Genomic DNA, 72,089 nt, shown 5'->3' on the forward strand with positions numbered 1-72,089 from the left:
GTATGTGTTTTTCTGACCTTTTGACCAATTGCCCTGGATTTACTGCAGGAGGTTGGAATATGTATCACAACTGTTCTCACCAAGAGCCAAGAAGTTGGCAATGCACTGCTACAACAATGTTGCCATTTCTGGTCCATTTGGTGCATACATGAATGTAGCCCTCAGGATAAAAGGTAATTACTTTGGTGATCCACAGGTTTTTAATCTAGCACCACCATCAAGTCAAAATTAATATACGTAGTTACTTGCCAAACTAATGGCATTCCATTCAGGCTTAGTCGTTCTAACAAGTTAAAGGTGATGCAAGGAACTTTTAAATAAGTCTGAAACAGTCTTATTTTCCCTTCTCTTATTATGTAACAGCAAACAAGACCATCAGTGCAAATATGGCTTTTTATATAGTTTTTCTTGTTGCCTTTGTCATGGGTAGGCTCATCCAGGAAAAAAAAACAATCCCGCTTTTGTCCAAAGGAGGTGAAAGAATGAACACAAACTCAGTTTCTCGGAGAACCTTGAACATTACCACTGTGAGCATTTAGCTCACGATGTTAGCATTGTTGTGCCTTGATATAATTCAGTTAGTCTCAGTTTCAGTGACGCACATCATGCAGCACTTCTCTCCCGTGTCACAACTTCAGCCGGTATTTAGTTTGTTTTCATTTGTCTGTTTTCCTGGTTTACTTTCTGTGCCACTCCCTCCTGCTCTGCACTCCCAGTTAATTACATTCACCTGGTCTGCCCCACACTCACCTGCTCCTCATTACGTGACGTGACGCACATTGGCACATTTTTATTTACAAAGCCTTGACTGGGAAGCTTCCTCGTTATTTAACAGAAATGCTGCACATTTCAGATGGGCTTTATCAAACCCGCTCCACTGACATGCTTATGCTTTATGTCCCACAAGCCCGGTCTGAGCTGGGAAAGACAGCTTTTAGCTTCAGTGCCCCCGACTCCTGGAACAACTTACAGCTAAAAATTAAACTAAATACATTCATATCCTTTGGCCAATTTAAACAGACTATCCTGGATCTGCTAAACTCTACTTGTAACTGTTTTAATTAGACTATATTGTACTGTATTCCTTTTAATTGCTGCCACTCTTCACCACTTTGTAAATGTTTCAATTGTTTTTTTTTCTCTTCTCTTCACTTGTTGTGTATTTGATGTATTTGCATTGAATATTTTGTATGTATTGTTGTTTTGAATTTATTTTGAACTCGACGTCATTGAAAATGAGGGTCACCCCTCAATCGGTCTCTCGAGGATAAATACAAGTTAAATGAAATGAAATGAAAATTAGTCAATCAGCCTCAGTATATATCCCAGTAATTTCCCTCAGTTCTCTGCCAGATCGTCTAGTTTGTCTTATGTGTTTCATAGCTATCCAGCGTCCTTATACCTGCCTGTCTGTATACCTGCCTGTCTGTATACCTGCCTGCCTGTATACCTACCTGTCTGTATACCTGCCTGCCTGTTCATGTTTTCGACTCACTCCTTTGGATTTTGGTTTCCCCTTTTGCCTGCCTCTATTGGACTGTTTGCCACACTACTACCTGGTTTGTCTTCACATTAACACTTGTGTTGCTGCACCTAAACTGTTTTGTGTCATGCTATTGGGTTCTCGTCTGTCCATCCCAGAAACCTGACATCCTGACCGTTTTTATATATTTGAATTAGCATTCCACTTGTTGAGGTCATCACATCACAACGTGAGTAAGAATTATTCATGTTTAGAAGCCCAGCAGAGACATAACACCTCCTTAATAACCCAGCTCATCAGGAGAATTACAGAGACATATGTTGAGGGCTGGTGTAAATGCTCATGCTCCCTCTTTTATTTGGACATCATACCATGCATCTCACCCCCCTCCCCTCCCCCCTTTTAGAAAGCATGGCTCAATCAACCTCCCGAACAAGTGCTGCCATCCCTCATTTGGACCCTCTGAGTTATCCAAAATGCCAGAGCTCACATTACTGGCCTTCCCCGTGCTCTGCCTGCCTGATGCAAACCCACTGACGCTGCACAAGGGGAACTTTTCTATGGGCTGCTAGACCCGTCTACAGGGGAATTTCTTTTAGCTGAGTCCCCCTCTTAATCGGGCTGATTCTGAATCGGCCGAGACCATTCTAAAAGGGTGTGTTCCTGGTGCCATATTAATATTTTGGATGAACTGGTGCTGAACTCTTTATCAGCAGGGGGGGGGGGGGGGGGGTAAATGTCTGCGAGGGAGGTAATGGAGGAAAGTAGTGGCACCTCCCTCTTTCACTATATCTCACTCACATTCATCAAATATATCCTGCCACCATTCTTGTGAAAGTGTAAAAGGTTTTTTTGGAAAGCCACTTGTTCCGTCATTACTGTCGTCATGCTGGCTTTATTTGATAAGCTTCATGAAAGCCTTACCACAGTATTTGGTTCTGTATAGTATAAATGCCAGTGTATTATTGGCGCACAAGACACTCCTTAAAGATGTGTACGCATGTTAAGGGTGTTGAAATGCATCTGCATGATGGCCAAACACGGGGCTCAGCAAAATACTTTTTGTCGTCAGTTTGCCCTGTTTGGATTGGTAGTGTCTGTGTCTCCTCAAAGCCTGGCTGTGGTGTGTGTGTGTGTGTGGGGGGGGGGAGGGCAGAGGGGGGGTTCGGGAGAGTTCTGTGGTAACCTAAATAATTACATGCCCTGTTCTCCCAGAGTGATTAATTATATCTGTGGAAAGGGATTTCTTATTTTAGAGCCCTGCGCAGACAAGGGGCTGGTGGGGAGAAAGACGAGAAGAAGAAGGGAGAAAAAAGAAGACAAAATACAAGGAGGAGGCCCTTATCAAACCTTTCTTGACAGATTTAGGCTGTATCCAAAGACTTGCAGAGTAATATTTTTTTTTGCTTTCTGGTCAGCTTGCGAGAGCTGTGCTGTGGACATGAAGGATTTAAAGTGAATCAATGTTTCGCAGTGGGCATAATTAACTGCTTTTGAGGATCTAGCGCTGCTGCGTATATACAGTATATATATATATAAAGAAAATATATATGCATGTGGGATGGATTAATACTTCACATGTCCATTACTTCGTATGATTTCTTAATTTTTTTCTTTTATCTGTGTTCACCACAGTGGGCTTTTTTCCAGAAGGTTTATTGAACAGTGAACACGCATGTCTCATTTGGCTGGAAGGGGTTATTCCAACCTCGGGCCCTCTGTACGCAGGCTGATTTGCCACATTGGGAACATGAATTTGAATGTGTTATGATGCTGCTTAGCATGGAGTCGGGCAAGCTTAGGGGGTGGGAGGTTGTTGAAGCAGGAGGGGAGAAGACTGGCGGAAATCTCTTCACAGAATGAATCATCACTAGGCCGAGTGTGTTAACCATAAGGGAGCCCCCGGATTTAGATGCAGCTGTTATGAACTCTTTTGTAAAAAAGATCCGATTTCACAGAGGAAGACGGAAGTGGACGTCATTAAAAACCTTCCATGATTCAAAAGAGACGGACAAATACAGTAGGTTTTTTAAGTTTTAAAATATAAACAGAATGACCTTGAGTTGAACAGTTTAAATTGTTCGAGGGCGAAACAGAAAGACTAGTTTGGTACAAATGGGATTTACATTAATGTGTTATTAAATCCCCTTACAATAACACACAAAACCAAGAAGCAACTGCTCACAAACTCCTACCTACTTAGAGGCAACCCCTCAAGAAGAATACTACAGTGATTCATTACACTCGCATGGAGAGGTAGAGTCCCAAGTCTTTTTATTTTGTATGCTGCACACTTTCTTTTTTTAATCTAAGGAATGGTGCAGGAGAAATATAGTATATTTCAATACATAATGCATAACTGTTACACATACATTCATCAAGGGGAGGGTTAAGGGAGGTTTGTGGCCTAGTGAGTACAGATCACTGCTCTATTGCACTGAGGGATATGTCTCCATCCTCAATTCTCTGCAATGCGTTTCACCCTATTCATGACTGTGAGAGTGCTGGTTGACAGTGCAACCCTGCCCATTATGTTGTCAGTGGGGTTCTGTAACTTTCACCACTCACCCACTCTGTTCCCATTCGGTATTTGCGTGGCCTCCCTAGTATGCCAAACAGGCTCAGGGGTAGAGAAACAATAGAAAGATTCTCCGTCCGCCCAATGGGTCATTCTGGCTCAAAGAAGGTTTAGTTGACTCTTTTCATGTGAAGGGGGCTGCTCGTGCTGAGTATGCAGCAAAAAAACATGTCCCCAATAGCTGAAGTTGTCAACAGTTTCAACCCTATTAATTGAACTGTGATATTGAGTCATAGCATGACTTGTCCTTTATCGCTCACTCATCAGGTTGTCTCTGTATTTTATGATGTACTAAAAAAAACTATGGAACTTGCCACTTTCAATAAAAAAAAGCCCAAACAATGCAAATGTATAGCACATCTGAGCCGTTGCTCAATTCTGCCATAATTCAGAGGGGAAGACACTTTCTCCTAGGGTTGCTTTAGAGCCAGCCAACGCGGCACTACTGTAGAACCCTGACATCTCCGAGGTGGAAATGAAATGTACATAAACTCTTAGCAATTACTGTGGAGCTGGGAGGTTATTCATGTTTATGTCAGAGACTTTGAAAACAAGAATAAACTGTCTTTTTAGTACATTTATCCTTGATGTACATTAACTTATCCGAGAGGGTGACTGCAACTTAAAGCAACTATACCAATAGGTGTCCTCTGTCAATTTAGGATGTTTGTTAAGATACTACTAGTGCACCCAAGGATTAGGCACACATGGTTTATGCTAATATTTTCCCATAATGCACCATCATTTTGCTTCTTTATTTTGTCCTGTTTATACTATCTCGCAATTCACGACACACTTTTAAATACAATCAAAAGTGCTTTTGATTATCTGGCATTGAAGAATGAACTGAATTAGACGATGAGAAAGATATTGGATTAGACCTCCTTAACTCTCAAGCATCTGAGGGGTTTTTACTAATAGACAGCTGTCACGCTGAACGTTTCTGAAAACACAAGCCAAATTTGAGATTTAAAAGTTCCGAACACTTCCGATAACATCACGACACAAAACCTTTCAATAGTCAACTAACTTGGTATTTAATGACTACACAATGCAATCAAGAATACAGGTGAACAAATCATTGGCATCTAGAGACAGCAATCAAAAGTCTATATGGCAACAAGCAATACCAGTGCAAATTCTGATCCAAACTCATGATTAAATGGCATTTGCTTTGACCACAGTCTGCCAAATAGTCTAAATACATCAAGGAAGACAAAACTACTATCGTGACGCATCTCCAACTTGCAGCTTTTTGAATGATGAAGAATAGTAAATAAGAAATCACTTCAGTCCATTTTCTGAGCCAGAAAAACTAAACAAATGATATTATCTATATACGTGTGTGTAAGCCAAGTTCTCCTGGAAACAACTCCAATCAGTCAGTCAAAGATGTCATGAAGTCTTATAAAAAGCATGTTCCCGCAATGTATATGTCAGCAGATTGACTGTTGCAGCCTTTCAATTCCGATTCCACCAAAAAGTCAGATTTCAGGGACATTATGCAGTTTCATATCCTTTTAATATAAGTGAATATTGCTCATTGTTGCCCTGGATTCCTGGAAATGATAGACTTAGCTATTGAGGAGGAAAGTGAAAGTATAATTATATGAGACTGTTCCATAAAGATATTCAATCCCCAACCCCCCTTTTTTTAAATGGAGGATGATGGAGTTCAAATGGATGATTGCGATTGAGTGCGAAAAAAAAAGGATGGACGGAAAGAAGGCTTTAAGGCAAGGAAGGGGCAATGGGAAGATCAGGAAATATGATACTGTATATACGTTTCTGTGAAATGAACCAGTTGAGAATTCATTCTGAAGCACAGTATCATTGGGCCAATTCTAAAGAGTCTTAAGTTCTAGGACTACATGTAATTGTCTCTGTAAGCAACTCAATCAAGCCTCAAGCTATGTTGTTTAGTTACATTTAGTTAATTTCCTACACATATTCATAGCAAAGTGCGTCAGAAGTTGAGATTAACCAACAGCGACAAGACAAACATATCCAGTAATCAACACACTGGTGTTCAAATAATGGCTTTTATAGGGAGGGGAAGGAGGGGATACTAATATAAGCTTCTGGCAGGCTCTTAATCTGAAACATACAGTATGCAGATTAATTGTTGAGTGTCATTGACGGTTGTGTAACAGCGATTTGGAAGCAATCACGATTTATTAGTGGAAATGTTTTTTTTTAAATATAATAGAATATACGTATCAAATTATTGGGATTATACACAAAGGCCTGTCTATTTTAAGACTGGAGTGCAGTTGTAGTATAGGAGTGTATGGTGTAGATATAAAAACAACTACCATAGGCCGACTGCTATTGTGCAATAATGATGTGGTTACTCAGTAATAGAATAAAGCAGGATAGACCTGAGAATATTGATCCATACCTCAGTTGGGGAGCAACATGTTGGGGGAGTCAGAAAACGTCTGGCTAAATACGTTCTACTTGCTCACACTCCATGCCTTTGTGATGCAACACCTCTGCTGGCTCAATGGAATAAAAAAATAATAATCTGAGAGCGAGTCAGACTAGTGCATACCAGACCCCTGGAGAGTCTTGTGAAATAAGCGTGCGAGATAAAACGCACAATTTAAACTTTTACAATAACCGAGAAGGGGTCGAGCAGGTCGGCGGAAACCATAAAAAGCTAGGAGGAGTTTTTAAGTATTTAATACAATGTTATTTTCATTTTGTGTCTCCCTGCTCTTCCGCTGATATGACTGAATGAAAACTGTCGGCATGCTCCTGGAACAAGAAAGAAAAAAAGTCTAGCTCCGGTTCATGACTTGAATGCTTAATAATCGTAATGTTATTTTCATTTTATCTCGTTTGCCCTCCCCCCCCCCCCCCCATCCCATTTGATCTTTAAGCTTTGAGTGCATTTTTTCCCATAAATGCCGGTGGCCTTGAGATGCCATTGCCGTTAACATTTTTTAATGCCGTCAATCGCTGCTGGCATCCGACAAAAAAAGCAGACCGAATCTCAGTTTTTGGCTTGACAATCGCACCCGATGGAGCGACTCTTCGTCTTTCACTTTGTCAAAGAATAAAAAAAAAATATATATATATATATATATATCATTTTTTTGCCTTGCCTTGAATTTTCCTCCAAGGCCTTCGAATGCCAAAGGAACACTTTTAATTCATCAGCGGGGGGACTCTGAAGGCTGTTCTGGATCACTGGACGGACAATGTCTGAAGTCTGAAAGAAAGAGAGAGAGAGAGAGAGAGACAACAGAGAGAAAGAAAGACAGACAGAGAGAGAGGCGGAGAAAAGGGAGTGACTGGCTAATTTAAAAAGTCTCCCTCGTAGAAGGGAATAAAGGACTTTGCAAACAGTGGAGTGGGAAGGGGACCTCCACCATTTTAATTATCAAGTCATTGTACAGCCCCATGACAGCAGGGACCTGAAAGCAAAATCAGGCAAGCAGGAGAGAGGGATGGCTCCATGAAAATGTAATTAGCTGAATATCATTTTCTCCACTCCACTCAGCAGCCCACTGTTTAGGAGTTAAAGGAGACTCGGAGAAAAAGAGAAACACAAGACAAGTTCCTCTTTCGAAGATAAAAGCAAACACAGTGTCACAGTTTAGATCCTCGCTGACTTGGATCAATATGTAATTACCTCTGGGAAAGGAAGAAACACCTTCTCTCTCCATCGTTCTACTCTGTCTTTAACCCCTGTCTTTATTCCAACAAAATGGCAGTGATAAGAGACGGTCGGTGTGTCCAAAGCAGGCAGTATGTATTACCATTTTTTTTCTCGTTCAGTTTTAATTAAGAGTGTGAACCAGCTGAGGGACAATTCATTCAGGGTTTTCTTTTCTCTCTGTTTTTTTTTATTGGTGGCAAGATCTCCCACCTGTGATAACTCCGGTTGACAACCTGCAGGCAAGGTTGAAGAATAATGTGTGTGTGTGTGTGTGTGTGTGTGTGTGTGTGTGTGTGTGTGTGTGTGTGTGTGTGTGGGTGTGTGTGTGTGTGTGTGTGTGTGTGTGTGTGTGTATGGGGGGTCAATAGATGTAGTTCAAACTGTGTGGAACAGATAGAGGTTGAGGTGGATGGGACATGCACTCTGCTCAACTTCAGTCAAAGTGGCTTGCCCTGCAGCACATCACTTATCCCACTGCCAACAACATCCCATTAAAAAGAGAAGAATCGTTACTACTGCAGGACTTACTGCCATAGTCAATGGATGCTACACACTAACTAAACTACCTATTTAAAGTGTAAGAGGCTGGGCTATTTTTTACTACACTCATGTTAAGAAGATTATTTTCATATGCAGGGGGAAAAAAAATTATTGGATAGAACGGATGGATGCATTTTTTTATTTAAACCCCTTTCTTCCATTTACAGCCACCAACACTGTATCGCTTATCTCGGTGGGCTCCACATTCAGATTAAAAGGCTGGATTATGTGTGCATCAACCAGTCTCGTAGGAATACGCTAGAACATAAACTATGTTTTTTTTAGAGATATGAAAAAGAAAAATGAAAGGTTTCTAGTTAACATACTGTATCTGCACATTTGAAAAAACTGTACATACTGAACTCAACTGCCAAACATTCCTGCAAATGTATTTGATGTGTTTCCCTATCTGCCCGTACAGACGTTAGGGATTTGTTAACGCAACTTAAAGCAGGTGCTTTAGGTCAGGAAAAGGCCAGTCAAATTCAGTTAATGCCTGTAGACTTTCCTAGACAGTGTTGACAGTGTTGGCATAACCATTTAGTAGCATATATCTTGTGTGTGTGTGTATTAAATGGTACAGTAACCATTCATTACAATTGGCACCCATCGATCCATCTTATTCCATCTATGTGGAAGAAACAGTGTTTTTTTAAATGCACACCTTGCATATATTTTAGAAAGCCCATGTGTTCGTCAAATTGTCTTTCAAATTCACCCACCATACTTTGGTCACTGTATGGAGGTTTCATATCTATTATAAAACATTGGCCACACATACTGTATGTTGTTGTATTGAATACATTTTTACTGTCACCTTTAAACTGTTCTTATGTACAGATCAATTTAAGAAGAACTACAATAACAGGGATAAAACCCAGACACTGTATCCACTTCCTTTTTGGCTTTTGGTCTTTTGCACGCTGGCCTACCAAGCGCTCCCAGAGTCCCTCGCAGAAACCCCCCATGCGACTCCCACCACACTTTCTACTTAGAAGTGCAATTTGCATGATCCTTTTTGTTGCCAATCAAGCAATCCAGGGGTCATTCTATTTTCCTCCTTTGTGTCTGAACACAACATTGTGTGTGACAGCAAAAAAAATTGTAAAAAAAAAAACAGCTACTGGTCTTGGAACGTCATGACAGCAACCCCGGCCTATACTTTAGCTTCCAGAACAAACAGCTGCTCTGGTCTGATTGTGTCAACGTGGGACCCAAAAAAAAAACATACTTTGTTTATAGTGTGTCCAAGACAAGACATTTGTCCCCCAACGGACTGTGCATTCACCAATTCATTTGAATGTTGCTTTCTCGGATGGTAAGGGGGGATGGGTGGGGGGGGGGGGGGATAAGCAGGCATAGTGAGCGTGCACAATAAAACATCTCAATAATCTAAGAGAGATTTTGGGAGATCCTAAAATTAATAACGGGAAAATGTGCATCTAGATTTATTCAGTTTGGGCCCCGGAGGGAAGATGTTCTTTGATGAGATGTGCAGTTTCTAAACCATTAGATAAGAGATAGCATCAACACTGAAATGACTCCCTTGAAAAAATCAAATGTTTATAAAGAAAAAAGGATCGTAGACGGTTTGTTTTTACTCATTGTAGATACTTCTGTACTTGCAGAAATTACACAATGTAAAAATATCCAGCAAAAATAAGTTATCCTTTGATTATCTGAGCACTTCAGTTTTCCCACACAGCAACCTGTACTGAACTGTATGTGGACAGCAAACTTATGGCGTATCGTATGTGTACCATGGGTTGGAATTACACGTCATTCTCCACTCACCAAATGTTAATGTATTTACAATGAAAACGACAATGGCTGGACATAAGTATCATTATTGGACCATGGAACAATATCACAAACTCAGGTTGTCCCAACGATATGCAATCAGTTTCGGTTTGACTTTTAATAATTTACATAAGAAATAAAAAACAAAAGAAAAAAGCCTCCTCCGTGACTTTCTTTTTCTTAGTGTTCACATGAGATTCGTGCAATCTCTGTGATATAAATAGTGCAGTATAATTTTCTTTTGCGATGTTTGCAAGTATAGCAAGAGAGGGGTGTCCCCATCTTTTTCCCTTCTTTCTCTCTCTCTCTCTCTCTCTCTCTCTCTCTCTCTCTCTCTCTCTCGCACACACACACACACACACACAACCACACTCACAGTCAACTCCTCCGCCACACGTCAAACAAAATGCCACTGGAATGCTACAACATGAAGCGCTGATTCCCTTTAGGATCTTTCTTGGTGATTGATTGAAGCCGACGTTGACTTACGAGGCACATTATACTCTATTGTTTTTTAGCGACGAGTCAGACTTGAGGAGTGAGACTGTGGTGGTATGAAAGGGAAGGAAAGAGCAATGTTATGCTAATGCTTCTATCGCTCTCTCTCTCTCCCTCTCTCTCTCTCTCTCTCTCTCTCTCTCTCTCTCTCTCTCTCTCGGGGAGGGGAATCAAATAAAAAGGAAAGGGGGCTTGTGGCGACCCCGCAGTCACTAGGGAGCTAACGAGACGAGCGTGTCTCAACCCAAGAACCCCACAGCTGTCTTTCTTACCACTGATGTTACCATTAAAAGCACTAGTCTAAATATATACGCCATTGTTTGCTGAAGTGTAATGTATGTGAGTGGGATGTGTGTGTGTGTGTGTGTGTGTGGGGAGGGGGGAGGGCTGTTATATATTCTGACAAAGCTGTATTAATAATTCATGGAATATGTCGAACAAACCTGTCGCCTGTTGCTGCATAGTGAAACATTCTAAAATAAAGGGAAATCAGGGTTTAAGTGTCGTTGCTTATTTTTTTCGTTTCCCAGGTTAGTTTCAGTGACAGGCAGACAAATGTACCGAGTCTGTTGTGATTCATTGTGCTTGCATTCATTCAACAACAATGGAAAAGATTCAGGGAGAGATATGAATTGATATATTTTATTTTATTTATTGTCAATCAGGAATTCGGGAACCCAGTGCAGCTGTATTTAATGCAGCTGAAGTAGTATTATTTTTTTTTTTTAATCTTTATTGTCATTTTTTCATCATTCATGCTCACTTGCACTATTATACTTGACAAGCTTAGGGATATGTTTCATATGTTGAAAAATCCATTCACAATTCCATTGCATTTTTTTTAATGTTTTCTTTAAAATCTGTTCAGTTAGTTTTACAAGGGGTTTAGTCCTGGTTCTACTTCTTGTCTTGGTCTGGGATGTCCTGCAGTTACCTGGCAACCCTACATTGAAGACAAGAAGCTGCAATTCAAAATGGTTCCCAAAAACAAGATAAATGGTGAAAAAACAGCTGTGGCTCAGAACACATCTGTTCCTCCACTAATCACTTGGTTGAGATTTTGATTCCCAGCTACTCTACTGTCTACATGTCCTTGGGTTGGACAAAGTTCCTTCCGCAGAAGCTCGCTGCCATCTGCGTGCAAAAAGGTGCCTAGGATAGAAGTGCTATAAAAATGCAGCCTTTTACCATTAAAGAGAACCAATTGATGAACTCATTTGTGTTGCATTTCTGAGTTAGTTGCAGGAGAGTTCAAATGGTGCAATAGGGAGGAAACAATGTAAGCACCTGTACAAATGAACAAATCTGATTTACCAAACAAGGATTGTTTTGATGCTAGCAAGCGCTATCAACATTCAGGTGAACTAGATGTATTCCGACAGCCAAAACCACATATAAAAGCGTAGACGATGGACAGAGTTTTGACAAGGGAGGCAAGGGAAAACAGGTAAAAGTTCATCTGGCAAACACGGCAGTCAGAAACAATACATGAAGAAGCCTGTCTTCGTCTCAAGCAATGTAGCAGGAGTCTCTTGTGTGTTTAAAGGAAGAAAAAAAACTTTGGCAGTTTGTGAAAATAAGCGTGATGGAAAAAAAAGGCGGTTAAAGTTTTATAGAAAGTTTTTTCAAATAGAGCTTAGGCCTCATTTGCTGCTAGTTTCTTCATTATCGTTAATTACTGGTTAATGTGCAATGGGGCATTATTATCATAGGCTTCTACAGTGGGGCAGAAAATGTTCTCCCTGGAGGAAAAAAACACACAGAACTGCCCTTTGCAACAACATTGTGGACCGGGACCAGAATCAATTGATAGTATTGTAATTGACTGTAATTCACTAACACTAAAGAAAGTTTGATTTTTGTGTCTGAAGTCTTCTGTGCTTGTTTTGAACTGATTCCAAGGCAGAAAGTGAAGCAGCCAAAGCAAGTGATATAAAACTGCAGTCAAGTAATAATGCATTTATATTGCGGCTGTTGTTCCTGTCATCTTGTCACCATAGCGGTGACTGAGTAAAATCCAATTTTCTAGGTCACCAGAGTCCTTCCGCTTGTTGGGGCTCTCTCCATCTAGGCCATCAGAGGGGGTCCACCAGGGGATAGACACATCCTCATTCCAGATATACACATGCACACATGCACACACACACACACACACACACACACACACACACACACACACACACACACACACACACACACACACACACACACACACACACACACACACACACACACACAGAGACACAGACACAAACGCACATGCACACACACTCACGCCTTGGTTCCAGTGTGAGGCAAGTTGCTCTGTCAGTGCACCTCAGGGGGATAGCTCTAGCCATCAGCCGCCAGTCCCCCAAATCCACTGACTGATCCAGTGCCCAGACTGTCAGGCCCCTGCCCGGCCGCCTTGCACTCTTTCAACCCCTCACTAGCTGCTGCTGCTGCTGCTGCTGCTAAGAAGCCTCCAGTGCCTTTACTGTGTCTGCAAAACCACACAGGGGTGAATCACAAACAGGGGGAGGGGGGAGAGGGAGAGGGGGGATGGAGGGGGGAGGAGGGAGCCTCGCGTGCACAAAAACCTTTCATGTGGCTGGACAGTTTTTACCCAAAGGTGACAAAGACACCTTATGGAACATCAAGCTCTTTTAATCATCAAAGCAAGAAGAGGGCAGCTGGAATTTCAGCACCTTAAGCTGAAGCTCCTTCACATCACCACAAAGACAATGTGCATTGAATGCTGGAGCATGCATGTAAACAACGCTAATTGCGAAATAAATAATGTTTTTTGAGTTCTTGTCTATATGTTTCTGGGGGGGGGGGGGGGGGGTGTAAGTAAGCTTCAAAAGGCCTGTGACTGGCTTGATTTCTCTATACATTTCTGTTATTTATTCATTTACAATTCATTTTTTTCTTGTTTTTGGCAAACATTTAATATAAAAAGAACCTCCGTATTTATATTGTGTTGAAAGACGTATCAAAATGCAGGGGGTCCATGGGAATTTATTTCTCATTGTTTTCATATCCACTTCAGTTAATATTATTATTTCCTCATATAATGAGTATCGTCTGAAACAAACATTGTCTGTATCGGATGCTGGACAGTCAAATTCATGTTCAAATAGTGCAATTATTATAGGGTGAATCACAGCCTTGCATCTAACACTGCATTTCACTGTATATATAAATGTTGCATGCATGTCTGCACAGCGTTTATATTTCCATGGCTTGCTGTCAGTAAATATCATACGGTAAATACTGCACGGCACAAGAGTCACGAGTCGGCAAAGGTGGAGTTATTTAAAGCTTTGGCTAGCACAATTGATTTGTACACGGTGATATTCTCATTTGTGCTTTTTGAGTATATACTGTAATTATCTCGACTTTAAATAGAGGGCAAATGGTTCCTCTAGTGACTTGCAAATCCATTATTGCCTTCCTAATTGGCTTGGCAAGCCTCAATCCCCCCCCCCCTCTCTTCCCTTGCTTGTTCCCTCAAAGATTAAAATCTAGCAGGGATTTTTTTAAATTTGAAATGGAATAAAGTGCAGTGGAAATGATTAGTAAAACCGGGAACACATTAAAATAAAGTAAAGTCTTATGTAAGCGCTACACAGCAAATGAACTTTGCCCCTGACAAAGCCCCGTGAAAAAGTGTACCTATTACTTTGGTCTGAAATAATTCAGTTAATGTTATTTTTCATATGCAAATATTTCTCAATGTAAATCCACTTTGATGTTTCCAAAACAAACCTAAGATAGCTGCACATGAACATGCAGCAAAAGTCCCCAGATACATGGGAATAGCAGCGTGTATAGATCCACCTGTTGTTATTTTTTACCCTCAAGGGCTTCCGTGAAGTGGATGTTAGTGCTCATTGGTATATATTTCGTGGAAGAGTATTGTGCACCATCCATAAGTAGAGCATTGCACTGAGTGACTTGATTGGGCAGCAATAGCTTTATTTAAAAGATGCTGGCATTTTTTTTTAATCGCTTTTCTGACACGTTTATTGACAAGGTTTTTAAAAGCTTAGCAAAAGAGATATGGTGCCTTTCTCAAGTCCTTTTGACTTCATCTCTTTGGGTTGCAGCAATTTTACGATTCCTTTTGTGAATAGTACTTCAGCCTATTAACGCGGGAATAGCTAATGGAATGATTGATGAAAGATTCACCGGGTTAAAGGAATAGTTTAACTAATGAGAGATATGCTTATTCCTGTCTGTATGCCGAATACAAAGCTGGAACCAGCATCTTGATTAGCTTAGCTTAACTCCCCTTAATCAACATTGTATATATCTGTTGTTTAATTGATGCAAAAGGGACACATTGTGGTTTTACAGAGAAAGTTTTGTGCTCAAACTTTTTTATTTCCATGATTATTTGACTTATTGTATCAATAAACAGTTCCATCAAGACACATTTCTTTGTTCTTGATCAGTCACAAATGCAAAGAAGCCTGCTGTGCATAACCTTTGTACGAGGACCAAAGCAGTGTCTTCTCTCACCTTGTTTACAACCTTACGTAATGTCCTGTTCAAAAAAAGAAGGAAAATGTATATGGATGAGTATAAGAAGGGCAGGTAGGTACACTTAGACAACAAACTAGATGCCCTTGTGTGTTGAAAAGCGGTTTTCCATCGACTTTACAGCAACAGTTTATGTGCATTAATGATTGTGGGATGTCTGTCTAGCCACAATCTTAAAATATATATTCTACACACATTAGAATTCCATTGCCGATTTGCATTCCGATCTTTATGGAATACATATTCACCGGCCGCACAGCATGATATCCATGCTTGGCTATGACACACATTTAATCCCTATCCTAACCATTTACTTAGTGGCAGTTGGTGGTGTATTCTCTGTTGCCTTGTTTGTCATTGCAAGGACTTACAAATGACCTGGCACCAAGTGCTTTTCTTCCAGACAGAACACCACTGTGTTTTCAACCAGCGCCTTAGTGTTTATAGACTTATTTGGGTAGATTGGAAATCTAAGCTCCATTTATACGGATCATGTTTCTTCGTATCCAACCCTAAAATAATAAGCCAAACAACCCTAAAAGCACTGCCATGGATTTAGCGTTGCCTGATGATTGATTTTGTGACAGAGAGATTAACAGCTAAGTTAAACTTAAAAGCATACACTTTGTTAGCCTGTGCACCAGCAATCTAAAGTCATAACCTTAAAAGCCCGGCTTGCTCGCTGACTACAGACAAATGAATGGACTTGACTTGGTTATGGTTCAGTGCCCTTTGTTCTTCCGCGCAAAGGGGGAGCTAATAAGTCAATCCCATCCACTTCCCTGATACGACGAGGAGGATGCACTTATCGCATTGTCAGCAGCTCGTTGCATTAAGGGCCCCTGGTTACGTTTGCGTGTTACCGATTCAACCTTTTTAAATTACCTCGCTCGAGCCAAGTCATGGCGGAAAAAAAACAAAAGGAAAGGGGCTCCCTGTGCTAAAGCCCTCGCCAGCGCTTCCAACCATCAATCACGGCTGTCAGAACAGCTGTGCTCTGCCTCTGTGCTGGGAACTCACACACCAGAGCTCTACATCATCCAGAACTGTGAGGAATGCATAAGGCTTTAGCTCGAGTGCTTTTGATTACAGGCCGTACCATCCACAGGTATAGCAGCAGCAGGACAAAAGGCAAAGGCAATGGAAATCAAGGGTCTTGATGGTGCAAAAAGACTACAATTAGCATAGCAAGCATATTCTCGTAGCTGGAAATGCATTTTACAGCAATTGAAAGGGCTCCATGAAATAGCATTACTAGGCTACTTTTTAAATTAAAACAATACACGTATGTCCTATATGTGTTCTAGGGAGATGTTTTGACCAGTGATTAGTGTTTTTGAATTCCTTTTTGCTTTCGGATGTGAATAGATTTGAAGTAGATATTTAAGGTTTGTTAACATTCAATTTCTATGTGACAGAGAGTCTAGCATGCTAACCCTTGATAATAAGCAATACACACAAAGTCAGGATTACCCTTATTAAAAACTGTCTACAGGATCAACCACTTTTACTGTAGTTATCAGCAGCAGTCACATATTATTTGTGTTATTATATACGTGTGTATGTTACATATAGTTGTCAAACTGAAATACAGCTAATAAATGTTTATTGCATTTGCTTTTATGATAGTTGCAGTAAATGTGGCTCCGCGAGCACCGAATCAATTTAGCGGCATGATTGGTGGAATGACACCACGCGCAGGGCTATAGAACGCTTCCTCTTTAACATCCTATCCATCCTTGGTTGTCTCATTAGCCTTCATTGCATTACCAGGGCCAAATAGGGCTTCCAGGGTTTATTCATTGTTTATGTAAAGCAATTTCTCCCCGAGAAAATGTTCAGTAATTCCTCACTGCATCTCGTTATCAACAGAAGAAATAAAAGCCATGTGCCAGTTGGATTGTACTTTCAAACTGAAATTATTTTCTAATTCCATATTATCAGCGTTTTGAATGGATCCGAGGCCCCCTGCCCGAAAGACCTGTTCCAGACCTCCCGGGTCATGGCGGAAATTGCCAGTAGCACCAATTGGCCTCTGGACACACACAAGCCAGATGAGACCCTCACAAGTTAATCATAGCACAATGCATGTGAGGCTCACGACTGGCAAAATCATTTTCCATCTATAACAGCAGACCCCCCCACACACACACACACACACACACATTTATTTCAATACACCGCCAGCATCATTATAGGTCCAAACTAGAAAACTTAAGAGATGTTATCAAGTAAAATAGTTGAGGTAGCTAAGGCCTATAGATTATATACTTTTTTAATCATAGATGTACAGTATAGCATTATGTTATGGCACCATCTATTGCTAAACGTAATTAGAAATCATGGTTCCAAGTCTGATGAGATTATTAGGATTTTTGTCAAGCTGAGTTCATATAGCGCATGGTCCAGGAAGAGAGCTAAAGCCCCACACTGAGCACTATTCATCAAACAGAACTGTGATATTAAATGGTATTTCTGGAACATTTGTTTCAAATATACTGCTGTCAAATAAATTACAAAAACAAAGCAATGGTTGCAGTGTTTTATTGTGTTTCCCCCACAGAGATATTTTCCCTGAAGACATATTGTATTATTCCCCCTGTCCGCTGCGTTTGGTTCATAGCCTATCTACCAGAAGGCTTCCTATGTGATATCACGGTCCACAGCTCCCAACGCTATAACAATTGATTATATGTCAACATGTTCAGATGGAAGTGGGCATGAGTTGATGAAAGTTATCAATTCTGGTGTGCTACCCTGCTTTAGGTAACTTTTCAATTGGTATCAAAACGCATTACACTTTTTCGGTGTCAAACAAGCACGAGAAAAGTTCATATTTGTGGTAGACACCATTCGTCTGATTCATTGCCTTGCCAACAGTACCAACTCATGCCAATACCCTTGCAACTCTGTACATACAAGTATTCTAAAATAACTTTTAAAAACTAATGGATTTCAACAGTCTGCCCCTAAGTTAAGTGCAATATGATTATCATTACTTAATAGCTTTTATGCTAATGGCGATGAGCATATATTTAAAATAAATGGTTAAACTATGGAAAGATCTGGTTCATGCAATACATACATGTTAAGCTCACCATAACGTGACCTCTCATTTGCATTTAATTACTTAATCATTAATTATGTTATACTATTATGTGTTTTATGCAGCTGATCTGGGATAATGGCTTCCGTGTTAATAAGAACCCATTAGCCTCAATGAAGAGGAGATTCATGTTCATCCACACGCACACACACACAAATAGAGCAGCACCCACCACTTTTGTGTTCATACAAGTGTGTGGATGCACGTGACAGCACTTCCAGGCAGACACGCATACCCACACACACACACACACACACACACACACACACACACACACACACACACACACACACCAGTGGTGCAGGCAAACTTTGACACAACAAAGTCATATCTATAAAACTTGCACAAACACACACACACATACACACACACACACACACACACACACACACACACACACACACACACACCGCCATCATCTTCCATACAGACAGGCGCTACTTTATCAAGGGTATCTTCCTCTCACATCAGCAGTACATAAAGTTGTTTAAGACAAAAAAGAAGAAACAGATTTAGGACAACAACTCTCCTTTCTTTGATTCTACGCTACCTCTCAGGGGAGCGGGCCACATTCCCTTTCCGTAAGGGAGGGAGCAAACACCCGGTAGCATAAGTTTTTTCGCCGCTGCTGTATTCCAGCCGGATTTCCATTGATACTGATTTGTCCATCCCCCACAAGGATAGACCGCTGTTAATGCGATTACAGGGCGCAAGACTTTATAAGATAATTCAATGCATCTCCACGGCTAATTTCGGTAAGGCGGGCATGGAACGCCACATCCGCTTATTGTCGCTGCTTGCATGCTAAAGAGAGCACAAGAGTTGACTTATTACCACACAATACAGACTAAGTGGGGGAAATCTCCTTGGACATGGCGGGGCCCCCACCATATGCGAAGATTTAATTCGATTTTCTCTCTCTCTTCAAGGCTTTAGTTAAGAGCATTCTAAAGTTTACACTGTCCCACAGCAACACAAAAAAGAGAGGGGAAAAGGGCTTGATTTGCTCTTTCAACAAGAGGGGCAAATAAGCCATGATGTTGGTAAACTACAGAGCACTTACAGCAACATGGCAGCATTAGTAGGGGCTGGATTATTTGGTTGCAAAACTGGATTACGCCCTAATCCTACAGTTCATTCATCCCATTCAATGCAGATCTCTTGTAAAATGTGTGTTTTCTGGGACTTTAGGCTTAATCCATGTACTTGGAAGGGTCCATGAAGAGATACAGACTGTATGCATTATTGTTTGCTTGACCTTATTTTGTCAGATTCAACTTTAAAAACCTCAATCTTACTAAATAGAAGGTTCCATGGCATTATGAGCAGATACAGCCAAGGCTTATCAAACTGGTTATTCTCTTTAGTCAACTCATTATTAAAGCAGGGTTTTCAGAGTGGTAAACAATCATCATAGAGGGGGTGAACAATGCGCTGCTAATAACTAAATGTATTCCAGCACTCACTGTCTGGCATTCGTTTGAAGGCTGTCTCCAGGAATATCTCTCCCAGACTGAATAATGAAGAGACAGAGGACGAGTGTGTCACAACAACATACAGTATACATCTGCTTTCCACTTCCTCTGCAAGCAATCAGCATAATCATCATAAAAGAAAAAGGGTCTCGACGTGTCCAGTTGTGACTGTTACTTTCAAACGCATGGAAATGAGACGCTCAGTTTTCGCCCTTAAATAAACAGCTCAAGCCTTGAGTGACGAATCAAACGGATGTTGCAGTTGAATTAAAACACAGTGACTTACAAAGTGCAGCCTGTGGGGAAAAAAAGCAAGACTGCCAAGACGCCTTTTTTCATCAGTGTGCTGCCCTCTACGGGTCTCCTACCAGCCTCCCTCTTCCCTATGTCTCTCTCCCTCCCGCTCCCTACCTCTTCCACATTACCATACCCCCTTAAAGAGTATTGCGCGCCTGAAATTGCTTTTCATTTCGGTGCTGTGACAGTCCTGAGATTTGGGGGGGGATTTGTGCGTTTTTGACGAGTTATGTCTGCTTGTCACACCACCGATAATTGTTTCATACTATGTCCATCGCCGCGGGGGCTTTCGCCGTGATGTGTTTGCGCCAACCAAGATCAAGTTCCACTAGTTGAAACGGGCTGGTGGGAAGATAAAGCTGTATACGTGCACATATACAGAGGATATCACACGAGCGATGCAGGAGGACTGGAGAAAGGCGGATCCGATCCTCGCATCCGAGGCAGAAGCTGGGGGGACATATGTGCACTGATCTCCGGTGGATTCAGACCGTCTGGCAATTGAAATACATTTAAAAAAAATACTTTGGGCAGATATGTACATACTGGTACAAGCCGCACCACTAGCAGCAGCAGACAAGGGGGGCGATTCGTGCCCGCTCTCTCCTCCTGCTTCGTCAGTGCGCATGGATGAAAGTCACAGTTAAAATGCATGCGGCAAGTCTCGTCTGATGTGGGATTACCGACTTTTTATTCACCCCCTTTTCCTCGCCATGTTCGAATTTAGGTTCTGGCTCTTTTTCCGAGATGATACTGTTAATTTCGCTCGCCTCTGCTGCTGCTGGAAGAATACCGGATCCCGTTTTGCCGCGCTGGCCGTCACGATATTGGCCTGAATGAGACTGTGTGTATATGTGCTCTCTGTCCGACGCCTGGTTTCATGGAGCTAAAAATCAAGGAGACTTGACTTTAAGGATTTTTATTTCACCCCCTTCCCCCCCCCCACACACCTCTTTTTGTTTTTGACATCCGACGGAAGGGCGGACGGTGAAATCACGAAATCCATGTTTTCACTGGGGTTGGAGAAAAGACAAGGGGCACAGTCGTGATTTTTTTTCGGGATGCTTTGGCGTTCACCGGGATCGGAATGGTAAGAGGACAGATATGTGGGGTGTCTTTACAGAGGCGGTAGGCTACATTACATTTGGTGGAGGGGAGCTGTCCGCGGTGCTGAAATCTCCGTCCCTATAGCCCTCAGTTGCATTGCCGAAGTTGATCCGGATTTAAGACGCTGTTAAGCAAGGTGTCTGGGGCTGCTATGGTAATAACAAGCATAAAGCCTGCATTTGTATGCTCACATATCTCATCACAGTTGTATTCGTTCCAAATAGAAGCCCACTGCCTCTGCACAGGGATGCCTTCTACAGCCACAAAGACAGACGCGTGTTGTAAGTTATCTATATTATACCCGGAGGCGATGGGCATTTCTTGAGGTTATAAACTCCAATGTTAGAAGGAAAAAATATAAAAAACTAATGTGATGAAAGTGGGTGTACCAGTCAGGTCCACCGATCTCACAGGGGAGGCATGTCCTGTTCAAAACGCGCACATGTGTTGAGATTTATGTGTAGGCTTTTTGTGTTCTTTTAAATGAGCGCATACAGACTCAATGTGTCTGTGTATGTGCGTGTGTCTGTGCTTGTGTGTGTGTGTGTGTGTGTGTGTGTGTGTGTGTGTGTGTGTGTGTATGTATGCACGCGCGCTCACGCGGAGAGAGAGAGAGAGATAGAGAAGGAGAAAGAGCGAGGGAGGGAGGGAAAGAGAGACTATTTGTAACCTTACATATAGCAGATGCCATGCGGAATGCTTGATTATAGAATTATTTGCTCCCCGTCAAAATGCAATTTCGATCAGAGATCCGCGATGAGATCAACAACACTTGCTTATTCGCCTTTGATCAACTCCTCTCATTTCTTTTCTTCGCCCGTGGGCAGGAGAAGGGCTGCGACTGTCACCTCGTAGGCTGATATTCACATTTTCTATCGCAGGCCGGGTTTTTGAGATGGACATTGATCGCTTCTTTCGGTCATTTCGTATATGAGAGCTGTCATTTTTATTATTTATTTATTCGTTAAAAAAAAAAGAATCGTTTTAATCAGAGCAGTCGTATACATCCCCCCCGTCCTCATGCTGTTTGGACGGCGGTGGAGAGAAGGGATCCGACAGTTTCCTCCACTGTTTCGAAGTCGTCGGGTATGCGGGGTGAGTGAGAAATCTGTACGGTTAGCAGACAGGAGTTGCATCTTGGAGATTTGAATGTTATTTTATGTCTTTATTTTATCGAGAGGGAACGATTGAATCCCCCCCCCCCCAAAAAAAAACACCCCAGGTAAAAACATGCCATATCATCCACCACCAAAGCGATTTGGGTTGAGATATTTTGACAGTGAGCCTTTTGTGTGCGTGTGTGTGTGTGTGTGTGTGTGTGTGTGTGTGTGTGTGTGTGTGTGTTTAAATTCTCGAGGGATTGAATTAGTAAATGGCCAGATCTGTCGGTCTACACGGTGAATGGCGAGGGCTTTTTCCCCCTCCCAAGATGGATTGGAATTCAGACGAGCTATCAAAAATGCGCAGTGGCCATCCACCGCGATAGTTGTGTTATCAACTTGATTATACAGGATCTTTTAAGAATTCATGTATTACAGATACATCCAGGTCGTTTGCTTTCTGACGCCCTCACACAACCCTGAATGACACTGATTTACCACATATGCATAATGAACACACATTTAATGGGCCTACTTTTCTTTGTGTGTGTTTGTTATTAATGTCTATACACGTTCCTCGCGGCTATAAGTGCATGTTGTCAATACTACACGATTCATATGTGTTTTTGTCTACCTTGCTTTATAAAACAGAACCTGTCCTTTCTCTTTTTTCCTCCTTTTTTTTTTAGATGACACCTCATACTGGTACCGCACTTGAGTGAGCTGGGGCATCCACTCCCAGGGACCAAAATGCATATCTGGATCCTCAAAATAATCCTTCTGATTGCATCATCTCTGAGGCTGATCGAGATGTATGACAATTATGGGGAGATCTGTCGGAGCCTGTGCACGTGCGAGGAGAAAGAGGGGATCCTGACCGTGAGCTGCGAGAACCGGGGCATCATCCGACTGACGGAGGTGAGCCCCGTGCACTTCTCCATGTACCACCTCCTGTTGACGGGAAACCTGCTGAAGAAACTGTCACTCAACGATTTCATCAACTACACCGGAGTGACCATTCTGCACCTGGGCAACAATGACATCTCAGAGGTGGAGTCCGGTGCCTTCAACGGACTCCAGGGATTAAAAAGGTTGCACCTGAACAACAACAAGATCGAGGTGATGAGGGATGACACCTTCGCCGGACTGGAGAGTTTGGAATATCTCCAGATTGATTATAACTACATCAACAACATAGAGCCCAACGCCTTGAGCAAACTGCACCAACTGACGGTGATGATTTTGAACGACAACCTGCTCTCCACTCTGCCCTCCAACATCTTCCGCAATGTTCCCCTCACACACTTGGACCTGAGGGGGAACCGGTTAAAGATGTTCCCCTACATCGGCCTCCTGGAGCACATGGACAAAGTTGTGGAATTACAGCTGGAGGAGAATCCGTGGAATTGCTCCTGCGAGCTCATTGCTCTGAAGGCTTGGCTGGAGAGTATAGCCTACACGGCTCTGGTGGGGGAAGTGGTGTGTGAGACACCGTTCAGGCTCCACGGTAGAGACCTGGACGAGGTGTCTAAGCAGGAACTCTGCCCGCGAAGACCTGTAGAAGACACGGTCAGGCCTGCACCCCCAAGCAGCACCAGTGGATATTACCAGACAACACCTGCTGCTGTCACAGCCTCTGCCACATCCTCCGCTGTTTTTAGGTCCTCCTCCAGGCCTACCAAGGGCACACGGCAATTTAACAGAACTAGGTTAAAGCCCACTTCTCGAAATGCAGGCGGTAACCCTTACAACTATGGCCCTATCATTGCTTTTCAGACCAAATCTCCCGTGCCTTTGGACTGTCCCGCCGCCTGCACTTGTAACCTGCAGATATCTGAAATTGGGCTGAACGTCAACTGTCAAGAGAGAAAGATTGAGAGCATTTCTGATCTGAAACCCAAGCCATACAATCCCAAAAAGATGTATCTCACTGGAAATTACATCCCTGTGGTACGGAGATCAGATTTTGTGGATGCCACTGGATTGGATTTGCTTCACTTGGGAAACAACAGGATCAGTCTGATCCACGACCGGGCTTTTGGGGATTTAACCAACCTGCGTAGGCTGTACTTGAATGGTAATCTCATGGACAGGCTTACAGGGGAAATGTTTTTTGGTTTGCAGAACTTGCAGTATCTCTATTTAGAGTATAACAAAATCCAGGAGGTTGACGCGAACACTTTCCGCTACCTCCCTAATCTCCAGCTGCTTTTCCTCAACAATAACCTCCTGAAAACCTTACCCGTGGGCGTCTTCTCCAGCCTCTCTCTGTCTAGGCTCAATCTGCGCAACAACCATTTCCAAAACCTGCCTGTGAGTGGCGTTTTAGATCAGCTGAAGCTGCTGGTGCAGATAGACCTGTTTGAGAACCCCTGGCACTGCTCTTGTGACATAGTGGGGATGAAGATATGGCTGGAGCAGCTCAGTGCGGGCACCGTGGTTAATGAAGTGGTGTGTGCGACGCCTCGACGCCACACTGCAGTAGACCTGCGCTCCATCCAGTCGGAGCAGCTCTGCCCGGACTACTCTGAGGCTTACATCTCTCCCACACCTCCTACAGAGGAGCCTATGGATGACCGGGCAGTCACCACAGACGCACCGCAGAAGTTCAACACCCCCAGCAGCACCGTCCCCCTCTCTGTCCTCATCCTCAGCCTGCTGCTGGTTTTCATCATGTCCGTCTTTGTGGCCGCGGGGCTGTTTGTTGTGGTGATGAAGAAGCGCAAAAAGTCCCAGAGCGACCGCACCAGCACCAACAATTCGGACGTCAGCTCTTTCAACCTGCAGTACAGTCTCTACAGCAACCACTCGTGCCCCAAAGTCAAGGCCCCAGCCGGCCACGTCTATGAGTACATCCCCCACCCCATGGGCCATATGTGCAAAAACCCCATTTACAGGTCCCGAGAAGGGAACACGGTGGAGGATTACCGCGACCTCCATGAGCTCAAGGTCACATACAGGAGTCACCCGGACGAGGAGAGGGATAGCAGTACTATGAGGAGCCCAACATACAGTGTTAGCACCATTGAGCCACGCGAAAACCCCTCCCCTGTCCCAGATGCAGAGCATTTCTTCAGGGGCATCCTTGACCCCGATAAGCAACCCTCCCATCCGTCCATCCAATCCATCCCAGCGGGTGCCAATTTAGAGTACAAGTACACAGGGCCTGTGTCGTACACGTACAACCCAAATTTTGATGTCAGACGTCAATTCTTGCACCCGGAGAGGATAAGAGAAACAGTGCTCTATGGCAACGCACCCAGTACTGTTTATGTGGAGCCCAACAGAAATGAGTATTTGGAGCTTAAAGCTAAACTGCAATCTGAGCCTGATTACCTCGAAGTTCTTGAGAAACAGACCACCTTTAGCCAGTTCTGAGCAACAGGATCATTGACGTAGTGAAGCATTTTCTCGTTTGACCCTCCTGGAAACAGTGACTCAGTTTATAGGGTGCCTTGGCACAATACAAACAAGCAAAAGCAGTTTAACATGGGGTGTGCCGAACAATCTCATTCTTATTTCTGAAACATGACATTTTCAGGAATGGATACAGCTTTCTGAGACATGGATGAACACAATTGCTCTACTTAACTGATGGTGCAAAATCTATTTTTCTATCGTGAAGATTGAATAACACACAAAATGTAAGTGTACAGGTAAATCTTACCCAACTTCATTTTCAGGAATATAACCATACATAAGGTATATTGTGAATCAGAAAAGAAATGTTTATAAAAAATGTCACTCCTGGACAAAAGACATTGTACAGCAGATCAACATCAAAACTGTGTAGGACTATTTTCTGCTGTAGTCTGTAAGTAAGTATTTATTGATATAATCTGCCATGTCTTTTCAAAACGTTTGATTCTACATCAATATTACCTGTGTCATCATACTCCATGATCCTCTGGAAAAGGCTTATGTTTGTAGTTTCATTTACTGTAGCTTTGCATTGTAAAAGTGGCTTGTTTTGAAAGTGGCACACCCCCAGTGTTCAAAAAAGACTGCGTCATTTGAAGAAGATGAACAAAAAAAGTGTCTTTGTATGCTTTCTGCACTTTTTGGAATTGGAAGGCAAGTTAGCCTTCACTGAGCTCTCATAAAGGAGATTATTATATTAAAAATGAATATGGGTATTCATTCTTAATATGTAGAATTGATATGTTATCAATAAAAAAATAATATTTGAAGTATTAATTGTGTTAACTTGTATGTTCATGTAAACGGACTAGTATTCATTTGTTTGTACCTTGACATGTTCTTCTGAAGAAGACTGCAGGAATTAGTCGAAACATGTTAAGGTACAAACAAATGAATACTAGTCTGTCTACATGAACATACAAGTTAATCTATCAAGTTAGACTAAATGAACCTTTTTGAGTTATTAATTATGTTGTGTAATACTGATATTTTATTCAATGTAACACCTATTTTTATACACGCATTCGCAGATTCTCTATCCCTTATCAAGTTCATTTGTTTTGATTGCTTTGCACTTATTGCACTATATTGACCAAACTATGTTATTGTCATCAAATAAACATGATGTCAGGTTCATATGCTTATGAGAAAACAAACGCTGCTTGACGATGATGTGTTAGGAGGCCATTTATATCGGATTTTCACATTCAGACAGTGAATGAAATTATGAAGCAAAACAGGGTGGAAATTGCAGAGTATAAAACAAGGGTGTTCTAGGGCTAAAGGTTATTCTTTTTTTCCACTCAAATGACATAACATTGGATTATACATATTGACTATGTTGTGGACTCAAAGGAGATACAGATACAGAATGCCTCACTCAAAGGGGCAACTAGTGTCTCACTGGGGATTAGAATCAATGGGTTTCAATCAATGAGCATTATCTGAGGCTGCCCCTTGGCAATTTTACCATGACAACAGCACCCACTTTGCCGCCTGGCAAGCAACAAGCTGGTCATTTTATATAAACATCATTGGAGATGACTTGAAATGAATTACCATTTTAGCAATCTGACAAAAAGTCAGCGGGTATAAACCTTGACACTGATTAAGACATATAGCTTCAGGGTTTGGTGTCTCAATTTATGATTGTATCTGTTATAATTGGTATGTTTCATAAGAACATCTTCTAACTATCTTTCTTTACTTAAAAAAATTAAAGAAATACAATGAAAATGCCGCATTTTTTAAAAATCATTTAAGAGCTTGTTTTGAGTTTTGTTAAAGTCAAACAGAAATCGCATTCAGTCATCCCTTTTTGTAGTCAAAAAGAATGTCAACGTTGTTTTTTAAAAATGTATTGTTCATATTTTTTTGTAATTAAAAAAAGGTATTTCGGGAAATATCAGAAATGCTCCTTTTGGTCTCAGCCGACTGGAAGGGCGTGTCGGTGTCGGTTTGATTGACAGGTGCTGGCAGGCTGCCATAGTGCCGCTGTTACACTTTGAAGGATGAGAGCCAAAGTAAACTATCTTGCGGTGTAGTGTACATATCACAGGTAGACAGGTAGTTGTGTAAGTTGTATTGAAGAGTGAGAACCACACTGGTATGTTACCGGACCAAAGTGACATGCTGTCTGTGCTGCTGCTGAGTGGCTAATTAGCTATCTAGCCTGTACACTGACATTAACAGAGCACTTCTCCCCGGTGGAAATGTTTGGCTGCTCGTTCAACAAGGTGCGGGACTAGACGTTGAGTCTGTGGCTTTTGTGTTGTGTAGCAGGCTGCTGTCTTGCTCAGTGCAAATGTCTTTACTGCCTACAACTAAACATTGACACCACTGTTTCATGCAATATTTGATTGGCCGTGTCAAAATTAGGTTTATGGATCGGATTAATGCGAAACTAGGGTACGCCTTGATAAAAGGAAAAACTAAAAAAGGATAAAATCCTCCCTCTTGAATTTCATTTTTTTTTCTTAGAGGATAAATCAAGACAACTGATTTACAGAGCCCATATACACTGCAGCAGACACATACAGACATGCACAAAAAAAATGCAATTTGCTTTCAGTTGGACTTTAAGGTACTCTTCACTTGACCCACTTAAATCCAATATGCAAAGTAGCCCTATAAAAATGCAAAGGATGCACCGTGCCGCCATTTTCAGTGTGCGGTGAGCGTCACCATTTAGGAATTCACTGTTCCCTAACTCAGACAGGCAGGGATCTCTCTGGAGAGGAGGCAAGAGAGAAAAAGCTTGGCCACGTCAGACACACTAATCTGTCCCTTATTTCCTCATTTAGAAGGAATTATTTGGATTAATGTGAATTTGCTAATCACTGTTATAAATGACTGCTGCAGGTAGGCTATTCCTCTTTTCGGCAAAAGGTCTCCTTTCTTTAGTTAAGACCCTTGGCAGCTGTCGTTTCTCAATGACAGGGATGAATAGATAAATGGAGCTGTGCTGCACAGAGCCCCTTCTTTTGTTGGATTTTTTCATAGAAGCACAGAATGGGAACAGAAGGCGCCATTTGGGAGATGAGGAGTCCTGGAACCGAGTGTACTGTAACTGTGGATGTGTCATACATGTTGCAGCGGGATATGAATCATAGCCAAGGATTGGCATCGGTGCACAGTGTTGAAAGTTGTTGACAGGGATTTCTGTTTGTTCTCTGTATGCCAAAATCATTTTCTAGTGGAGGTGCAACAAGAAATGATTACAATCCAACCTTAATAGTGCAATGCTGTTCTGCATTTCCTACGTTAATAATACATTTTTCACCCAAAAAAAAGCACAATTACATTATCACTGAATCATGTATTCCAAATGAGCTTGTTACACATATATATATGTGTGTGTGGGTATCACCATAACGACCCATCACCCTTTCCCACAGCAATGGTTGCATGGGGCATCCCACTGCAGGTGGCTATAGTGTGTGTGTGTGTGTGTTTGTGCGCAGAGAGAGAGAGAGAGAGAGACAGGGAGGGGGAGACTCGTGCCAGATGAAATAATGCTTTTAATCAGCCAATGGGCTATTTAGGCCTCAACACAAATGGAAGCATCAAGGCAGGGCAACAAGTGTATTATGCTTTGCTGTGCTGTAGCCCTTCTTTAGCTTTGTGTGATTATGTGGCTCTCTCTTAAGTACACTCAACCAGCTGTGGTGCAATGCAGTGTGCAGTTTAGACCATTCAAGAACTCCCTAAAAGCAAAAGATTTCTGCAGTGGTAATATCGATATTGGGTAAAAAGGTGTTGCCTCATTCCACACAAGAGACCCCCTGATGTATGGCTATAGACCTATTGTGCTGAATATGTTGCGGGGCTGATGCAACCTCAGGCGTTGATGCATGTTCAGATGTAGCTGTCACGGGAGTTTCATTATTTTTCTCCGTGCGAACAGCGAGGAAAGTTTGGCAGAGTTCCGGGGTTGGATCTTTTTTTTTTGCGCTCCAAGCTCAGGAAAGCATAACTCACACACCCAACTTCCTTTTTGCGATGAAAGAGGTGGGAGAGACAGTGATGGACAGTATGTTCCCCCGTGTATTCTTTGACACATGCTGCCTTCACACTCACACCATTCGAGAGTTAATCAGTGTGGAATAGAACAGTGTTTGTGAAGAAGCCCATCCAGGCTGCACCAAGTGTTGGCTCTCCATGTGGCTTTATTTCCAGTACACTTATAGATTATGTTCCAACAGTGGAGTGTACATACCAGGCAAATGAACACACTTCCTGGATTGGATGTGGCAGTTATTTGCTAAAAAAAGAAAACTGTACGTCAGCACTTCTCAGATGGTGTTGGCAGAATTGTGTGTTTATGGTAAATAAAATCAGCTTGGTGCTTAACATGCACATGGCTGGATTAAGCTGTTAAGAGCTTCTTTGTTTACTCAGCGTTCCTCCCACTCTCTGTGTGTTGTGTGCCTAACCTATGGCAGGTACAGCTGGAACATTAACTGCCTATAGTTAATGTCTGGTCATTTGAATATTTCAGGTATTCGGTTCGATTTTGATTGTGAAGCGTCCTTTACTAGACAAGGCCTTCAGACATAAATGGAAGCCCATTATCTTTTCAGTTGGCAATGTGTTTTGGTGGTGCACATTCACAACTACATTAGCATTTCATTACATTACGATACATAATTGCCAGGCAGAAAATTGGCCTTTGGCGCTTGAACTGCTTTGCCGAGTTGATCATATAGCTTTTAGTCTTCACAATGTTATGGACTGTTACATAACGGAAAGAAAAAAATCAAGAGTCTGATATGCATACTTGTACCAAAATGTTACTTTTATGTTGCTGTTATTCTTTTTGAAAATTGCTACTTTATTTCCAATCTTACATATGATCAATTTGAAAATGACAACAGAATAACATGTGAAGCAAAGGACTGATCCCACAGTATAGCATTGGAGTTTCACTAGTGCTGAAACTAGTTGATGAATCGAATAGTCAATCGATTGAAAAATTGATTGTCATCTACTTAATAGATTTCCAGTCAGTCATTCATCAAAGACAAATGTCAAACATTTGCTGGTTGCAGCTTTCGACATGCTCTTCTTTGTCTATATACAAAACTAACTAAGGCCGTGAATTGAGAAAACAATCGTCAGATTCTGGTCTTGAGAAAATCTAGCAAATGAATTGTTATACGTTTGACAACTCAAGTGGCTCTATATGAGACACACTTCAACCATCTCGTACAGTTTAAAGTGCAACGAGTTCCTTGCAAGTATTTAATGTTGTGTGCGTGCACACTCTATTGGACCGCACCACCCATCTTGACAACAATATGGGCGAATAATAATGAGCTTAATAATGGCCGCCCTCTGTATACCGACACAGATAGAGAAGGGTGGACATATGCCATGTGTTCAAGCGTGAGCGTTGCCTTGCGATGCCTTTTTTTTCTCTACAGCTCAGCCCCACTTGTTCAGCCTGCCACCAGCGCGATGATGTGAGCAATTGAGTTCAAGGAGATCTGGGTAATTGAGAGGGCAGGGATGGCATCTGACAGGCACCGATGGCTCCAATGATCACTTTAATCAGAGTGGTTAATGGAATTCCTTCAGGCATGTAGAAAATGCTCAAATGTTCATCAAAGCTCATCCAATTTTTCAACCCCACCACCGTCACCACCACCCCCCAAGCAGCAGCAGCATCTCCTCTCTTAACCCCGCGTCTCCATAATTACAGATCAGTTTTTAATGCCTTTGTTAAGGCTCTCTCGGTTTTTCCGTAGAACACTCTGCATACGCTAATTTGTTGTTTGCTCTTTTGGTCTTCTTGTGTAGAAATCCAACGTGTGAATCATTCCACAAGGACATTGGATTGCTTTATGGTCAACATGCATTATGTATGAAGTGTTTTTTAAATGAAATGTCACAGCCAGCCTGATAACACACAAAAAGGGGGCCGTCAAGGACTCAGTCGCCGTAAAATGCTCATAAAATCAAGCATGTGGTCGCGTAAATAAAAAGCACAATACAGTAGGTGTATGAATAACAAAGGGATTGCCAGTCAACACTAAGACAAGACAGATATTATTATGAAGTGGTGATATCTGTTCCACCATTAAGTAACCCCAGATTTACTTTTCATGGTAAACTCACTCTCAATCACCCAATGTCCGGTCTCTGCTGAACTCATTTCAATGTATAAATCACAGCATTTAAAAGCAGAGTCAGGATCCAAACCATTATTACATTTGCAGAATATACGCTGGTTGGCTGGCCTTCCCTTTGTTTATTCAATGTCTGAGGACTAAATCTGATGTTGAAATTATTTGTGGTTTCGTTTTTTTTTCAAATAGTCTGGGTAAATCTTGTTTGTAAAGAGTGACTAAAGAGCTTTGTTTTGGATGTGTTAAGGTAAACCTGGGATTGTTATGTATGTATGGAGCTTTGCCTAGTATGCCTATTACCAGGTTCTTAAACGAGTGATCACATCTCAATAGCTTTATCTGAAATACTGTCATCTATATATATATATATATATATATATATATATATTGTAATATGTGTTACATTAATATGGTTTGTTTTATTAATCAAACAATGCTTATTTAAACAGGGAATGTTAAAACATGGTTCAATAATATTCCAAAACTAAGTTACACAGAAATATTCTTCCTCCATCTAATATATATATACATATATATATATATATATATATATATATATATATATACATATACTGTATAACATGTAATTATCTGAGCGAAGTAATGGAAATTCCAAGTACCTCCAGCGAGAATGAGATATTTTCAGTCCAATTTGAACGGTGCCTGATCAAGTTAATATAGAGATGGAAATCCTCAACACAAAATGAATATCAATGATTCTCCGAGCTGTGGATGTCATACATAAAATATGCTACCTACACTACGTTACACTTTAGTAGCATGATCACGGCTTTTGAAACTGTACCTTTGTTTGTGTGTGCATGCTTGCCTTTTTTCTTCTTCTTTTTTTCCCCTCTTTACCTAGCTCTGCTATGTTGGGCTCCCACTGGGCAGCCTGGTTGTATTCATCAAGCCTCCCGTTTTGCTTTGTTTGTTTACGGCAGCTGCAACCCGTTGATCCGCAGCCGCAGTAACCCTGTAGTTTGATAAATGGCAACCGTAGTATTACTGACTCCCCCGCCGAATGTGGTGATGCCTGGCCAAAAAATACCAACAAAAAAAACAAAAAAAAACAACAGGTTGATGTATGGCTTGCTTCAAGAGTGTCAAGTATTTTTTAACTAGAGCCCATCCAGCACAGTCTTTCTCTATGTACGTCTGAGTGCGTTTGGAATGCTGCCCTGCTCTGTCCCGCGTGGCATCTCGTGTGCATCGACAGAATCGCAGTATGAATGAGACAAAACAAGGACAAATCGGTGGTGTACTGTATAATGCACGACAGCGGCATGTTTTGCAAGGTTATTCTCGTAAAAGAGTTGTCATGCACTTGCAAAAGGGGGACAGCTGAGGAGCGAGGTTGAGTCTGGCACCCGCACTGCCAGGATTTAGCGAGAGGAGATGTGTTTCCAGCCCTGTCTTGAGGTTTGCGTGCCATCTTCCAGATTGGGGATTAAAGAGCCGTTCTCGGTATTTAGGACGGCCATTTCACAATGTTTGTTGGACATGCAAGAGGCAGATTTTAGACACAAATTATCAAAATTGAAGATAAGATGTGTAGATCAAAATCTTAGTTCCTAGTCTCCAAACAATGGATCCTACACTTCCCATCATGCATCGGATGCAAAGTGTTTCTACTTGATGCCCCTTATTTCTAATGTCAGCTCTAGTTTGTTTATAGGGAATATTGTTCAAATCATATTACAATTTCTATTATACTGAAATTCCTGCCCTGTAATCACCAAATGCAAATCTCTTTTTATGCCTTCCTCAAATTAACTATTGAACTACAATACATTGCTTTTCTTCTCCACCTGTGTGACTTGTCCACCACCGGTTAATTTTAATGATGATGCCGGATAGCTATTAATGTTCTGTATAGCGTATTGTGTACCCTACAGGTTCACTCATTTCTCTTCAAAAACAAAATGAGTTTACCTGCAATGAGTACAGCCCGTAATTAGATGCTCTATTGTTATTGGTAAAGGAGGTCTCTGAAGAGGTGTGCATATGTTTGCAAATGCCTAGATAAGGCTGGTTCGTGGGTGGCGTGTGCATGTCTTTGTGGGTCTCTTTTAACAGGTTTTACTATTTTTTTTTTCACTTTTAAATATACTCATTAGCTTTCTCTCTTTCATTCATCAGTCTCTCTCTCTCTCTCTCTCTCTCTCTGTATCTCCCTCTTCCTTTTTTCTCTCCTGTCCCCATTTTGTTTCTATCGCTGGTGCTTTCAAAGTGCGGGCGAGGAGTCGGCACAATCCGAGGCCTTGCTAAGAGAATTAGAACTGCGCTCTGGGAGATCGCTCAGATAATGAAATGGTGGGAGGTAGAAAAACTCATTTTCTCACTTGCGAGGGGGAGACATACTAATGTGGCTATTGACAATTGCACTGAATAGTACTGACAAGAAGAGAGAGAAAAAAAATACTGCTAAAATCCAACCCTGCTATTGGATTTCCCTCTCATGAGATATGGACTTGCTAAGAGGATAAAAGTTCAACGCATGGGTTTTAACCGTTCAAAATGGACTTGCAGTGATGGGAAAAAGCTATTGTATTCCAAACTGTCCCCCTTTCCAGAGCTAAGTGAGTGACGTTGTGCATGTGTTTGGTTTGGAACATAGCAAAGGCTGAAGTTGGCAGCAGTGTGTGGGCGAGCTTGTCAAAAGAGAAATGGCTTCCGCGGAACGGGCTCTCTCTTTGCTCTCACAGCAGTATTGACGTCAGCCACTCTCTGTGCTCTACCTGCGAGTGGTGTTTGTGTGTGTGTGTGTGTGTGTGTGTGTGTGTGTGTGTGTGTGTGTGTGTGGCCTACACAAAGGGAGAGTTAGACTAGTGTAATCAAATTCACGGGGGTCGTGTGGCTGGACTCAAAGGACAAGCAGAAAATGAGACATGATGCAATGTGCAGCCATTTCTTATTAACGAGGCAGAACCTGCATGTTAACAAGCCAGTGTGTGGTGCTGTGCTGGAAATATTAACACCTTTCAGACTATGGGAATTTTTTTTCAATTTGCACACGTCTCTTTGTGCACAAGGTTCATTTGTCACACTGTGCGTCATATCTGGCATTGATCCATATGGGAAATGTGGATGGCGTGTATGGAAATATTGTGACCTTGTATTGTTGAGGCATTCATTTCTCATGCATTGTAGAATAGTATTCAATCAGATGAATTCGATTCTAAAATGCAAAAAATGGAGTGAAGCATTGCAACCAGGTCAAAAGCCCCTACAACCGCCCCACACACACACCCACACACCCCGATCTTGACACACCTAGTCTGAGGTTCAAGCACGATGCAAAGTGTAGGAACAAAGTGGGCAAGCCATGTGTCTCTCATTTGCACTGTTGAAAGTGTGTTAACAGGAGGAATTAACGCCAAATGAAAACCACCAGAGATTCCCCAACTCATCTAACTGCCAAGACGTTATTACAGACTCCCTATAATATGTAAAGTATCTTGGGAGAATGGTGGTTATTGAATTATGCCAAAATTAAACCATTAGCGGGGAGCAATCAATCTAACCAACTGGAAAGAGGAGCACGACTCCGGGCCTGTGAAAAAAAGCATCCCTTCATTGGGTTTGTTGAGACGTCTGCCGAGACGTTTTGAAGGGCACCGTTAAAGTCTCTATCTTCTCCTCGGCATGACACAAAATAGAACGTGGAAAATGCCTGTGAAAAGCAATATAAATTGGTTTACACGGTGACCTGTGGTAAAAACAATAAAACATGCATTCCACGGGTGCAAACAATTTCATCTGTATGTATTTATAACCTTACTAAGGGGGATTCTTTTTTCTCTTTTTCCACATAAAAAGTCCTCTGTAGAAAATAAAAAGGGATTTAATTGGCCAGCCAGTAAAAGGTCTGTCCATTCTTGCACTTGAGGGTGACATTCTCATTTTTATACTGCCTTTGCTCCTGGTTAAGTGTTAAAGGGCTGGGGGATTTTCACTCTGTCAGCAAGTTAGCACAGAGGCTGGAGTTTAGAGAGATAAGGTGGTGCCGTGTCGGGAGCACACATGACGTGACCAAATATTTACAGGTTTTCAGGATTGAAAAGCTGCAGACCATCATTTAAATTTAAAAAAAGGAGACGCTTAAACAAAACAAAGTGCATCACTAACGTCAATCCAAATGACTCCCTCTTCCTTTTCCACTGACTGAGTGTTAACTGCTAATAGCTTCACAATAGGCCGGTTTACAGATGGCCGGTTTTCTAACACAATGATTAGAGAGTGCGACCTTTGAGCTCTGCTGCCGTGGATACAATTTAAAACGGAGCGAGAGCAATAATTCAGTCACACACATTATACTTGGCAAAAAAATCAAACCTGGCAAAAGTGGAGTACATAAAATACATTTGCAGCTGTCCAGATAAATTACAATCTATCAACTACATTGTTGCAAATTAGTCCTATACATGTTTTATTGAAAGCAGTGTTGTTAAAAAGTGCAACCTTATGGTAGATATCGATTCTTGAAACACTGCACATGTCAAACTAGCATCCTGCCCCCCTTTCCTCTTTAACACAATGTAATAGTGCCACTGCTACTATCAAAGTCCTTAACTAAAGATTGCAATTAGTCCGTCGCAGTGTGCTGGAATTAATAAGTCATATCGAGATAATTAGGAACTACTGTCAATTTGTGTTTTTCAAAACCTGTTAATAGCTTTTTCAAATGAAAACTTGATTTCAAAAGAGGATAGTACTCAAATGCCGTGGAAGAAAATTGGCGTCCCTGTAGGTTCCAACGTAATGTGAAAATTCACATAATCAATTTGCGCCTCCGAGATTACTTATGTGGTAATAATTAAAGCCGGGGAAGGCTATTATAAACACAGGACCCACGGTAGCTGGAGCGGGTATCTCGGAGACCTAGTTTTTGATTTCAGGGTCTCAATACGTATTTCTATCATTATTATTTATTATGTTTTCCTTCATCAGTGAAACTCATCACGCAGTATCTCCCAGGTAGAACAAAAATAAACTGCTGATGATGAGAAAGGCTTTTCAATCGCAGTAACAAAGGGAATGCTCATCAGGGATAAATGATGAAGGGTATATCAGGCTGAAAAGATGTGTTGGTTGTATACAAATTGGCTGATTATCTTCACTAGTCTTTTTTCACTACCCTCACCAAGTGTTGCTGAGTTCTCTCCATGGGCGCTTGTGTTAGGGGACTAGAAGTTGATGGTTGACTCTGCATGGCAACAGCAGACGTTTATGTCCATTGACATTCAATCCATAACTGCCTACTGATTTCTAGTCTGTTTGCTTCACCTCTGCCCTCTCTGCAATCAGAATGCTTTTGAAGGGAATGTTTCTCGTGACCCCCAGTTACAAAATCGAAAATCGAAAATATAATCAAAAAATAGTCCGCCCAAGGTTTTCACCGCGGATTCATTTAAAGTTTTCAATAGAGATATCTTTGTACCAAAGATTGTTGATGACATACTTTCAACTGCTTTCAAAAGGACCTATGATTGTGGAACACTGTGATTTGAAAAGCAACCGAAATATTAGAAACAGGAGAATGCATCTCAGTGGATGTATTAGTATTAGAGAAATATGTGTTATGCCAGTATATACCAGTATAATTCTCAAGAACAACTTGTTAACCACAGATACACAATTGTGAATTTGTGTTTTTCATAACAGTATAGACATTAATAGCATACAGTAAATGTGGAAACGGAAGTATGACAGAGAAAAGGGAAACAAATAATTATTATATAATTTAGTCCCTTCTTTACATAGGAGGTTTACACATCAGACGTGTAAAAACTAAATGTACCCACAAATATGCTTTCAACACGATCCAAAATGTGAATTAGTGACAAGACAGTAACAAGTTTTACTCTGTAAAAAAATAAATAAATCAAAATTACATTTGAAAACGACTCGACCTTCATAAGAAGAAATCGTTGTATTATTTGATTAGGTTAGTTACATAAGGATAAGTTGGCTTTGGTGTGTCAATAATTCGTGGCATTTGTTTGAACCAGTCTAGAGTGCCATATGGCTGGGAATTTACCTTGTCAGGACAATTTAGACCATGTCACATACAGGGTCAATCACGTGAGATATCCAAAAGGTAGCTGCCAAATGATTTCCTCTGATTCTGATTCCAATATGGTTTGCACTTGGTACTTTAGTCAGATACTAAACTACAGAAGGGATTTAAGGGTGACCAGGAAATAACAGCAAAACAAAAACAAACTTATATGACAGTGAATAATGTCTTAAAGCCAAAAGGAAAAGTGTTCTCCCTTTTGATTTATATGTTTAATAAGAGACAGTGGAACAAAATAGCGGCTTTTGCTCCTCATTTGAAGTGTGCAGAAGAAAGTGTCTACCATTTTAAACATGTATGCATACATTGTCTTTACATTATACACATGCATACTTTGTAAGTATAATATAGCATGTTATAGCATGTCTCAACCACTGCTATCTTTCGTTCCATTTGTGTCATACTCCCACTGTTGCTTTTCTTTGAGATGGATCGACACTAGAATTAAAGAAAAAAGCCTTGAACTTCCGTTACAGCTTAGCCATCGTTATCCAGTGCCAACCTGATAGATGAGGTTTGCCTTTTGTCTTTTTGCCATGCATGTAAGCGGATGGATGCTCCACTGGATGACTGAACCTGTTTTCCCCATGAAGAAACTCTTGTCAAAAGCGGGTTTATTGATTCCTTTTTCTCCTTTTTAAGGCTAATTATCCACTCCACCAGCCAGTTCTTGTGAATCGATGTTGTGCTTTTCACACTATGGGCCCAACTCTTAAAAAAAAATACTCCTGATGGTCATCTGCCCTGCAGGGAAAACAGGAAAGCACTATGGCAACTATCCGCACTGCAGACACTGCTACTTAGCATGTCTACACAATATAATGCAATGCCAAAGATGGTGATGTCAAAATAAAACAAACTGACAAATGTGGTGACTAATGAGCAAGCCGGGCCTGCAGTTATCGCGTCTGTATCGCACAAATGGAGGGTTCTTCTGACCCACAATTAACGCAATAGAGAGCCCGTGGCTGTCACATTCATCACGACGTGAGCGCCCTCAGATAAGGGCTTAAATATATTCACATCATGCTCATGCTAAAAATAAGTGTGAAAAAATAGACCGAATTAATATAATGTAGTGGCATTTAGGAGGGGGACAAAGACATGATTGATTCAGAAATGTCAAATAACCCTCACAACTATAAAGGCACATATGGTCAAATTGTCCTTGACACAACCTTTTCAGCGGTAAATTGGCAGGGGCCTTTCATAACAAACAGCTGCATTATTCGCAGGGAAAAGGTGTGCTGTGAATTCCAACGGCAAAATAGCCTGGCACGAGCAATGCACCGGGACCCTGTTTATTGGAGCGGCCCAGCCGTGATAATGAAGGAACATTCATCTATTCCAATGGTTTGATAAAGCGTCGTCAGAGCTCGCCAGCTGCGCTAATGGATTAGAATTTAATATGGGGCCCGGTTTTTATTAAAACAAGTGTCCCTTTAGGAAAATCCTTGGCTGTTGTGGTAAACAGTGCCTAGAATGAGGAGCTTTCTCTCATGTCACATCTCTACTTCCCTCTGTCTTGCTCTCCTCCCCACATCCCCCCATCACTATGCAAAAGGAAGTGATTGATTTGCTTTCTCTTGAGTGACTGATGATAAGCTGCAAACTCATTAAGATGGCCGCCGCCACATCCTAAGAGCATGTTGGAGATCCAAGATCCAAATCATCCACACTCCATCCTATTTATGTCCAACCGACTGAATTATTGAGGCGGTTTATTTACTTGAACTGCTGGCCCGAGCAACCAATAGCACCTCGAAAGTGGCGGATTAGAACTTTAATTCAAAAGAAGACTCTGCCTGGTTTGTTACTTTTTTCTACTCGAGAGACTAAAGATTTAATCCTTAAGGGAAAAAGGATGAGCTGTATCTCTGGAGACTGAGAGAAAAAAACAGATAGGGGAGGGATGCAGACGCTAGCATAATTGCTGTTGTGATTTTAACTGCACCGGGACCCTGTTTATTGGAGCGGCCTAGCCGTGATAATGAAGGAACATTCATCTATTCCAATGGTTTGATAAAGCGTCGTCAGAGCGTCTTCCAGACACTAAATCACTCTTGTGTACTCTGGGATCCAAAAGCAAAACCGAAGGGTCTGCTTGGTGGACATATAATTATTCGAAGCATTATGCCTAAATGCGACCAAATTCAATATTTACTGAATGACTCAAACCTAGACTTTCTTTGCATAACAGCGTCATGGTTACATGCAAATAGTGCTATGGCAGGTTTAACTGTAGCGGGATACAACACTTTCAGAAAAGATAGGCTTGTGGGTAGGGGAGGGGGTGTGATGTTTTACGTCAAAGAATGTCTCACATGTAAACAAATAGAATGGTCATCCGCCAATAATCTGGAATGTATTGGTCTCAATGTAATACTATCACCACACATGGAAATTACGCTGATTGGAATCTATAGGCCCCCATCTGCCTCTAACAATTTTTATGATGAACTACAAGCTGTTCTCAAAGAGTGTAATTGGAAGAAGGAGATCATTCTATTTGGGGATTTTAATGTAAATTGGTTGGACAAGTCAAATTGTAAAAAGCTGAAATCATTAACAAGTCGTCATGACCTTACTCAGCTAATCAAAGGGCCTACTAGAATAAGCAACACTACAGAGACATGCATTGACCTGATTTTTAGCAACAAATGTGAACGGATTGGGAAAACATATAATATGATCACAGGGCTGTCCGACCATAATTGTATTCTTTTTTCAAGAAAATTGACAAAAAAAAGGTTTGGCCTCCCCTCTAGTAAAGCCCCGGAACAATTAAAGGTACCAAAGAGTGAGATGAGTAATTTGGAAGCAGTCTTAGCTAAAATAAATTGGTCAAATTATTTGTGTCATGAAAAAGTAACTGAAAACTCCCAAACCTTCATGACAACCATTCAAGAAACAATAGGTCAATTCCAAAAAAAGGTACATGTAAAATCACAGAAAAAACACTTGCCCTGGCTGAATAGCACCATCTGGACACTAATGAAACAGCGTGATTTTGCACTTAAGACTGCATACAAAACTAAAACAACACATGATCGGCAGATCTTTACATCACTTAGAAATAGAGTAACAAAAGAAATTAGAAACGCAAAAGCAGGCTTCTTCATTAACATAATAAGTAACGCAAAGGGTAATACCAAAGAAATCTGGACTAGTATAAAGAAACTGATGGGAAACACAGTATCACATAGAGTCATCAGAGAGTTAAAACATAATGATGAGGTAATCAGTGATCCACAGCAAATGGCCGAAGCTTTTAATACTTATTTTATAAATTCTGTAACAAATTTAACAAAGGACGGAAAAGGACAAGCTTTTACCACATCTCCAGTAAACACATGTGCTCCTGTTTTTGAAATACATGCAGCATCACAGGGGGATGTTGATAAGATCATTTGTGGACTGAAAAATTCTAGAGCCAAAGATGCATTTGGTATGGATACGGTCTTTTACAAGGAACATAAACAGTCACTCATTGAACCAATCACCAACATTATAAATCAATCCATAACAGAAGGTGTCTTTCCAAACTCTTGGAAATGCTCTGTAATCACACCGATCTATAAAGCTGGGGAACCCACCGAAACAAGTAACTATAGGCCAATTAGTATTCTTCCAGTTGTCTCCAAAATAATAGAGAAACATATAATAGAGCAACTTGTGGCACATCTTGACAATAGCCCATTTTATCTCCACCCAATGCAGTTTGGCTTTAGAAAACACCACTCAACTGAAACCGCCATTTGTTATTTTGTGGAGAACATAAAATTAAGCATAGATAAAGGGGGGGGGGGTCATTGGAGCAGTGTTTCTTGACTTGAGAAAAGCGTTTGACACTGTCAACCATGAGATACTAATGGCAAAATTGTCTGCTTTTAATATTTCTTCACGTACTGCACAATGGATGAGATCATATCTTGAGGAGCGAAAGCTGTGTGTCAGATTGCAAAATACAATATCTGATACCTGTGAGAACAACTTAGGTGTGCCTCAAGGGTCAATATTAGGGCCACTGTTATTTAGTATTTATATAAATGATATGCCAAACATCTGTCCATCTAATGTGCAATGCCAACTGTATGCTGATGACACAGTTATCTATGTTCATGCAAACAATACAGAGCAAGCCGCTCACAAACTGACAGCTGCAATGGACAGTGTTTCAGAATATCTAGAGCGCTCCCAACTGGTTCTTAACCTAACTAAAACAGTCTGCATGTTTTTCTCAAAGAAGGCCTGTGACAAAAATACAGATTCCATGGTATCAATACAGGGCCAAACATTTACAGTGGTCCAGGAATTCAAGTATTTAGGTGTTGTTATCAATTCACAATTAAATTTTAAGCAACAAGTAAAAAAAACAGTAAACAGAATGAAATTTAATTTATCCAACTTCAGATACATTAGAGAAAATATGCCATTTGATTCAGCAAAACTATATTTTAATTCAATGATTATACCTCATATGACATACTGCATGACAAGCTGGGCATTGGCATGCAAGACCACGTTAACATCTGTGGAAACAGTATACAAACAAGCCATTAAGATTTTAGATAAAAAACCGAAAACCTATCACCACTGCAATATCTTAAAGAAGCACGATTTACTGAGTTGGCAAAACATGAACAAGTATGCAGACTGCACCCTGGTTTTTAAAATTCTCAACAGACTCGCCCCAGCGCCATTGCAAATGTTTATACAAAAAAATGAAAGTAGATCCACCAGGGCAACTTCTCGAGGTGACTGTATTGTTCCTTTTAGAAAAAGTGCCTATGGACAGGCTGTATTTTCATACTGTGCAACTCATACCTGGAACACACTACCCGCTGCTCTACGTGAGCTTCCCACTCTTGGCTCTTTTAAAAAACGTCTTAAAGTATGGCTGCTGGAATCTCAAAACTGTTCACACAATCTATCATAGATTTTTATTTAATTTAATTTTTAATTTTTTAACATTATTTGAATAATTGTTTTTACTCACTTGTTCTGTCGGTTGCATGTTTTTTTTTTTTTTTTAGATTGTCTGTTTTTATTTATGAGTACACGCGTATGTTTGTTTTATGTGATTGGTGTCGACCAATCAAGGGACAACGGATGCAAATTAGCACTTGCTACAATCCTGTATATTTACATGTAAATGTCTATTAATATGCAATGTCCCTTTTAAATAAATACACTTAAACTATTGAGGGTGCTGCGGTTGGAAAAACTGATGTCATTTTGCCAGAAGCAGGTATTGTGCCCATATGGTTGGCTTTAGCACATTTCCATAATTGCAACATACACCTAGCTAAAACAAATCCACCCTTTGTGAAGATAAAGATTGTTGTACAGGGTACTTAAGATACCTTTCTGTTTATGTTTTTTTTTTCTTCGATCAGAGATATTTAGCATCCTAAGGCATCATCTGATATTCAGAGTGGAAAGGATGTTCAGAGTAATTTAGAGTAGTTGGAGCTTTCTGTATACAGAAACCTGTTGTGTAGTTATATGACTTTTAGTTAAGTAGATAAACATAGTCTAGTCTTGAAACAACTAGAAACTATTTGGAAGTGTAAAGTTCGTCAAGTTCCCCCATTTATTCATGAGACACTTATCATGTTGGTTGTGCCATACACTGCTTTATTAAGTTGCAATTATGTGTTATCAATCAGATATATTTACGATAAGAACAAAGAGACAAAATCAAAGGACAATCTGTAAGTGTTAAATAACTAAATGTCCTCCAGTCTTTTAGGTCAAATGAGGATGCCACAGCGATGTTGGGCACGATGTACTGCAAGTCTATGATACCTTTTCATTATCATATGCAAATGTGATTGAGTCACCATTAATCAAACCAGCTGTCACTCAACTCAGTACTCATTGTGTCCACCAGTCGGTTGGCCCCAGACTACACAAGCAGAGTCCAAGTGATTTAACAAAGATTTTGATCTGAGTTGACAGGAATGTCAAAGGACGCGTGAGTGCCCGCCCCTGTTCCCTTGCCAACGTTACCTCTGCAGGTATACATGGAGACCTCGATTCAAATGAACTCTATTCTCTGCAACAGACAATTACATCCAGTGGAAATGGCTACAGGCCAAAAACTAGCAATTTTTTTTCTTTCTTTCACCATTTGCGCCTAGTCGAGCATGATCATTGAAATGGCATGGCAACTCACCAGAAAATGCAGTGGGCACAAATAGACCAGTACTGGATTTGTACTACTACTACTACTTAACATGGGCTATAGAGTCTGCTTTAAAATGTACTGTCTTAATTTTCTGTTAACAGCTAATGAGACATGGCATCAATAATCAGTCAAAATCCCCATTGTTAGGGTCTCTCTCCCACAATGAAGTAGCTGTCCCTAATATGTATGTGATGTTACCGAGCTTGCATCAGCTGTGCAAGGGTTAATAACCCTGACACGAAATCCATCAAAATTCATTCCTCCTTTCACACCATCTGTGAATATAGCTTAGAGTAAAGCCTGGGCCTGCGGCTCAGTTGGGAGACAATGGATGGGTTCACTCAGTCATATTTCCTTGGTGATGTATCCAGCAAAAATGACTTGTGCCAGATTATCAAAAATCTTCTTAGAAAGCATTGGTCCAATAGCCTCCATTGTCAGAGACAATCCCGTATTCATCAGTAGAGTAATGTCATGTAAATCCCCTTTGAGTTCAGCACGTCTGAATCCAGGGCATTGAGGTAATGTACAGGGCAACTCTCGACAATGGACTAATTCATACCTACTAACAAACACTGAATGCTGATGGAAAAAAGAGGTACCTTTGTAGAGTGTAAAGTGGTAAATGCAAAGGTATTGTATATGCTCCGCCTGATAGACTATTGCAAATATATATTCACAATAGTAGAAAGGATAATCTCCTGATTCGAAGTCAAGTCTTGTTACATGAGTCCTTTTTTTTTTGCTTATGTCTGTTTCTTAAAGGCTCACTGCAGTGTTTTACTGTGAAAAGGTGCGGTAGAAAACGTGACCACATACCCACTATATTCTCAATAACCTACTGATTACCAACACGTTAGCACCTTTGCGCCGACGCACAGCCTTCCTCCAAACTGCTGAATTTGATTTCCAAGTCCCCAAGAGCATTGGATGACAGTTTTGTACAATTGCACTGATTGCTTCGGATCCATGCTTTTTTTTCTCTGTTGTAGTGCATTTCTGTCGGCTATACCCACCTCACAGAAAAAATGTGTGGGAAAATATCAAAGATTTCATTGCACTTTGTGTAAGTTAAGGTAATTCGGGCGCTCAGAAAATGCATTAAATACTTGGGGATTTTGATTTAGAAGGGAAACTTGCCTGAATTCCGTCCAATGTTTCACCAGTATGTTATGAGGGGGAGGGACAGTAGCGGGCCTTTCCTCTGTCTTCCTACTTCTATGTGCATGAACACGCTCCGGCAGCGTAAGTTACAGGGTAACAAATTGATAACGAGTGACCTTTACCCTTTTACATCTACCTCCTCTCTCTCTCCCTCACACATTGTTTGCGGATCAGCGCACACACACATTGGTTTGCAGTTTCCTGATCCCATCCCGTAAGTGCTGAGCTCAAAAAAAAAAAAAAAAAAAGCTAAAAGGACAGGGTGGTATAATCTGACTCTAGTGGCTAGTGAACGGTCAGGCTAAGTTAATACGGTTATAGGTGTGTTCATATGGCCAGACGTCGCAGCGCTGCACTCCAATGAAGCACAACTCTGCAGGGAAATCAAGAAGTAAAAGGGGGGAGGGGGGTATAGCACGTTTAGTGCCGCAGCAAAATGGGCTTATTGTTATTCTTAATGGAGTTTGGGGGTCTCTCATGGGGAGGAAAAACAAATGAACAATAAACACCACAGTACTGCTGTCTATCAAGGCATTTGCAAGGTTTTTATTTTTCCTCTAAACTGGTTGCCACAAAGGAGGTTTATAAATGGTCAGTAAATCACACACACACACACACACACACACACACACACACGTGCCTGGTGTATATTGCAGCGTACATAATTTCCTTGTCACCATCATGAAATTGAAAGCCTAACAATATTACATTTTGGAGTTCTAATATTTACATGCATTCTATCAGCATACACAAGCGACGGTCACAGAATTATATTTCACTGGATGGGTTATCAGAACGTACTGTATAACATGAGACCCTTTGTTGAGCAATTAAGTGAGACTTGATGCTATTATCACGTGGAGAATCAATGACCTTTAAGGCTTACTAGCGTTACTAATTGCAGATTGATTGTCATTTTAAAACAAGTGAGTTGTTAATACATGGTCAGTAACGGGTCAAGCAGCAGGGTTTTAAGGTAACACTTCGCTACAATAATCCTTAAAAAACTAACTTTAAATTGCACATACATACAATTGAATAGCTCTTATACAGTGTATTATATCATTTCAATAATAAAGTGCTATGCATGACTGGTCACACATTGAATACAGAGAGTAATGATATGAGCATTTTATTTTGTAATGCCACTTGGTTTGCTTTTAGAAAACAGCTATTACATTGATCCCCAGGGAGGATATTTCGGTTGTGTTTGCTCCTATTCTAAAGGGATGGCAATGCTGGACTGTCAGTTGCTCCACAAAAAAAAAAAAATCAATTATTTGATGGATTGCCATAGAATTGTGTACATATATCTGTGGTACCCAGAGCACAAATCACAAGTCATGAAGACTTTGTTGAGCCACTGACGTGTTGTGCTCACCATGAGGTTGACATGTGTGGTTTTGTGTGAAATGTTCGTCAAACCTTTGGATTGACTGCTGTGCAATTGGGTACATTGAAATGAAGATTAATCCTCACAACTTTGGTGGTTACATTTTCACCTAACTCCATAATAACGTCAACATTTGAATGTGTCCAATAATTTGGTGTTTGGCAAAATACTTGCAAAATGAATGGTAAACATCCTACCTAAACATAAACATTGTAAGAATGTGTTACATTCAGCTCAGAGCACCCTAGTAGTTCTGTTTCAAATTGTACCTGCCACTACTGATACATTTAAACATGCTTTATTTCATAATCATCTTCTGAAAGAAAGGAAAATTAAGTGTTGCAGACGGGACTGAGGCATACAGCATACATCCTCACACATCGTGTTGTAACCCCCACCCTGTGCACAGTCTGTTTTTCCAATATGGCTGTCTCAAGTCACCAGTGATCTCCGGTTGATGCGGCAGTGATGCAGGCTGACAGGTGACGCGTGTTAGGTGAGAAGATTGATGGTTAGGATATGACGCTTCGGCGCAAACACCCACACAAACACATATTCACTTTCACCTTTTGTGCTACTTTCATGCTCGCACCTACTGGGTTCATCGCTTGGTTAGTAATATGGAGTGACACGTGTCAACATCGGGGAAGGGAGATATACAAACAGCATTTGAAAATAGTGATCCGACCAAATTTGAGACACAAAATCCAGCAACGACAAAAAAAAATCTATTCTGGTTTTGCTTTTATCAGATCAGTGGCAGCCAGTGAGGCCTGTCTCTCTTGGGAGAGAAGGAAAGAAATCCCAAGGGGGTTTCACTTCAAAGTTGCGACGCTGTCTGCATGTATATGTGTGCATGTGTCCCTTTTTTCGACAAATATCTATCCGTATATGTGTGATTGTGTCCACAAATAGACATTTTGTCCGCAGTTGATTGACAGCGAAATAAACAGGTTGGGGCCAAACAAATGATGTCATAATGCAGTCCAATCCAGCTTCATTTCTATAGCCCTTTCCTTTCCATTTAATTGTATGCTTGTTTGCACAGATCACTGTCAAACTGTTTGTCATTATTTCACACACCCCTCTAAGTGCACAAGACAACAACTTCTCCCGAGAAATGTGAGGGTCTCCTATGGTTTTTGTTTTACTTTTAATGATGCCAGTACAATATATCTTGGTTTAGACTTCATTCCAACTGTCTCCTCCCTATGCCTCTGTACTGTGGACTATTCCCCTCGCATCAAGACAGCCAAGTGATGGATGGCTTAATTAAGGCGAAAGACAATGAGTGAGTGCTTTTCATTGTGTTTGGTCTCAGTGGTTTGTGACACACAAAAAAAAGAAGAAAAAAATGGATTGCTCTTTGAAAACGGGTTCTCCTTTGGGGAAATGTCACAGATATCATTTGAACACATCTATCCGGCCCAAGTGAAGTAACTCACACACACACACACACACACACACACACACACACACACACACACACACACACACACACACACACATCCCTTGACATGTTAGGTATGTCACCCGCACAACAATAGTACGGGGTGGCAGTACTTTGTTCCGATGTCTGATTTTCAATAGTCGTACGGATTTGTTTTTGTGTCAAATGCGTCTTGTTCACTCAAAGGAAAAAGGATAAGGGGATTATGTTTGTCTCTTCACAGTCTAAAATCCTTGGTGCTAGTTTCACAATTATCAAACATCTACACCCTTTGTAGACACACACACACACTAACTGTCATCCATAGAACACAGTCAAGCACGTTATGCCAACACAACCTTGCAGTACAATTATCTTCTGCCTTTATCCTATCACCACCCACACACACCCACTCACACACACACACACACACACACACACACACACACACACACACACACACACACACACACACACACACACACACACACACACACACACACACACACACACACACACACACACACACACCTTACGTTTAACCGTTCTTTAACCAGAACATAGGTTTCAAGTTACACTAAGCAAAGCTATTACCTTCACTCGGCATATTGGGCTCAATCAATTTTAAACTAATTTGCAACGTCTGGTAATAAGGTTGCATTTGACAAAAGTGATTTGATGCCGGTTGCGCAATCTGGACGCACCATACTACAGAAGTAGTAGAGTCCAAAATCACAAATATGCCTCAAATGGGGTTACAAATTATTATATTATTGCCTATACACCAAAAATAAAACATAATGAAACAATGCTAGGTAGATAGATGGCAAACATGAATATTACAGATTGTGAAAGACTTCCAGGCAATGTCTCACCATTAGCTAGGCAGTGCTACATTGTGCTACATTGTTGGCCTTCTAAATCATTAATCAACGTCTATCAAATGGTTTCATATGGTTCTCCTACATATCATATTAACATCTATCATTTATCACCTTGCTGTTACAAACCACCCGACGCAACTCGTATGTAAGTCCGGAAAATGCACCAAAAATCTCTTGAAAGTTTTTTTCCAAGGTCCAGTAAGACAACACACACACACACACACACACACACACACACACACACACACACACACACACACACACACACACACACACACACACACACACACACACACACACACATTGTTGAAGCACCATCCCGACTGGAGATGCACACTGCGGCTATAGGGGGGGAGGGGGGGGGGGGTGTATTGTCATGTACAGCTGTAGCCAGCGGAAGAGGCTGCTTCGGGGGGAAAACAACAGCGGTAGTTTCTCCTGGGAGCTACCCAGTACAACCACCGCCTTGAGGCTGCTGGACAGAGAGCAGCTCCAGATAAGCGCAAGCGTCGGTTCAATGTCTAGCTTAAAGGGAACTGCCATTCTAATTAACTGGCAAGGGGGTTGATCTTCGCAGCTTTAGTTTTGTCTCCGGCTTGTCCCACATTTCAGTCTTTTTTACACTACACCCTGTACCAGTATTTTTTCATGATTTTGGCTTCTCCACACCCGATAACGTCTACTGCTCTGTCCATTTTGCACTTCATGTCTATCCATCCTACTGTTCCCTTACTATTCTTTGCTTTTTTTCAGTTTCCTTTCCCCTCTCTGTCTGTATCATCCACTAAATTATTCCCTGTGTATTGTATAGAGTCAGATTTAATGTTTTTTTTTCTCCCCTCATAAAGGCACGAGGCCTTGAAGCCCTAGTTACTGGCAGCACTGTTTTTTTTTTGCGCCACAGCTCCATCATCCCTCTCTCTGCTTTGTCTTCTGCCTCTCCTCTGCTGTCAGGAGACACTGCCTTTTTCTGTTCTTCAGTGACTCCAATGCTGGGATTACATCCCTCCCACGTTTAATCTGCTGCCAAAAGACATGTGCTGTGCTGTGCTGTGTGTGTGTGTGTGTGTGTGTGTGTGTGTGTGTGTGTGTGTATGTGTGTGTGTGTGTGTGTGTGTGTGTGTGTGTGTGTGTGTGTGTGTGTGTGTGTGTGTGTGTGTGTGTGTGTTGACCATTTCTATCCACCTATGTACCCGTTTTTTTTTTTTTTTTTACGCATGCACAGGCTCAATCTCACACTACTAGCATTTGTTTACTCCTCCGTAAAATAAAAACCAGGGATTACATGTGTGTCTGTTGATGCATACATGAATGGATCCTCATGCGGACGTATTCTGTGTTCCCATGTAGGGGCCTGCGATACACACAATTACTCTGTCCATCATTGTTTTCCTGCATACTTACCTCTTAAATATTCCAGTGTTTACTGTATGTGCATAATAACAAGGTTTATCCCATGTGTGTTGCCGGGAGATACAGTATGCAGCGTACTACTGTGCCCAGTTGTCATACATTCTCTTTGTGTTTTCCCCCAAGGCGAAACCACCACCAACACAAAATGAATTCACTGTCACAAGTAAAGCTAGGTTTTGAAAAGTTATGGCTGCAGTAGTTATGCAAAGGTTGGCTTAACCAGGGTGTAAAGTAGTCAAAAGTCTTACCAATGTTGGTTTATGGGCCATACTGTTAACTGTATTCACCATCTTAGTTTAGCATGTTAGTATGATAATTCACCCATGTATATTATTGGCAAACATACATTGCCTGATGACATTGTATTTCGATGCATTCAACATTTTGGTTAAACCCGTATTTACTCTGCCAACCGCAGCTCACTGAAATGAATGAGTGGGCTGCAGTGTTTGTCATGGTGTCGTTGTGTGTCTCAACACACAGCCTTAATCATCAACACATCCCTTTTGTATGTGATGTTTTCCCCCCCTTTCAATTCACAACCAACGTTTAGCCAAAGATACTTGAGCATGAATACAATATTCAGCTCTTTCAACATACCCATCCATCATTGTCACACGCTATTTTTCTCAACAATAAAAAAAAACAAAAATAAACATCCAGTCCTCCCAACATTAATACCATGCCCAGGTAAAACATATAGACTGTGTTCCTCTTATGTATGCCTCTTCTTTTCCTCTCATAGGATGCCCTGAGGCACACCCCCCACCCCCACTCACACACACACACAGACCCAGCCACTTCCCCCCCGACACACTCTCTCTCCTCACTTCAGCGTGACATAGGGTGACACGGCTAGCGGCACTCAATGTTTGAAAGAGTGACACCGAGTGTGTGGCTCTGCCTGTGGCTCTCTCATGTTCCTCTCCTTGCATCAAGGTTTTTGTTTTTTTTACTTCTGCATATCTGTCAGATGTACGCTGTCTTTGGTGTTTGCAGTATTCCTTTATAAGACTCCTTTCGACATGCCACTGGTTGTGTACTGTCCCTCCTTGTCAGGGCAGGCACAGGGTGACACATTGTAAGGCAAGGTGGCAGCAAGGAAACTGAGCCACTCTTTGACTCTCTGTGGCTGTGACACAATGCATGGTGCGTTTGATTTAATACCAGCTTGTGGCCCCGCGTGTTGCCAAGTCAGGGCGGAGCATGACATGGCAAGGACAACAACACAGAAAAAAAATTTCTCGGTATAAGAACAAACAATGTGCCACTTCGTCAAATAGGTTGCAATAGGAGAGATGATCACTTGTGGATACTTTTTTGAGGAGGTTATAAGGGAGACAGATGGATTGCCCAGTAGGTAACTAGCCTGGTCCTACCAGACCATCGTTCTTCATTTCAATTGTAGAGAATGTCTTGAATCGCTCAATTGACAAACGTAAACTCACTTGAAGGTAGGCCCAGACTACTGAAGGGAAATTCAAATTGAGCGGAAGTACGTAGGTGGGCGGTGTCAGGCTAGTAGGTAACAGCATTACAGTAACTTTAGAATGGGAAACCAGGGTATAATTCCCATAGAAGCGTCTGCTAAATGACAGGTAAATGATGACTTTAGGAAAATTATGAAACATCATCTTGATAGGGACATTTTGATGGATGTACCTTTCTAATGCAACTTAAAAGGTATATGAAAAGAAGAAGAAGGATTTCAATATTGTCAAACAACCTATACTCAAAATAATAAATAGACTCGACCTGGGTTTCTCGCCACCAATTTGCCTCGGCACAGCAGGGTAACTCTCGTTTAATATCTCTGCAGAGAGAAGTCAATAACCGCTGCTAACTGTTCACCCCCTTTCTGTTTGCATTGCGAGTTTCTTTCAGCGCGTCTGTAATAAAAGTAACAGAGCCCAACACACACACACACACACACACACACACACACACACACACAAACACAAACACACCTGTAGTCTGCCTTCCTGTCCGCACTGGTGCCAGAAAAACAGCAAACGCCACCAAGAATTGGCGGCTCCCAGAAGCTTAGGCTTTATATCATCCCAGCTTGTGGTGCTTTTCACGGCCAGAGCTACAGCGGTCTGATCCTTTACGAAATGTATTTGTTGGTACCAGATAGCTTCCTTCAAGTAATCCAGCATGCATATGAATCCTTTTGAAATAGTTTGCAAGTGCTAGATAAGAAGAAAAACATTGTTTTTTTAGCCAAGTAGAGAGGTTGACAAATAGCTATAGGTTCTATTAAATATCATACACACAGACACAATAGGCTTAAACAGAAACTTGTATCAAAAGATTTCCCACAAATATGTGTCTTCCTAAAGTCCCCCTTGTGCCATCCAATCCCTAATGCGGGCATGGAGTACCATGTGTCACACATTAGCCTGCCCCTTTAACAGCATAACCCATGTGGTGCGATACATTAAAAAAAAAAATCTACATTTCTGACCAGCTGATGCAGTTCTCTATGTTCCATCATAATTTCTACAAACCTATATGTGCATTTTGAATGTTTCTCCTCCCGAACTCACTGGACATACCGTCTTGTTTATACTATTTCCAGGGCCTGTTTACTCCTTGCGCCAGTATGTACTGTGTTGATGTGATGGCAATGCCTGCCCAGAAATCTCCAGAAAAAAAAAGACCTTCTCATGTATCGCACCATGGTGAATACAGTGGTTGTTTTCTGATTCCGCTTCCGTCTGGTTTTGTTGATTTCTCCTTGTTATGAGCATAAGCTTCATGTGACGTGCCACACCTTGGGGAAACTAGAGCTTCGACTGCGAGTCAAACCTAAGTGTGTTTGTTTTTGCTGTTGGGGCGAGCGAGCCACCTATGTGCGTGTGTGTGTGTGTGTCTGTGTGTGTGTGTGTGTGTGTGTGTGTGTGTGAGTGAGACAGAGAGAGAGAGAGAAAGAAAGAAAGAGTGTGAGTATGAAGCCCCTTTGGCTTGAGTGTTGCGTTGGGGAGATGTTTTTTTCTCCCAGTTCCGGAGACGTTTGAATCATTTGCCTGGTGTCTTGACTTTTAATCTCACCGTGGCTTGTGTGATGAAACAAGTGGGCTATTGCTGTTGCTGGCTGTCTCACATAATGTAACAAAGACATGTAGAGAGGCACCAGCAGAGGAAAATATATGTTTTACTTACTTAACTTTGCACACAATCACCCTGCATTCCAAAACCTATTGTGTCTGCTATTTAGTAGAACAATACTTATTTCGTTAGTATTATGGTCATATTCAGCATACTCAAAAATATATTGATGCCTACTACATCAGCAAGCTATTTGAGCGATTCTGACCCACAATCTACTGCTCACCGGAAGCGACGTCACATCGACAGAGCCTCCGTATTAAAACAACCGGGGATGCAACAGATATTAAAGCAAGAGGCAAGATCAACGCGCAACCTTATGATGAAATAAATAAGTAAAAGTATGTTCCAGTTGTATGCCTACTGCATGCTTACTAGATCCCTTTTATGGTCAGATGTAGTATGTATAATAGAAATAAGTCAGAGTATGCTATTTGGAACGCAGCCTCAGTACTGGCCTCTCTTCATCTATGCATGACAACACACTGTGTCATGCATTTGGATAGTCCGACTCCATGGATTTTTCATGGGGGGAATAAGTGATTTCGTTGCACAGCTGGCAGACTGTCAACTCCAATTGTTTCCCCCCTACACCCCCATCCCTTCTCCCCTTATACATCACAGCCAATCAGTGTCTGCTTCCCATATGAGTGCAAAAGGTAATCAAACGTTAGTGAGGGCACACACAAACACATGTTGGTTAACAACTTTTTCTCTAAAAAAGCCCACTATTCCCTCGTGACTGTGACTCCAGCCATAGGACCCATCTGTGCCAGCAAATACACAAAACAATGTGGAACAAAGAAGACACATTTGCCCAGGCTGCGTGAGTCAGATGTCTAGAGGGAGCGGAGGTTGACGAAAAACAAGAACTAATTCATAATAATATAGTTTGACATATGCACAACAATTCGAGCCCTCCTGATATCCTTCCAGGTAAATTGGATCCAAACTTGCCTCTTGGGATCTAATTTATCTCAATGAGGTCCCAACAGACCAATCTGACAATAATTTAACGATAATGATTAAGGAGATGGGTTCAGCCGACCATTTGTTTCGACTACGAATTATTTCATTAAAAAGGAACAGCTGATTTTTTTTTTTTTAAATGAAGATGAGATCCACATTCATCATTGTAGGCACGGGCAAATCTGGTTGGCCCCTGGTTAGTTTCATTGTTAGATTAGTGAACTGTCAAGTGTGAAGTGACTTTTAACATATCTTGTAGGGAAGTCACTCAACTACAAAAAGATGCAACAGAACTATAAATACATGCAGAATGACTTCAAGTGACATCGGACATCGGTCATCTCTCAATTTGTCCATGGTGCTGTTACATAAATACTAGCTATTTATTTATTTATTTATAATATTTCATATTTTAATATTCACAGTTGCTTTTGTGTCACTCATGTGTTGCACTGGATAAACTATGTATGCTACTTAAATACATAGGTCTTTATTTTAACATTTAAATACATTTTTAAAAAAGAAGCTTGGGGAGATGCAGGCTCCTCTTTTCCTTTCTCCAGGCATGACTACACCTATTGAAGGATGAGGTCTTCCAGGAAAAGTGCTTCGCTGGCGAGATCTTCTGGCTTCCTCAAGTTGGACATTTTGGGCAGGAGAACTACTTGAATAGCACTTTTTTTATAGCAGCAAGGTCATGGTCCATATACGATAACTTTATGGCAAAAGGTTCCTTCATCAGTCCTAACTCTTGGGACAGTGGATGGGATTGTATCGTAACCATGTATCCATTCAAAGTCACTGTTATACTCCAGTTCTGCTTTTAAATGATTAAATTCATGTAAGACGCAAGGTTTCGGCACACGGACTAATACTATGCAGTGTACCATTTCCCACGCTACAATTTTGACCCTACATACGACGTCTCTATACTGACCCTTTAATCTGTGCCAATTTTAAAAATATCTTTAAAAGGCAGTCCATGCCTCCTTAGTTGTACATTGTACGAGACAAACAACTGTATTTTGCTACCTGTAATTATTCCTCCCCTGCTCACCATTCATACACAAGTGGCACCAACACAAACACACTTATCAACACCCACACAAGTAAAAAATACTGCTGCCAGTGAAGTGGAAATCCAGCCTCTAATTGTCTTATAGATATTCTCTCCCTCTCGCCCTCTACCTCCCTCCTTCATTCTCTTCTAACCATTTGAAATAGATGGCTGGTACTTTCATTTCTTGCCTCAGGAGACTGAAGTAGCAATTGCCACTTTTGGTTCAAAAAGCTGCCAAGCCATGTCTGCTGCCTGACATCAAGGATTGGCTTCATTATGACTGTGCTTGGAATAAAGGGAATATTTTGCAGTCTGTATTTGTTGTGGATGGTGTTGTGGATGGTGGTGGGGGGGAGGAGGGGGGAGGAGGGATGCTGTGTGATTTCTTCAACGCAGGAATCTCTACTCTGGAGCCAAAACAAGACCATTACGCCAAGCATTTTTAATTTCCCTTTCTTTGTGGAGAAGCTACAAACAATCTTCATCATACAAACAGATGATGAAATGATGTCTTGCATGTCAGTACATAACATCATTGAGGTGCCTGAATGTGCCGCAGACATCTTGCTTTTAATAAAGGGGGTCTGACATGAATGCATGTATTTTTGATTGTGGCTTATTTCGGCATGAGTATTCAATGGTATGGAGAAATACTGAAAATGTGTGTTCGGATGCACTGTACATTTGAAGCAAAAAAACAACTTCATACATTAAAGGGGTAACTTCAATAGTCACAACAGTCTATTTACAGTTGGTTTTAAATTCCAGAGGGAGCTGCGTGAAGTCTGATGAATTGCCTAAAGGGATGTCACTCGAGGCAGCATTAGCACGGGGGCTGAAAGACTACAAGTTGGAAAACAATACCCACAATACAATATGGGGGTTTGGTGTAAGTTAGAATTGAGCTGAGATCCGGTGTTGCACCGAAAGCTGTGACCTGTCAGAATGTGTGACCCTAGAGGGCGCTGTTCTTATTTCTTAACTGATTTCAATAGACTGTAGGCATATAACAACCCATTCTCACAGTGAAATGTGTTATACTTATGTTGGTCCACAGCTGAAAACATAGTTTCACAAAAACAGCCCTGCAATTGAGAGATTATTAAGTTGTTTGCTTCCAATTTAAAATTATTGTACAGTGGAAAAAGTATAGCCTACACATTTCACTGTGATGGGTAACTGGGTTGGTTATTCACCTTTAAAAAAACAAAAAAACTATCTGACCATTTCAGTGCCAATTTTGAGAAACTTCTACGATTTGTGCAATGGACCAACGTTACATAGCCTATATTTCACTATGAGACTGGTTTAATCAATAAGAACAGCGCCCTGTAGGGTCACACATTCTGACAGGTCACAGCTTTCGGTGCAACACAGGCACCTCATCTCTGCTGCAGGCAAGAGGCTCCAGGCTATATGTTAGCAATAGCATGACACATCCGAATCAGCAGGAGTCAATCTGCGCCGGTGTTGTAAATTTAGGTCACATGCCTGTCAGTATTGTAGTTGGTGAGTGCAATGCTTCACATTGCTTCAGCACACATTTAAAAAGGGAGCCATGCATCCATTAACACCATTCCAAGGAGTGACATGAAGCCAAAGTGATCACACATGTCAGAGTGTGCATGGCGTTCGCGGATTTTGACCGGGGAGGGGCTAGCGGTGAGGAGCAGGATAGGGTAAGGAGGTATAGGGGGAGAGTTGAGCCTCGCATGAGTTACACATGGCCTTGGATCTCTCCCCCCCATTCACTGAAAGGGCCCTTTGATTCAATCCTTTGATCCTTGACTTTTAGAGTGGACCGAGTCTCATAAATACAGGAGGTGCAAACAGCAGGTGTGATGCATAACTCATGCCCTCGGCCTCGCCTCAATCCTCTTTACCTCTCGTCTGTTTTTTGTTTTTTACTACAACACCCTCCTGCCAACGCTCCACTGTCTCCACTCCTCCTCCTCTCTCACTCTCTGTCTCTCTCTCTCTCTCTCTCTCTCTCTCTCGACTTTCTCTCACATCTTCCAGCTATCAGCCCGTGACGCAATCCTGTTGCCATGTGGTTGTCAGTCAGCATGGCAGAATTAGCTCCTGCGTAGTCGTCGTGGGTTTCCAGTGTGCCCATGTATGTGTGTGTGTACTGTGTGTGTGTGTGTGTTTGAGTATGTTTTTTTTATGTGAGTGCAACTGAGCACACTCCCCTGCACACTCTACTCTTGCACTGTGTGTTTGAGTACGTGATTTGTGGTCGCTGTTGATGTCTGCGGTGCATGGTGTGTCTTAATTTATTTGCATGCCCATGTCAGCCCTCGCTCGACCATAAGTCTCCCGTCAAGGTTGCCAATCTGACATTGGGTGCGCACCTCAAGTCTTAAGAGAGCTGAGGAGAGAGAGAGAGAGAGGGAGAAAGAGAGAGAGAGAGAAAGAGAGAGAGAGAGAGATAAAGAGAGAGAGGGAGAGAGAGAGAGAGAGAGAGAGCGCGTGCGCCCACTGGCTGCTGAGTCAGGCTCTCTTTATGTTTAGTGAGGAGATTTCAATGTGGGTTCAGTGTGTGTGTGTGTGTGTGTGTGTGTGTGTGTGTGTGTGTGTGTGTGTGTGAGGGGATGGGGTGGGGAGCCCAGCAAAACAACAAGGTGGGCCTTACCCATCAGGGGGTTGGTTTGATTTCATCGCCTTTTTTCTTGTCTTTTTTTTTTCCCTCAGCGAGAGAGAGACAGCCCTTCCAGCCTCAGTCACTAATGAATTATACCCTCCCGTCTCACACCAGGTAGCACAAGATCTAGACAATGACTGACTGACTGGGTGTGTGTTGAAAGGGAGTCAGGGGTTCCGGTGTGTGTGGGTGTGGGTGTGGGTGTGGGGTTTTGTAGGAGAAGTAGAAGGAAAGACGCAGAGATATAAAAGGCGAGGATACAGAGGGAAGTGAGCTACCCGGAGTCTCATTACTCTCTACTCTCTGTGATCTCTCCCCGTCAAGGATGCTGAGTGGGGCTTTGGCTGAGTCAGAGAGAGAGAGACAGAGAGAGAGAGAGAGAGAGAGAGAGAGAGAGAGAGAGAGAGAGAGAGAGAGAGAGAGAGAGAGAGAGAGAGAGAGAGAGAGAGGATGGGTAGAGCAAGAAAATGAACACCCAAAAAAAAGAGAGAATCAAAAAGACAGTATCAGTAGTGGTTAAGGATGCACAGAGCAACCAGAGCCACAGTCAAACACATTATTTACCACCTTGTCCCTCCTCATCTTTCCTTTTTGTCTTCCCCTATACCCTGTTTTTCTTCTTTCTGGAACAGAAATTGGAAGATAATCCGTTGCCCTGGCGTTTGAGGATCGGCTTTGAAGAACCAGACAGAAAATACGACAAGACTCAAATGTTTGGGGTGTTCACAGAGCAGCTGTTTAGCTTTTCTTGGTATTTGCAGTGTACAGGCGTACATGTGCGCCACGAGGAAAGTGTTCCACATTATGTCAAATCATTGCATGCTTTTAGCCTACTTTGATTATGTACGGCAGTGTAACGTGAGTAAGGGGAAATCGATTGTTTTTTTCATCCACACAAGTGCATGAGATTGGATGCTTTAAGATTGGGTGTCCTCGGCAGGTTTTTTCCTGGAATTACACTATACAAGGAGGGAGAGAGAGAGAGAGAGAGAGAGAGAGAGAGAGAGAGAGAGAGAGAGAGAGAGAGAGATTCCACACACTGAAGCCTTCAAGCGTACAGTATCTAGTTGGCAGGGCTGGACTGTACTCTTTCAAGACAGTTCCAGAGCATGCCTGCCTGCCTGCCTGCCTGCTTTGTTTGGCGGCGGACAGTCCAAGCTACCTAGCACTTCCTTTAACAAATGGCTTTTCTGTCAGGCACCTTTCGATTGAGGTCTCGGATGCAACTAGGCCGGTCTGACAAGAGGGCCGTGTTTCTGTCCGTCACGTATAAGGCGGCGTGTCAGTCTAACCGGCGTGAGTTTTCCAGGCCCATAGAGGCGGGAAAAAAAAAGGGGAGAAAAAAATGGCAAGATGATAGCAAAGCAGAAGTGGTTCCAGCTCTGCCAAAACTGTCCGACCACTCCAGGCACACATATATGCTTACTGTATGATTTTTTTTTGATGTCTCATTTCAGATACCGCAGGGATTTGGAACTGGTTTACATTCTGTACATAAAAAGAAAAAAATAATGATAATGCAGGATATTTTCTATTGACCTCTGCTATTGGAGGGCCACATTAAAACAATATGGCTGGTACAGGATAGTGCTAGGATATTATTTACATTCATTTTGACTTGTTTGCTCTATTTCTATATTTTACATTATATTTTTTTTAAACCACACATTTCCCCATAATGTTAGAGGAAGCTTGAGTGGGTTAACTATCAGAAGATAGTGTAATGCAGATCAGAAGTCATGGTGGATGAGCAGAATGTTGAAGTAAGTGTTGAACTGGAACATTTTTAAACATATACAAATGAAATCCTCAAGACAATGTGTTAACTGTGGGCGCCGATATTCTATTAATGTTACATGCTCAGGGATAGTCCATGGTTTCTCTGGAAAAGCTAGTTGGTGAACATAAAAAGCGCTGCATTATCGACATCATATTTCATGATTTTGAGGTGGTAATACATTTATAATAGCTACCGCTCGATACTATTTGGAGTGTGCAGAAGTGGCCCTTTGCAGCTTTGAAAAAAAAAACTAAACTGCAAATATTTGTAGGAGAGATCAACAAAGCTTCCAAATTCCCTCTAAGCTCCTTTTCCAAGAGCATGGCAGGTCACAGAGACATTTGACCGGATCCTCTTTAGCCAATTTTATGTCAACAGAAGCACGGGACAACACGATAAGCACTCGCTGTGTATACACACACACACACACACACACACACACACACACACACACACAGGACATAGAGAAATAATTGGCTAGTCAGCACTGCGGTCAAGATTGAAACCGTTTCTGCTGGAGGGAGGGCTGAATAATTGATGTGGTGCATATAGACACATGATTATTGTGACATTTATGATTAAGCATGGAGGTGTTTCTGACCTACTGTAGTTACATTTGAATGTATTTTCCACAAAGAAGTCAGATTCTGACTTTATTTTGAGAAATCATAAAATATATTTGGACATGAGGGGCAATGCATCATAAATCAGCATACAAGTACATTACAGAAAAATGAATAAATAGTGTACATGCGATCAGAGTAGAGTACTATAAGGAGTTGTGATGTATACTTCAACAGATTGTCACATTGTTTATATCATGTATGCAAAGGGCACTTCCCTCTGTCTTTACATACCGTTTAGAATATAATTATTACAATATAAATATTTGATGTCAAATGAAAGTTACATTTTTCAATAATTACTAATTTTCACAAAGTAAACTATTTTCCCTAGGCACAAAACACTAGCGCTAAGGTGCTGAATCGTGTGCCCTGGTTTTAGGTTCACCGTTTACATTCAGAGCCCTCTCAGGACCATTTTGCAGATTAGTCTGCCCTCCATGGCTGGAGGCGTGCTAAATGGCACTTGTTTTGACAGCCTGAGTTTGGGATTTAGCTCTGTAATGAGACATTTAAACATACATCTATGTTTTAAAGCCAAAGCATTAGTCGTCAGCATGTTAAACATGCAGGGGGGGACTGTTTTACCGCCTCAGGACTATTTCCCTGGTCGGAAAGCTTTAATTTGTTTCTGTTAGCTTTGCACCTTGCAAGCTTTTGTATTTTTCATAGCCAAGGTCAGAATGCATTGCTGTGTGCCAAAATCACATGCGCTTTCCCTATAGAAACCAGTCCTCCGACGACAATAGTTCCCTCTCATCCATTCACGTACATTTAAACTTCTTCGGCTTCAGTGATGTAGGGGTGTGATTGGAATAATCCCACAAAAAATCTCCAAATTGGTGCGTCTTCATCCAGCTGTATAATACATTCAGCAGGCACGACCAGTGTATCTCAAGTTATTAGTCACCTGTCTGCCTTGTGTGTTCATTCTACCAGGGATAAAATAAAATGAAAACCTTAAAACAGTGTTTTTAGCAGATTAAGACAGTGGCTCCCATTTTCCTTAACAAACTGACTGTTGCCCCCGGTTGCTCAAATGTTCAAACAGTGTCCTCTCCTCTCCTCTCCATTTAAACCCATATGGGATTAAAGTAAAATGGATTCTCTCCTCTGACTATTCCTTTAATCTCCTTAACAATGTGTTGCTCCACTCTTTCTCTGCCGCTGCTGAAACTCCAGCGGGCTTGATGATTCACCCTCCCAACCGTACCACTGTGCCTTTTGCCTGCATTATCCTGTTTCCAGGAACCTTCTGCTTCTGTATAAACCATCATCCACTTTTCAAAAAAAAAGCAAGGGGTGATGCAACACCAATGAATTCCTGTTGAAGTGGCTTAAAAAAAAACATTTTGCATTCATATATTTGAGTGCCCGGAATGGTGAAGTGTAGGTTAAACTAACTTTCAGGCAAATAGTACGGTGAACTCACACACATACATAACATTTAAATGCTTTTACTGAGTTTGGAATAAGTTATTTTATTATATGCAAATACACCAAACAGGCCATTCACTGCCCGAAAGTTTAATACATATGAAGGATATGCGCACACACTGTGTTCCAGTGTGCTATCCGAGCTTTAGGCATTGGATGACTTAACCGACACCAACATTTTATGTTGTTGTTGTGCCATGCACATGTGTGTCATCTGCTGTTGGCATGTTCTTCCTATTGACAGAGACAGATGTATCTAGGATTTGAATTCCTCCATAATGCCATGTTTAAAACACTTTCATTGTGACTTGTAAAGTATATGTAGAATCATTAAGGCCACATCAAACCAGCTAGAAATCACAGTGCATGTGAGTTTTAGCTGTTGACTACTGACCGGCCCTCTTACCTCAGTGTTAGCCAACTGGGTTTATCAACCTTTTTTATTGTCACCTTGGAAACAAGTCAGAACTTATCACATTACACCTATCTTACTAGGTGTAATATTTAGTCTCAGACGTCCAGACTCTGCAACAGGTATACATTATATGTAAGGCTTAAGGTGAATAAGGTACTACGCCCGGGCATTCGTCTGGCTGGTGCAACCAGCCCCAGTACTTTTACCTACTACTAGAGGTAAGTAATACATTTAAAATCAATTGATCAGCCAATGAAAACACTTATTTTCTTCTTATATTAATCTCATAAAGCCAACATTCACAACACCTCTACCTTGTAGAAAATAAAAATAGCTTTCTGGAGCTGCTGCTGAAACAGCAGGGGTTGTTATGTGTGTCTGTGATCACAGAGCTACTGTTACAATGCACAACTATCACATATACTGGTGTTCATTATTCACCACTTTAATTAAGAATCAAAGTCTTTGTTACCCTCTAAGAAATATTTAAACACACAGGCTTACTTCTGACTCATACCAGCTGGGCAGATCAAAAAAAAAACTCCCAAGACTTTTTTCTATTTAATTTATCCTTTCATGAGAAAAAATAAAAATAAATCTCTCTGATGCCCAGTAATAACCACATTTCACCGGAAGATTATGTAAATCTAATAGCTGGACTTATTCCATACATGCCGTATTAACGTGGAGGATTTTGTGGTTAAATTGTGAGCCAAACAAAAGTGCCACATGCAACTGTCCAAGTTGAACACACGGGTGAAGATCATAAATGCATCACAAAAATTGGAAAACCATGAAACCATGGGACAAACAACTACAGGCTTCTTACATGTATTTTATTATTCTGTTTATGGAGGCAATGATTAATGCCTGAGGCTTGTTAGCTGTGTTATCAGACTATTTATTCCAAAGAGATGAAGTACAGCATAGCATGACCATGATTGATGAATGTGCGGGTAAACATCTCCATCTGCAAGAATGTAGTTATCATTATGCACTGCTCATCATTTTTTTGACACTTCAGTGTTAAGCGGCTTTTAGCATATGTCAAGCCCCGTATTTTAAAACAACATGTTCCAAACTAATTTCTGCTGGTTGATTACTGAAGATAAGTCTTTTTGAGTTTGAGTTCCCTCACATTTCTTTCTGATGTAGCTGTTTCGAGCAGGGGGAACTAGTGATTGTTTACAAAAACACATGGTTGCAAGAGGAGGCATCTCTCAAATTGTTAATTAGACACAGAAACCTGGATTCTCTAGGAATGCTTCTGCCCTTTGAAGTCAATCCACTCCGGGATGCAGGAAAAATAAATAATGAAATGTATAAGAAAAAAAAAATGGAGTGCTTCTCTAAGGAATATAATACTTCAAGAGCACACATGCTCCTCACATCTCCCATGTTCGCATAAGCCGTGGGGGACACGCTTAACAGTATTTAATTACTCCAACCTGCAGCTGTGCAATACCGTCTGAAAGGTGAATTTACCAGAAATTCCCTGTGAGAGGCCATCTTACTTTTGTTCTTTGATAAACAGGAGTTCTTTGATGGCTGGGAATTGCTGTCATCTTCCGCTACGGGTATCCTGTTATATAAACTTCATATCAATCAAATGGAAATGCATGAAAGTTTATCTTTAGGCAAAGTCAATGGGGGATGTGTCTATGCGCGTTAAGTACAATGTTAGTAGAGTATAATTGGAATGCTATATGTATCAGGAACTTATTTGAGCTGAAGACACCTCCATGTATACCTTCTTTGCTGTACATTTCCCTGCTGGAACTTATGAAAAAGTTACAATTTAAGAACATACCCTCCCAACGCTGCACAGCACACCAGTTATGCCCTTTGGCGCACTCCCTTTGATTCGGATTGTTTGAGTTTTGCTTCAGGAGTCCATTGCACCTGTGCATCCAGTGACTTTGCCCCAAGGCAAGATTCATTATCATTCCAAGTAGGGATTGGTTAAGGGAACACTGTTGTCAGCTATCTTCTTATCTTCCTGTTGGATCCTACCTTACATTACCTTACCATTACTACATCAACAACAGTCAGGTCTATATTTCTTGTGTAATGGAACATACAGCTACAAAGATGGAGATGTGTGAAGGCAGGCTTGTGAAAGTATTGATGCTTCCAAGGTAAAGAAAAATATGGTTTTATTTAGGTAAGAGGAAGGCGCGTAATCAAACACAGTTAACATGGCTCAACCTCAAAGAGGAAAATAGTAACGCCTACAAACTATATATATAGACTAAAGCTACTGTTGGGCCTTGTTTAAAATCCAGTTTTGTTTCATATTGTTCCTGCCTAACCATTAAAATCCCATTTGTATTATGGTACATTCCAATTTGCAGCCTCTTCATTTCTCACCCACCCGCTCCTTGCCCCTAGCCATTTGAGGAATTCCATAGCTGCTCTCACCTTCCAACACCCCCAACTTGTTCCTTACGTTCCTCCTGTCAGCCAAAGTCTTATTGTATCCAATTCTGAACTGGCATGCCACACTTCCAAAAGATCCAGCCCCAGAAAACCCCATTCTGCTGTTGTATGCCCATTGGTGCATATGCCACTCCTGGACCCTTGGGACGTCCTCTCCTTGAGGTGACCTGCTTGTTGGGCCAATCATTCTTGACCCTGCATCTCTTCACATATTCAATCAGTGGAATGACCCTCGAAGACTTCATTGCTAGGCAGAGTCACTCACTTTTCAAAAAGGTCTTACCATCAGCTCCCCCTAGCCAAATCACTTCCCCTCTCTCTTCACCACACTCTAATAGCTCTCAAAAGTGCCTTCTCGCTCCCTCCTCAGCTCGTTAAAGTTAATTTTCGGACCACTTCACCAATGAATTGTTAGTTTTGGTTTCAGGAACATTGGGAAGATAACATAGCTGTGAGCCTTGCACTACCTTAGTAGTGTCCTTATAATTTAGTTGAAGTCAGAAATCATGTTAACTGCATCGTTGCATTCATTAGAAGTGAGACTAAATTTTACTGCGTTAAGAGTATGATGGTTTTTAGAAGCCAGGTATATCTACACAAGTTATGAATATGTTAACATAGTTTGGTGAAGCTGTATAGTTGTCTGTGATAACTACATTAGCAAAATTAAAAATTTTCTGTGGCCGCTTTTCTTTGACGTTTCAAATGCAAGGTAAAGGTTTCAGACCTGCCAAGGTATTTGGAATTGACTTCCAATTATATTCCAAAGTATGTAATGATAAAAAAAAAATCTGAGATATCTGTTCATTCTGCTTGACTGTGAAATCCTGATCATAGAGGCAGCTATTCTAAATCAATGTCAAGTAATAATAACGTAACGTAATCCCAATGTGAATTTACACCTCTGTGTCATAATGGCAGGGCTCGGCAGTCTTTTCCTTCCTGCTTGACATTTGAAGATGAAACGTGTGAAGTTGCATTTATTTCCAAGGCTGTTGCATCATTATTCTGTCAAAGGAAATATGCGGTGAAGGAAAAAAAAAATACAAAGGTGTGAGTTAGTTGCTTAAGTTTCGCTTCAGAAAGCCAGTTATATTTGACATTGAAAATGGCTGCATTGACTCGCAATGTCACATGTGTTCAAGATAAATATGTGGTATGTCGTACAAAGGGTTGGATGGTGCTGGACCGATAACATTAATGAGAATTTCTAATCAGAGCCTTTATGTGATGTAATATAAAAATAATCATAAGCAGAGATAATTACAAGGCCACAGCTTTCACAGGTAATTGCAGATTCGCTAAAATGTTAAGCTCATTCTTATGAAAATTGTTATGAGCAAAGTACACAGAATAATGGGTCGGTTGGAGGAAGCACATGGCATCCATTAAGACTGTGACTGTTATATAAGGCAGTTCATTATTTTTATCCAATGTCCCCTTATTTTATTTCAAATGTTTTATATATATATATGAAAGTATAACTGCATTGCCAAGTTGGACCCAAGACGAGCATCATGAGTGCACAGGCCACACAAACATTAAAAATACTTTTTTGAATAGAAAAATTCATGTATGTTCCAATATGTTATTAATTGGTTTTATATTGTGTGAGCAGGGAAGATCAACGTTCCATGGCAAAAAGCCATTGTTTTTTTGTGAGGCCCTAAGTCCATGCAATGTCTCTTTAGTGAAAAAATGTAGTTTAGTAGAATTGAATTGAAGAGAGTACATCCTTGTGACAGACACCATTCGGTCTGCCTTACTGCTAATTGTTTTCACCACCCATAAATACATTGTTAGACACACTGGGGTGTACAAAGCAGGCAAAAAGCTAATGTGAGCCATTGTGATTGTGGCGCAAAGAAATGCAGCGTTTAGTTGGATCTTTGGGGGATGCATTTGAAAAAATACAACAGCCCAACAATATCGCAGCGGCAAAAGAACCTCATCAAATGTGCTCAGGGGGGTTATCAAACGGATGAGGCTGCATTTAATTTTCTTTGAGGTGGCCCTGGCAATAAAGTGTGGCTCATGGTGATAAGCAGAGAAGAGCTGAAGCACATCATTTCAGTTATGTAAACCATTGGAGGGATACAGTGGGCATTCTTCTACAGAGAGAGTGTGTTAGTGTGTGTGTGTGTGTGTGTGTGTGTGTGTGTGTGTGTGTGTGTGTGTGTGTGTGTGTGTGTGTGAAAAAGACAAATAAAGTAAATAAAAAAGGATTATTGGGTTTATTTGTCATTCTTTTTGGTCCTTTTTTAGAGCAGCTTCAAATACTGTAAATGTAGGGCAAATCATCCCAGACTTTCCAAACACCAGCAAAAACCTCCATCACAACAATTTTCCAAAACCATAATGTACACATTCACCACGTCAGTACAGCCAGTAGTTTCCCTCACAACAGTCTGACCTTGATAGCTGTATAGTAACTCAGCCATCCTAGGAGTCTGATTTGTCAGTCACCAGTCATCCTCATCTCCATCCTTAATCTGGAGTAGCAGTTATTCCCTCAATCCCATCAATGCCTTCAACCAGAAGCTGCCAGTGTACAACACTCAAGAGTCAACAGGAGACGAGATCTTTTCTGACAATGGGGGGGGGGGGGAACAGGGGGATGCCGGGTGCAAGTTGAAAGCTGTCAGCCTGCCATCGAGTACAGTTCACATCAAATGTGTGTCCGCATTAGGACAAAGGGACTTGCATCGCTGTCACTTGTGCTTTTAGCCTAGTGGTGTTATTTATTTATTGTGGTGTGAAAGATATGATGTCTTTGTTGTTAGCCCACTTACAAACTTGCCCATTAAATCTCATTAGCCCTGTTTAATGTCCCCTAAATTAAGGCACCCAGGAATGTTTCAGAGGCCACCAGGAGTGGACACCGGCACACTATATTTTGACGTTGATGTTAATAAGAAGATGTTTCATTGTGTTATCTTAAATGCATGACGATGTGTTCTTAATATTTCAGAGCCATCCTCGTAAGCCGTGAAGCATATCGGGAGCACAGAGGCATACAAATGGGTCAGCGAAAACTGATCAACTGGGGCATAAAGATTAATCAGGAGTTACATTGTAATAAGGTGTCATGTCTTGCTGTTGTTTATTGATTTGTTTCACTTGAGTGCGTGTACATGGGTGTGGGAGGGGGGGCACTAGACAAGAAACTTTTGCAGGTGCTAAATACAGAAACAAGGTAGTGAGGACTACAATGTAATTTAACTGTGAGGCTTTAATTAGGCACATCTGTGTGTTGAGCTAAATGCTAGCATCAGCATGCTCACAATGACAACGCTGATGTTATTAAGATGTAATGTTTACCACGTTCACCACTTGTGCCGAGCATGCTAACATTTGGTCATTAGCACAAAACACAAAGTACAGCCAATTTACAGGCTGATGGAATGACATTATGTCTGCAAGTAATTAGCACACAGTCCAATAGCTTCTTTTGGACAAATGTCATCACCAAAATGATCACAATTTAGCCTAAGGGGAACATGACTAAATATTATGGCAATTTTTCCAAAGTTCTTGAGACATCTTACTAAAAACTACAAATGTAAACCCTCTAGCTACTATAATTGTGGATATATTAAGCCAAAAAATTAAAACAAGCACACTCAAGGAGGCATTAAAGGAACAGTCCCCCCAAAGATTGGTCCTTTAGGATGGTTAATGCCGTACAAGTCTCATGATAATCCATCTAATAGCTGTTGATATATTTAGGTCTGGACATATGTTTGTGGACCAGCCAACCACCAAACACAACCTGGAGCCACTACCAAAGAAGACACATTTAAGTGGACATTTCTGGAAACCACCTTGGCATCTATAAAGAAATATGGCAGCCTAAGTGCTTAACAAATCCTAAAATGCACGCAGTCATTTCCCATTCCAAACAGATAAAGGTCAAGATTTCGATTCTCTCCAGGAGCCATTAGGGTAAATCAACACCAATATTCTGTAGAGAGCATTAGCCTGGGATGTCCACTGCCAGTGACAGTCGGTCCCTAGTCAACAGCATTATAAATGATGTAGCTTGATGGATTAAAATGGTGGAGGCTCTCACAAAGTCTCGGCTTCGGACGATCATATCTGGCATTACCTCTTATGGAACAGCGCCCAGTATCTCCTATCCACGGTGGATGAGGAATTTGGATGGGTTTTCATGTATTTTATTCCTTTGATGGTTCCAGGAGGTTGAAGCAGAGCTACACACACACACACACACTCAAGTCACACACACACACACACACACACACACACACACACACACACACACACACACACACACACACACACACACACACACTCAAGTCACACACACACACACACACACACACACACACACACACACACACACACACACACACACACACACACACACACACACACACACACACACACACACACACACACACACACACACACACACTGTTTTTTCCAAGCAGAGTATTTGAGGTTCTCAGTTGATGAGCAACTCGAGGCAGAGGACTGAGTGTATTTAATTGGTTTGTGAGACTTCCCAAGCTTAAACCTGGAGATTAATTAAAAATGGAAGAATGTGATGTGAAAGTAAAAATGAAAAAAAAAAAGAAAACAGCTTCTCCGAGTTTTTGCATCCCGTAATCCCCTAGATATGAACCATTATATTTTCTTATGCACCCATTGTGACATTGCAGTGCCAAAGCTGGTCATATTCTCTTTGTCTTCTATCCTTTTTTTTATAACTAATGCTTCCACATACTCTTTAACTATGGAGGTAGACGCTTATGCAATATTCATCTCGCTTGTTAGTGTTGTCCCCGCTTGTATCTTGCTTTGTTATTCATATGGTAGCTGCTACAAATTACACCGATATATGCATCCAAAACATAGGTAAATGACGGTGTTGGGAAAGCCAGGTTGACCCCTTGAGGCAAAAGGCTAGTGAATGTTTTTTTCTCTGATATGTGTCTACTATGATTCAATTAAAGGAGGAGTTTGTGTACATGTTCACACCTCGCCATCTCAGGGAGGAGTGCAACATCCAATGGAAATATCTATGTACTCAAAACAACACAGTTTGTGTCAGTTTTATCTTGATTTATTTCTTTATTATTTATTATTTATTATTATTTTTTTCAGACATATCAAAAACAATACAAAACTAAATGAAAAGCATAAAAATACAATAAACAAAATGTATGTTTAAATGACTTCACAAAAAGAAAAAAAAGAAAAAAAAATAACTGTATTGATGTGATATGCCTGAAAAGGAGCAGGAAGAAGTATACACTTATTTAATCCTACCCCTTTTCCATAGTAAAAAAATATATATATATTTATTATATTCGCTTCTCGTAATCCATATAATCTCTATACAATCTATCTATACAATTGGCGATACTATATTTGACATTTATGATCTATACATACATACAACTTAATATACTATGATTTTTTATATTTTATATATTTATACAATGCATATATCTATATTTATATACAATCAATATATCCATATCTACATACATATCTATACAATCAGTATATATATCCATATATATCAATACACAAGGTAGACTTGTGATACGTACCTTCATATTCCCACATAGACACCTAATGGGAAGGCCAATATCAACACTAAGCTAACTGAAATTGTGTTGTTGGTGCATTTTGCTATTTGTACACAAAGTTATTGACAATCGTGCCAAATAGTATTGTCATTTCTGCCACTACCATCTAGTGAGTTAACAATGAAGATGTCCAAATATGCCCGTCTATTTCTATCATGTTCTATCCATCATGTCAATCTACCCGGCAACCCATCAAGTTAGTGAGACACCAGCACATGACATTTAAAAATCATTGATTTAGTAAGGCAGCAACAACATGGATGGCTTTTCAGGGTACATGTTTAACTTGACCTTATATTTCTCCTAGAACGGCGCCGTTTTCTCAAAGTCATCAGCGCATTCCTTTTTTCCAGCATTTTTGATTTTATTTTTATTCTGTAGGCTCACCGTGAGCGTTAATATGTAATTTCAAGTTTTACCGTGCATGACATAAAGCTGTCAGATGTACTCAATGAAATTAATTACTCAATCAAAACCTAATGATGAAAGCTCATTACATTTCTGAAAAGCAGAAATCCACGCCGATTAATGGAGATGGAGGACTCAAAATAGCATATTTTAAATTAAAATAAGGATAGTGCATAATGATCTTTTTACCATACCGTGTGGACCCAGTATTGAATGCATTTTTGCATTTTGCTTCAGATAAACCCTTCTGCTTTCAGGGAATCATAGCAATATTTCTCATTTATGTGACATGTTTTCCCCCAGTATCTCTTTACGTTCCCCTTTCCCCCAAGCCCTTCCTCGTCTGCCTGCTCTCATTCATTCATTGGATTACTTTTAACCACCAGCAACCAAACAGATGGGGTGACGGTGACAGCGACACACTGCTCGGGCAGCTGTGCAAGTGTGTAGACAAGAGGTAATGAATAATCAGCCACAAGTCTCCAACTGCTTCACATTAATAGCTAGGTGTTCTAATTACATTGTGCACAACTTGTTGGGTCTACTGTATATAACTGAATGTGAGTCTGTTGTTGGATAAAGGGAGAGACGCAAGCTACTTCATTTTCAATGGCAAAGGACTTCCAGTGCTGGAAATCAGTCAAATAGAAACTCTCTTAGTTCACAGTAGGATTTATTGACTTTCCTATTAAAACAAATAAACACAATAAATAAATTACACCATGCGGAGGGAATTGGCTTATGCAGCAGCAAAACAAATCTTAAACTAGGTTTCAGGCTGCACAATTGTTTTCACCAGAGAGACAAGATAATCAAATTAATCACTTGTACCAACGTCCAAGTGAGTCCAATAAGCTTGTGAGACAGTGTTCCCCATGGTCGCCCACTGAGGGATCATTGTTACGGCTTTTGATACGATTGTACCTTACTCCACTTGTAGCCAAGGCGCACAGCAATACCAGTTTAGAAAAAGAAAAAAAAAAACCTTGATGCATTGTGTCTCTCAGGGCTTATATTGCTTTCTCCCACTTGTACTGTAGCTCTGCAAAATAAATAAATAAATACAATAAAACCAGACACTGCTTATTGCTCCCACTGTGAACCCGGTAAAGTACAGAAAAAAAAAAAAAAACAGTAAATTCCGGGGCCAAGTGTTTGATGATGCAGCCATGTGTCATAGCGATTTATTTTGTATTCAAGTACGGCTCATTTTAGCTTGCCAGAAAGAAAAAAAAAACATTAACAAAGAACGGTGCCTGGATTTGCTGGGGGGACAATTGGTCTGACTTATTTTC

At 41.1% G+C, this 72,089-nt stretch overlaps 1 protein-coding gene across 1 annotated transcript; it reads left to right on the forward strand.

Moving 5' to 3' along the window:
- Window positions 1-22,099: 22,099 nt before the first annotated feature.
- Window positions 22,100-25,556, forward strand: slitrk5 (SLIT and NTRK like family member 5; the record flags this gene model as incomplete). The annotated part of the gene is made up of 2 exons (XM_080052686.1): window positions 22,100-22,173; window positions 22,868-25,556. The coding sequence occupies exon 2, from the start codon at window positions 22,929-22,931 to the stop codon at window positions 25,554-25,556; it is 2,628 nt and encodes an 875-aa protein (XP_079908812.1). The 5' UTR covers window positions 22,100-22,173; window positions 22,868-22,928.
- Window positions 25,557-72,089: the final 46,533 nt, after the last annotated feature.

Source organism: Ammodytes marinus, assembly GCF_949987685.1.
Source record: "Ammodytes marinus genome assembly, chromosome: 24".
In the NCBI taxonomy this organism is placed as follows: domain Eukaryota; kingdom Metazoa; phylum Chordata; class Actinopteri; order Uranoscopiformes; family Ammodytidae; genus Ammodytes; species Ammodytes marinus.